This window comes from Cyrtonyx montezumae, unplaced genomic scaffold, assembly GCF_038088225.1.
Source record: "Cyrtonyx montezumae isolate F1298 unplaced genomic scaffold, pur_monq_1.0 scaffold_2, whole genome shotgun sequence".
Lineage (NCBI taxonomy): Eukaryota > Metazoa > Chordata > Aves > Galliformes > Odontophoridae > Cyrtonyx > Cyrtonyx montezumae.
This window is the reverse complement of record NW_027071936.1, coordinates 47,633,624-47,692,092: the sequence shown is the minus strand read 5'-3', so window position 1 is coordinate 47,692,092 and position 58,469 is coordinate 47,633,624. Positions and strand designations below refer to the sequence as shown.

General features: G+C 38.9%; 3 protein-coding genes across 7 annotated transcripts; 1 reads left to right on the top strand and 2 right to left on the bottom strand.

The window, feature by feature from the left end:
• Window positions 1-9,686: 9,686 nt before the first annotated feature.
• On the bottom strand, window positions 9,687-14,775 carry LOC136048190 (toll-like receptor 6). 3 transcript variants are annotated; one of them, XM_065735683.1, is made up of 3 exons: window positions 14,352-14,775; window positions 13,693-13,761; window positions 9,687-12,294 (listed from the first exon to the last, which is right to left on the bottom strand). In XM_065735683.1, exon 3 carries the CDS (start codon window positions 12,203-12,205, stop codon window positions 9,749-9,751), a length of 2,457 nt encoding a protein of 818 aa, XP_065591755.1. In that variant the 5' UTR covers window positions 12,206-12,294; window positions 13,693-13,761; window positions 14,352-14,775; the 3' UTR covers window positions 9,687-9,748. The 3 variants fall into 3 exon arrangements, with proteins under 3 accessions (XP_065591755.1, XP_065591754.1, XP_065591753.1); XM_065735682.1 differs by lacking the exon at window positions 14,352-14,775 and adding an exon at window positions 13,825-13,903 and having other exon boundaries at window positions 13,693-13,757; XM_065735681.1 differs by lacking the exon at window positions 14,352-14,775 and having other exon boundaries at window positions 13,693-13,785.
• Window positions 14,776-22,393: 7,618 nt separating this feature from the next.
• On the bottom strand, window positions 22,394-27,970 carry LOC136049090 (toll-like receptor 1). Of its 2 annotated transcripts, none has more exons than XM_065737142.1 (2): window positions 27,300-27,970; window positions 22,394-24,486 (listed from the first exon to the last, which is right to left on the bottom strand). In XM_065737142.1, the coding sequence occupies exon 2, from the start codon at window positions 24,426-24,428 to the stop codon at window positions 22,464-22,466; it is 1,965 nt and encodes a 654-aa protein (XP_065593214.1). In that variant the 5' UTR covers window positions 24,429-24,486; window positions 27,300-27,970; the 3' UTR covers window positions 22,394-22,463. The 2 variants fall into 2 exon arrangements, with proteins under 2 accessions (XP_065593214.1, XP_065593213.1); XM_065737141.1 differs by having other exon boundaries at window positions 27,477-27,970.
• A 504-nt stretch (window positions 27,971-28,474) lies between these two features.
• FAM114A1 (family with sequence similarity 114 member A1) lies at window positions 28,475-54,595 on the top strand. Of its 2 annotated transcripts, XM_065737139.1 has the most exons (14): window positions 28,475-28,503; window positions 30,552-30,901; window positions 31,941-32,025; window positions 38,770-38,883; window positions 39,057-39,163; window positions 39,852-39,986; window positions 42,438-42,590; window positions 43,259-43,382; window positions 47,874-47,959; window positions 49,036-49,200; window positions 50,447-50,586; window positions 51,536-51,608; window positions 52,948-53,001; window positions 54,335-54,595. In XM_065737139.1, the coding sequence occupies exons 2-14, from the start codon at window positions 30,560-30,562 to the stop codon at window positions 54,434-54,436; spliced, it is 1,680 nt and encodes a 559-aa protein (XP_065593211.1). In that variant the 5' UTR covers window positions 28,475-28,503; window positions 30,552-30,559; the 3' UTR covers window positions 54,437-54,595. The 2 variants fall into 2 exon arrangements, with proteins under 2 accessions (XP_065593211.1, XP_065593212.1); XM_065737140.1 differs by lacking the exon at window positions 28,475-28,503 and having other exon boundaries at window positions 30,825-30,901; window positions 31,941-32,021.
• The last annotated feature ends 3,874 nt before the right edge of the window (window positions 54,596-58,469 follow it).

Genomic DNA, 58,469 nt, shown 5'->3' with positions numbered 1-58,469 from the left:
ATGGCATTAAAAGATATTCATAGAAACCTTCCACACCTCATTTCAGGGTTATAGAGCATTCCTTTGTGACCACCCCTCTACTTTTCCTCTTCTCTAAATAATTTTTTCTCCTTACTGTACCTCAGAATAGAAATCATGTCAAAAAATGCTCCGAACTGTATTATTGCAAGTGCCACTTTAATACACTACAGTATTTTAAAGTATCACAATATTTTTATGACAAGATGGCATCAAATATGAAACACTTCTGTGATAAACTGAGTATTGTTTGGTTAAAAGTCATCCATTTGACAGCTCTCATCTGTGGCTCTGCTGTTCTCCCAGTGCTCAGTAGACTGAACTGCCCTTATGGATACGTCCATTAAACGTCACATCAGCAACTCCCACGTCAGTAGCAAACGTAACTCCATTGCTAAAATACAAAATTCAGACAGCCTTCAGCTAATCCCAGCAATGTTCCAGTACTTGGAACCTTCCCACGGGAGGGAAGTTGCCTCTCTTTATTTAGCTGTCAGGTTCTGTGCTACTAAAAGGAAGCAGGATCTGCTCGTCTAGACGAGAGCACACTGTTAAGTGTTTGTTCTTTGCCCTGTGTGAGGTGAACACCATTCAAAACCATCTAAACTTGTTAAAAGATTTTCCTTTGTCTTGGAAAGCCCCACTGGAAAACAGAGGGCTGTGGGGAGGAGAATGTTTGCGAAGTCCTCCAGGAGGAGGCAGGATGGAGGTGCATCTGCAGGTGGGTACATCAGGACCTGTGGAGAGCAACGCTGGGCTGCATCCCGGGGAGTGCAAGTGCGGGCTGAAGTCATCTGCAGGTGCATGAACTTGGAATGTGAGGAGCCTTCCACCTTTGCTTCCTTGGTGGTGGGGTTTCCAGCTCATCTGCTAACATCCGTGTACCTGTAAGAGTGGAGAGAGAGGAGGACTGTTATTGGAGAAAAACGTTCATGGTGATTGCTGTAAAATGCAAAAATTTGTTCAAGTTGCGTAGCAAATCTCACATAGGTGAATATGATACTGTCAGTTTTATTTAAAGAACAGAGCCCTCTGTGTGCTCTGCAAAGGGCAGAATGGGGGTTACTGTGGCTAGGGCAGTTCTGCACATCTTTTTTGGGGAAGATCCTTAGGCTCTTCTTTTCTAGCTGGTTTAGAATTACGCTTAGTATTGGGTTTTTATCATTATTGTTATTATTTTGGAGTGAGCAGTATCACAGGGAGTCAGGCTTGGCCTCATTTGCGGGACTCGAGGTTGTAGTGGTGGCTCATCGATGCAGAGCTGTCACTGGCAGGGGGCTGTGTGGAACAGCTGTAGCATCAAACACAAATTACAGCTGTGTGGTGTCCTGGGATAAAGAGTACTCTGCTCTTTCAGGGGAAAAAAAAGAGATCCTATTGACCCGTGAGTGGGTCAAGAACAACAGATCCCATGTTTAGGTTAACAAGTTGAAATGCCTGGGATTTAGGATAGTAAAGCAACACTTCTTTCCAATGCTCTGTTTTTCTTTTAAGACTTCCACAATTTTTTTAATAGAAATCCAAAATACCATGGAAGTGTCCATTTATTTTCCTGTGTCCATTTTTCCTGAAAATATTTATGATAATGGTGGGGACGAGCACAGTGGAGATGCAATAGGAATTCTAAATGTCTTTAGCTATGTGCCTTGTGATCTAGGACACCAGAAATTAAATATTAAAGATAAGTATTTGAGATTATCTCATGCAATTGCCTTGTTGGTAGGAGTTTTCTCTTGGGTCTGTGGGCGTCTGTGTGGAACATCAGAAAAGCCACACGCAGATTGGCTTTCATCTTTAAGCTGGACATGCACATCCCATCTTCTGTGGCTCGCTGACTCACTGAGCAAATTTTGGATTGAGGGCTACTGTGGAGTCTTATGAGCCATAATAAAACGGTCATTCTGTGTATGGCCTAAAGAGAAGCCCGTTCAGATAACGAGACAAACCGATCCTGAAGGAGGTGTCTATCTAAAAAAAACCCACACAAATCCTTTCAGTAGCAGTGTTGCATTGTGCAGTATGTAGCAAATAATACTGCTCCTGGTTCAGCCTTTAGGTTATCATGTTCTACCGGGACCTACGACAATCACGTGTAGCTCAGCGGGGATGACGGTGTGCTATTTACACACACTGACGTTCTGCCGTGATATTTCTAATACCACATCTTGTCCAAATGCATTGTTGTCTCTGTCAAGGTTAGCTACGTGTAGAAAAATATAAATCCATTTTACATATCTGAATAGGGCTACACCAGTTTTCATACATTTTACAGATATTAGCACTTTTATGCTATTTACGTACTTCAAATGTTAGAGGGTCAAAATAATCTTCTCGCTTAGCATCTCTCACCTGCAAGTGTAGCAGGGATGTTATATTTACTTCAATATGTGTATAAACTATGCAGATTTTTTTTTAATAAAATGTAATATATTTTATAAGCTAATAAGACTGAATGGGTAATTAAAGGTTTCTAGCGTGCATTACTATAACTTACAAATATGGAAACATTTTGGTAATCTTTCTTACTAAAGATGTGAATGTTTGATGTACTTTTACTGTTTCTACTTTGGTAGCCAATGGAAATTTAGTAATGACATTTTGTCATGTTGAACTGTGAACAGAAATTTGTACTGTACAGTCCTCATACTATATTTAGTATAAAATACATATCTATGATACCTGTTAATAAAGCCATCAGAATATTATTTGTGGTCGTGTCATCATCTTACAACATATTTACACACATAAAATGTTCCAAAAATAAGGTAAGGAAAATTAATACTGAATGTAAATAACAAGAGCCTCACCCCTTCAAAAGAAAAAAAAAAGGGGGGGAGGGGGAGAGGGAAAAAAAAATAATTGTAAAAGGAAATGGTTTCAAAATGAGAGGAGATTTAGGTTGGTTATAATGAAGAATTTTTTTACATAAGGGAAGTGAGGCACAGATTACCCAGAGAGGTAGTGGATTCCCTGTCCCTTAAGACATCCAATGTTAGGGATATGAGCACCCTGATGGAACTGTAGGTGTCCCTGTTCACTGCAGGGGGGTTAAACTAGAAGACCTTTAAGGGTCCCTTCCAACTCAAATGATTCTATGGTTCTAAGGTTATGGCACTGAAGTTGGCTGGATACCCTCAATAGTTTTGTTCCACAGCAGCTCTGAGCCATGGTATTCCTTTATGCACATGGTTGTACAATGAAGTTTCATCTTTATCAAAGAAGTTTGTGGATTCTTTAACAGTGGCTAGAGCAAAATAATAGCCTTTTCTTTACCACTTGAACCTTTATTAACATAGTTCACTTCTTATATAGAAAGTATTACTCGGCATTACATGAGCTACCAGTAAAGGGGGCACTTCTTTTCTCAGATCAAGAGCACAAAGTGCTTTCCTAGCAGATTCCTACAAGTTTATAAGCCTTGATAAACAGCAGTGTGTTCTCTGCCTTCTAAAATCTCTTTCTAGACAAAATTCTCCCATTTTCTCATAAGAGAAAATAATCTCAGTATCTCAAGAGATTTGAAAAAGTCTTTGGACTTTCATCTTAAAAAACCATGCCTTATATTCCAAGGCAGGCCACTTGGGAACACCCAGTTATCTGTGGACATCTTTATAGAAATGTTTCTTTCCCCTTCCCAACCCTGTTACCTTTGCTTTGCTTACACTGGCAAAGGGATCACTGTAGCAGAGACAAATGGGCAGACACTGTAGTGCAGCAGCGATCCCATGGGCCTGCCTTCCAAGGTATTTTAAAAAGGACTGACATTGGAGTATTCCACCAGGATCCAGAGGCAAACATTTTGCTGATGCTGAAAATGTTCATATATATCAGAGAAGAGTTCTGACTCTCCTGATTACTCCAGGAGAAAAAATGAATTTCTTACTATTGTCTCAGGAAATAAAATGGATTGACTTTTTTGGTTTTATGACAACATTAAAATCAGAATATAATGCTGGTAAGCTTAGGAACAAAAAAAAAAAAGAAGAAGAAGAACAAACAGAAGTAATGATAAAGAATAGAGAAAGAAAGAGCGCAGTTGCTTCCCAGCAATACCTCATATCTCTAATATGTTCCTAGCCATTCACCATGCATTTTGCTGGTGTTGAAGAAAACAATGCCAGGGGGCAGTTGAGCATGCTAGTTCATATGGAAACCATGTGCCATTTGTTTTACTGGCTGGAGATGAAGAGATTCTGTCATACAACTGAAGAACATTCGACCTTATTGATGCAAAGGCAGTATATACAGCTGTAAAGGCAGGACAACAACTATGACTCTGAAGTAATCTAATCAAGGGTTTCTTCTTCATAGACTTTATATTTGTTTGGCAAGTTTCTGTTACTTCTGCTGACAGATGTTTTGGATTTTGTGCCATTAAGCTGACAAAATCCCAAACACTAAGTACAAAAGATCCCAGAGTTTAAAGTACCTGAAGATGTTCACAAATGAAGAATTAACTGAACTTGTTAATGTTGAGGCATATTTCAGGGATGGTTAAATACCACCCCAGCCTGGGCCACCATGTAGCCAGAAGATTTCCCCGGGGGCTATGAGGGGACAGGCCAGATGATGCTGTGAGTGGATTGTAACTCTCAGGCGAGTCTGAGGTCATTTTGGCATTCTGTGCCTTTTTATAAATTCCAGTGGATGTTGAACAGCAGCTAGAAAGCTCTGACTCATCCCTGCAGTGATCCAACAAGCCATGAGACACCAAGCTCACACCCACTAGCAAACATTACTGTAAGTGACAATCTCAGCTCCAGGCTGATGAATGCTAAACAAATTTATAGCTGAATTCGTCTCTATAGATACATATTTTCCGAGAAACCAGGGATTTTAAAGATGACTGTTCAGTTTTCTCTGAAGTTACATACGTTTCTGTCACTGCTAAACCAACTGCTTCTCCCTCTGTTATCCCTTAACTTTCTCACTTCTGTCCTTCCAATAATTTATATTTTACCACCAGAAAACAGAAAGATATAAAAAATAAAATAGTTACCCCAAATGGTTACCCAAAAGGTAAAGGATATTTATCATTCACGTAAACTGTTTCAATTAGGCAATGCAAAGTAAGTACTGGTCAACAGCCTCAGATAGTCAAGGGGTGTGCTGTCACAGAGAAGTTTGGAGTAATGATGTTTTGAGAGCTTTGACAATTCGCTTGAGGTTTGGCCGAAGAGCCAGGGACAGTTCATGATCTGCTCTAAATAAACTTCATGGACTTGCTAAGGGATATTACAAGATCAGTCATGCCCAAAATAGAAAAAAAATATCTTTGTACAGCATTCTGTCAAATTGCTTATTTCATGAAGAAATATATTATGACTATACTTTATATTTAAAAGCTTTTTTTTTTTTTTTTTTTTAGAAAGAAAGCACTCATTATGCATCTTTTAACAATTCATTTCCATTCTTGCTGAGGTATTTTTTTTTCCAGGATATTGGCATATTGCAAGGTGAGTGCCCATCCAGTGGTGGTGAAGTACAGAATTGAAAGCAGGGACAGCAGAAATGAGGCAAGAAAATAAAACCCTGCAAACTGCAAGCAAGATGTGGAAAAAAAAAAACAACAAAAAGAACAACTTGTCTATCTCTATGCTCCCCCTGAAAATAAGGACAGCTCATTGTGAGGCAACCCAGTGCTTACACTGTAGACTTAGAGAATCACAGAATGAATTGAGTTTGAAGGGACTTTAGAGACAGGACTTTAGAGACTGGACTTTAGCCAGTTCCAACCCCCTGGAGCCTTCTCTTCTCTAGGTTGACCATTGCCAATCTTTCAGCATTTCTTCACAGGAGAGGAGCCCCAACCCAATAGATCATGCACGTCAGTGAAGCAGTAAATGCTTCCTGCAGCCCACTTAGTAGGAGCAAACTATGGAGCAGGGAACTGACCCACAGTCAGTGAACCAGCACAAGATCTGCAAGCAGGACAGGCACTTCCCGACTTGGAGTTTCTGTTAGGTGCCATGCACACACCTCAAGGGGCCCCCGAGTCTGATGGAATAATACAATTATTTGTTTCAGCTTTTCTAGTGGAAAAAAAATTATATACTTTTAACACAAAGAGGACAAATGTGTTGTTTCTAGCATGCATGATCATCTTAGGAAATGATCCATGATAACTCAATTGACCACTAGGTGTCACCCTTTATCTGAGAAAAATAGCACATTTAAGCTGACAAGTACCGTAGAATCACTTGGGTTGGAAGGACCCCCAAGGATTGTCGAGTTCCACCCTCCCCAGGCAGAAACACGAATCTCCAGATCTGGTACTAGACCAGGTTGCCCAGGGCTCCATCCAACCTGGTTTTGTACACTTCCAGGGCTGGGGCATCCACAGCCCCTCTGGGCAGCCTGTTCCAGCACATCATCGTTCTCTCTGTAGAGAACTTCCCTGACTTACAATCCAAATCTTCCATCCTTAATCTTAAAACCATCCTCCCTTGTTCTATTACTGTCTATCCTGTTTATAATCCCCTTCTAAATACTGGAAGGCTGCAGTGAGGTCCCCTCACATTCTTCTCCAGGTGTAGTGGAAGTGCTAAGTCATGGCTTGAGACAATGATTGAGCACCTGGTGGGAAGGCAGAGCCAAACCAAGGGAGCTCACCTGCATACAGTGCACCTGAGTGATCAGAAGGGGTGCAGCCAGGATCCACCCCCTCCCAGACCTCATTTAAGGGTTGGCAGTGAAAGCAAAGGTGTCTTGTTGGATATCCTTGTGTACCTGAGGACTTATGGAGGTAAGTAGCTTCTTTCTTTTATTTCTGTGCCTATGGTTGTTGTAGCTGAGTAAGCTTTTGTTTGTTGTAGCCTAGAGCCTTGTTATTCTATTGTCACTGCTATGCTTTTCATTGTGTTATGCTGGGTTAGACAAGCCCACCTCCCTTAACCTGCCCTTATAGGGAAAGTGCTCTGGCTCCCTGATCATCTCTGTGGCCCTCTTCTGGATGCCATATCTTTCCTGTACTGGGGTCCAAGACCTGGATGTACTCCAGATGGGGCCTTATGAGGGCAGAGTAGAGAGGGACAATCACTTCCCAATCCCTGCTGGTTACTCCTCTTTTGATGGAGCCCAGGTTATCATTGGTCTTCTGAGCTGCGGAAGTGCAAAACTGGTTCGTGTTCAGGTTTTTCATTCTCTAGGACTCCACAGGCTACTCTCAAGGAGTCCTTCCAGCTTGTAAACATATCTGGGATTACTCCAACCCAAATGTAAAATCTTATATTTTGCTATGTTGAACCTCATTAGTTTTACATGGATCTGATCTCATCACACAAGAAACACATGGAAGGCTTCAAGATTCATTTTTGTGCTTCTTAGCTGTGAAAATGCATTCAGTGTACCCTTTACAATTAAAATTCTGGTCTGCCCAAACCTTAACTGAATCAATACAAGATGTTGTATTCCTGTATGCTTCCAGTCCTGCAGTTTCAATGAAAGGAACTCTTGAAAACAGTTCTGTAAATACGGATGTTCATATGATTGTGTTTCAACATTTCAACCAACTATTCATGTCCTGCATCCTGAACAGCTTGGAAATTCCCCAAGAAACAGCTCTACAAATGAATACACACACACACATGCACCCCCACCCCACAAAAAAAAAATAAAGTAAAAAGTTAAAGAAAAAAGAATTCTTGCTTAGTGAAATCTATGGATGCTGGGAAGTCTGACTTGAGAAATTTCACTTCCGCTTTTCTCATCTAGTGAACAGGATAGCATGTGAGCTTATTGCAAGATTTGTTCTAAGTATGAACTCTGTTTACACCCTTAGACTGCAGAGGTTTAGAGTAGAATGTTTTAGGAGGGGTTTTTTGTAGCGCGATGGGCTGCAAAGCTCAGAGGAGCCCAGGAGATGTAGAGGCTGCCAAGCCTATGGCTAGCTCAGTGTGTTGGCCTGTACTCCTGAGCAACTCCTTACATATCTGAGAGGTGGGCAGCTTTTCAGACCCTCAATTACAGATAGATTCAGTCCATAGCCATCACAAAGCAGCTTCTAGGGCTGTGCCAGGCAGCTGCTTAACAGCAGAGAGCAGTATTAGTGAGGAAGTGAGCAATCTGCAAGTAGTGAAGCTGTCCAAGTGGGAAAAACCTGCTAAGGAGGACACACTGCACCTCCTGGCTGCAGCCCCTGTTGGACATCAGCAGTGCTGTGAAGAAAAGGCCTGGCATCTGCTGCTATTGATCTTCTAGTCCTTGGTGCCTGCTGCCTGGGCTGCTTGGAGGTTTCCATGAAGAAACACTTAGGGCAGGGCAGGGTCTTCCCCTCACAAACTCCTGCAGGCCTCTTGGTGCATCTGAACACTTCTCTGCCCCTAAATGACCTTATTTTCAGCATACCGCTTCCTCCAGCTCCAACTGCAGTGGTTAGCAGCACACAAGAGGGGTCACGTCCTCCCTCCAGCTCACCTGGTTACAGCCACAGGCCTCTCACTTTCACCAGGTGGGGAGGGAAACTGTGCAGCTCCTGGCCACCAGCCACATCGTACCAGAAAGAAAGTTAAAAAAAAAAAAAAAAAGAGGCATTTGTTAGGTCATCAAATTAACGTCGCACACAGCAAGGGGTTAAATGTCTCCTAGGACAAACAAGGGGTTTACCCACAAAATATTAGTTCTGAGTTTAAACAAGGTTCTGGTGTTGCAGTTCTTTCTCAATAGTTGTGCAAGTTCTGCTTCCTGTTGTTCAGGCATGGCCCTACCAACTTTCTGTAAGAGGGGCTTTCCTGCAATACCATGTGACAGACTCCAAATACCTACGGAGATACGTTAAAACTTGCTCCTTAGTAGTAGCTGCAGAGAGAGATTCCTTTTTTGTAATTTAAGGGAAGAGTGATAGTGATGAAACTGAAAGGACTTTTTGTAATGAAATGGTAATAAGCATCTTTTTATTTCCTCTTGCCTTCATAGGTGAAGAACTCATAAGAAAACATGTGATTGAGAGAGATATAAATACAGTTTAGGAAAAAATGCAAAACAAAACACAATACAGCTTGATATGAACACAATTTTAAAAAGTAATATTTTAATAGTATTAAGAATTGCAAATCCACATTTTAACTGTTATTTTGAAGACACCCAGTGGCAAATTCCATGAAATCACTACTTAATGAGTAAATCTAGGCAAATGGCAATGTAGGGCACAGTGAAGTATGATAGATATTAAACAGGTATTGAGGGCTCTGACTTCCAGCTTGTACACAGGACAGTGTCTGTGACTAAGAGAAAGACTTGTCAGAAATGAAAACAGACTTGGGGTAACTACCAGCTAGGTAGATATCCATTATACTGGCCTACAGAAATGGATATAAACAAGAGTTTTCTTCTTGTTTATATTATTGAGTTAAATCTGAAGGAAGAAGATCACTACCACATTTACTCCAGAACGTTCTCCTCAGAATAAAGATTAAGCATATGACCTTAATATTCCTGATGGATGGAACTGAATGAATCAGTACCTTTTTTACTTTCAAATATGGCTAGAATCAATGGCATGTATCCAAAATCAAAGCAACACGAGTCTAAAAAAATGTGAAATATTAGAAAAAATTCTCTCATTCTTTACTTGATAATGGGCAAATAACAAAACTTCTGAGTACTTGCACAACTAAAATAAGTAACAGAGGTTTTGAAAGGCTTCACAAAATCTTGTGACAACATAAAAATACTGTAAAAAAATAAACACAATAAAACTCTGGTTAACATAAACTAATGCAAGATGATCAAGTCACTTAATCAGAGGTTGGGTTACATTACTAGTAGACATGACATCAATATGCTCCTCATTTGTTTCAAAGGACCTTGGCAGCTTAATGCAAATAGCTGCCCTCAGGTTAGCCCAGAAAAGGGCACGCTTGCTCCTCTCCTTTGGCCATTCAAGGTAGGTTCTCTTTGCCATGAGAGCCTTCAGCTTGTGGTACCTCGCAGGGATAACATATGAAGGGATCGGCTCCAGCAAGATCAGGATTAAGCTGTTGGAATTCTCACTGAACAACTTGTGATGGGCAAAGTACAGCTCGTAGTGACACCATTCGCTCTGCACAAAGTTGGGAGACAAGACAAAGATGGACTTGTAGCTCTTCTCAATGCAGTTAATGATATTCTCCACAATGCTTTTGCCAGGGATGAAGTTTCTCTCATGCTGGCACAGCCGGACGGAGCCCTCTCCCTTCTCCAAACTGGGAATCAGCTCGTTCTTCACCCACAGCGCATCGCGTTCACTGTAGGAAATGAAGGCATGAAACTGCAGAGCGGTTTCCCGCTCCTCGGGGCACTCGTGCCAAGCTCTCCGCTTCGTCTGCGTCCACTGCCACAGCATCCGCACGTACCACGGCACATCCAGGCAGATGCACAGAAAGGCCACCGCAGCCACCAGCACCAGGGTCAGCAGCAGAGCTGTGACGAGCAGCAGAGTCGTGTTGCAAGCCAGCTCAGACAAGTGGAAGTCATTCAGCTGCGTTCCGCTCAAGTCTTCTGGGTACTGGCACACATATTCCTCTGGCCAGCCAGCCAGCTTCCCCCCAGACTGCCTTTCCACGTGCAGGAAGTCCTGCAGCTCACACGAACACTTGAACGGGTTTTGCCCAGCTTGTAGCTCCTTCACGCTCGGGCAGCTCCCAAAGAAGTCGGCAGATGGGGTGAGGATCAAATTCTGCTCTATATTCAGGATCTCCAGGCCCGTAAAGCCCTGGCACCCTGGCAGGTCAGCCAGCCTGTTTGACGCCAGGTTCAGCTCCTGCAAAGACTTCAGCTCAGCAATCCCCTTGGGGACACTGCCAATCTGGTTGTTTTGTAGGTCCAGCTTGTTGATGTTAACTGGCAAGCACTCAAACACGGATTCTGTCAGCTGGTTGGAGGACAGGTCCAGCTCTGCCAGAGAATCGGTCCACTGGCAGCGCTCTTCAGCTCCGCCGTTACGCAGCAAGTTGCTGCTCATGTCCAGATACCTCAGTGATTTCATCTGGCTGGTCATTAAGCTCACCTTGGAAAGGCTCTTAAATTTATTCCTATGCAAAATAAGTAATTTCAAATTAGCCAGAGTTTCACAATTCTGGAATAACATATCTGTCAAGGCATTGCGAGAAAAATTTAAACACCTAAATGAGCTTGGATTTTTTGGGCAAAGCATGTGTGGCATAAATGCATCGTATATTGTCAGACTATCTATATTCATCTCTGAAAACTGTCTGTATAGGATCTTCTGGTTGAAATAATACATCTTATTTCGAACATGTTCCAATGTTAGTGTTTTCATGGAGCCATGCAGAGGGAGTAACTGGCCTAGAGATCTTAAAAGGGATACAAATTTATATTCAGCCAGCTCCGCCACTAGTCCCCGAAAAACCAAATTTCTCACAGTTAAGTGCTCCACAGGTGAATGCTCAACTAGCAGGTAAATTTGCAAAATGACAGTCCATTCTAAGTCCACAGTTTCAAGTGTCAGATCTGTTGCCTTGATTTTCTTCAGAAGCTCTGAAGGAGGAAAGGGAAAATATTTGTGGCTCAACGTATATCTTAAGTTAACTATTTTTAAGTTTTCTGAAGTGATCATTCCATCATATAAAAGGGAAAAACTGAAGTTTTGGTTTGCTGCAAAGACGATGTGAAGGCTCCTTGTATTTAAGGCTGTCAGACTCAGAGGTTCATACAGAAAAAAGTCTTCTAAGGTTAGGAAGACAGTGTTCAGCTGCAAATGTGTCACATATTTGAAGTCTGACCTTCGAACCATCATGGCACTTAATCCTAGGTATTCCAGATGAAACATGATCCCAAATTCCTGGCAGATGGGCAAGATGGTAAACTTGTTGAAAGAAAGATCTAAATGTCTAAGACGTGTGAGCCTTTGACAGTAAGCTTTTCCAATGTTATTGTGAGATAAATCTAAGTATTCTAATTCTTGATTAAATATGAAGATGCTAAAGTCAAGCTCAGTAATTAGATTATGAGAAAGGTTTAATACTTGAAGGTCAGGAAGAGAAATAAATTCCAAGTTACTAATTTCAGAGATCCTATTATATGATAAATCTAATATGTGTGTATGGACTGAAATATTTTTTGGAACTTCACTTAGTAGATGTCCTGAGTAGTTTGCAGTGATTTTATTTTCCACAGTTGGCTGGGCGTTATTCCAAAGTATTAATAAAAACGCACAGGCAGTTACGTATATACTTGTAAGAGATCCCATTATGTGTCTCAAGATTTTCTTGGTTCTTCAGAGAAATGTGAAAGCATATATCTGTGTTCTGTTCAATGTGACTCAGTAAGAAGTCCAACCTATGAAAAGAAAATGGACTTTTCAACAATTCAACAAATTCAGAAATACAAAAATGACACAGTTAAAAAATAGTTTTGTATATGTCCTCTAATACATTACTAATACAACCAAAAATTCCAGTTATCGATTTTCTCAGTTAAGTAGAAAATAATTCTTATATAATGATATAATTTAATACAATTGGTATGTTTAAAAAATACAGAGATATTAAGGAATTTCTCAATTATCTTCAGAAATGATACAAACAGATATCAATGTGGAGAGTTAGGCTAGGTGAATTCTAAAGGTCTCCTCCAGCTCTAAGGATTCTCTGATTCTATAATACATATAGTAGGAGTAAAGGAGAACACAGCAAGCCTCCCATGTGATTTTTTTTTTTTTTACCCTACAGCCCATGTCCAAGCATGCTTGGGGCAGACCTTCAACAGCCCCATTGACTCCACCAGGAGACAGTGCAAAAGAATCATTTTCACTCAAAAGAGCTAAAGGATATACTCCACGTCCCAGAGAGGTGGGAAATGGCCATGCAAACCCTCAAAGTCTGCAGACCAAGGAAACATGAAGACATAGGTGTCTATTTTTCCAGTAAGCCAAGAAGCTTGAGCAATTTTACCATAATTTACATGACTAAGGTAATGTTAGTCCATCCAAAAGCATGCTAGCAGGAAAAATACAGCTCATCTGAAGACTACCTATGAAGAAGTGTTACCCCGAATCTGAAAGAAAACACCTGAAACTTCAGAATATTCCAAGATTTTGTAATATCCTAAGAAATTTCCTATATTTTTCAAATAATCCTGTAGTTGACAACTTAACAGAGAACCTCTCTAGAAATGATGAGGGACAATGAGTCTAGTTCTAAAGACCAAACAATGCAGGGATAAAAAATTCTGTGGCTATTGAAAATGGCCAGCGGAATGAATCAACAGTCAAGCCTATCAACAATTTACTTACATTTGGGAAGGCATCAGTTCTATTGTGAAAAAATATGCACTGGGCATTAATCTTGTGTCAAGACAAGGTGACATAGACAACACAGACACAACAGGCAGAGACACAGAAGCATGAATGACTCTGAAATCAGTTCAAGAAAGCATCTGTTCTTTGGGGTTTTTTTTTTCTGATATTTTTCCTTGTGGAAAAAAAAAAAGTTTTTTAAATTCTTCTAGGTAATCAGGTAATCTTTTGTTAATAAAAACTAAATGCCCATTGTTTTAAATTTTTAGTTCTAGGTTTTAGTCACCAATAATTTGTTTGCCTGATATCAAGTTATTTCTTCCCTTTTGAGTCTCCTGCAAAGCTTCATCAAATTTTCTTTCAGATAGCTAAAGCAAAAAGATACGTAGTTAACTTCACTGAGAGCAATACAATAATGTACCATTAAAGTGTAAACCTACCTCTCCAAAATCCATGTAAAATCCAACTCAGAAGTCAAATTCAGTCTTCAGAAAGTTGTGCTAGGCTATCTGAGCACAGAGCAGATCTTAAATGAAGCTTGTAATGTACTTGCTGGTCAAAGTATATATAACTTGCATGAATCAAGACAAGGACCCAGATTCTTTCGAAGAGTAACTGACTTTGTTTGTCAGAGTCCAGGCTGACAAAAAAACTTCTGGAATCAAAGGAGCAAAGCGAGGCTTTTTTCCAAAGAGAGAAAATAAAGGAAAACATCTTTTGGTCTGTCTGAGCTGGTAGATGAGTTTTAATTTAAAGTATATACTTTTCTATACATGGCAAGAAAGGACAGCCCACACAATACACCTCTGAAACGTGCCAAACACAAAGAATAAAGTAGATTTATCTGGTGAAGAAATATTAAGATCAGGAGTAAACAATCTGACATAATTATACAATGATATAAAATCAGAATTGGTTGAAAATGAAAATGGCCATAACAATTATTTTTCTTTCTTTTGTATTGAAATTCAAGATACAATTGAGAATTTTCACTGAAATTTTGAAATTCAAGAAGAAGCGTGAGAACCTGAGATCTGATAGATTCCACAACACATATAACAAAAGAAAAAAAGAAAACAAAGCAGCAAATTTCACCCACCTCTTATCTCTGAGTGAAGAACCAACAAATGAATACTGCATACTCAGTTAAAAACCTCAGAGCAAATTTTCAGACATTAAATACTCAAACTGGAGAATCTCACACGAGATGCTCATCCCTTGACTGCTACACAAGGAAGCAGGAAGAACAGGATATTATATATAGGCCGTATAATGCTGAGGAACAATAAAATTTCCCTTCCGTGCAGGTATTAAAAGCATGATGAAAGGAAGTTTGTAACAGTCCAAACTCGAAGTATGTTTACTTCTACAATATTCAATTAACGATATGGTTTAGGAGGAAATAAGCCTATTTGCTGTTCTCCAAAGCAAGATTATTTAAATATTTCTATATTTCTAACTTTGGGTCTATTTCTGTTAGTTACACAGTTCATCAACTGCATCTCCTCTTTTGCATGCACAGAAAAGAGGAAGCAGAACTTTCACAGACCACTTCCCTTCATATCAAAATGTTTTGCAGAGCTCTACCCCTCTCAGCAGACACATTAATTATTTTCACACATAAGCAGACTCAAAAGCTTAGATCTCAAGAAGTAATACAGCATAAACTAACAATTCAGAACTTCTACAGGTCAGTCATCTTTACACTAGATGTAGCTTAGATGTTTAAACCAGGGAAACCCCACTTTATACTTTAATTAAAAAAAAAAAAAAAGACAACCTGCTGCTGCTATATGACATGAAAGCTGTAGGACAGCCAACCATGAAGATCGAAGAAATAGAGGGCAATATAGGGATGGAGAAACCCAATAAAGCAGTCACTCAATTAAAGGTTTGAATAGGGGCAAGAGCCTAGTGAGCAAATCAATGGAGTAAGAACCAGTGCACTGCAGAGGCAGAACAACTGAAAACATCTCATTCCCATGAGCCTCCAAACTAATTTAAAATGCTTCAGTAAGATTAATTAGCAAGGAAGAAAGAAGCTGAGTGAAACAAATTGAGATTCATTTCATCTTAATGATTTTTAAGATTAAATCCATGAAGTATGCAATTAATTCTTCAAGTATAAGCAAACCAAAGCATCCTGGCTGATCCTGGACTCAGCTTATTCCTCACCACAAAATAGCACCTTGGAGATTTAAATGCAAGAGGGTATTCAGCTAAAGAAAGCTGACAAGTATGAAAATTTATTCTAACAACTGGTTCCAGATATGCTTGAAGTTTGCAGTAGATTCCTTTTAAACTTCTCTTTTACAATTACCTTTTCAATTTTGTAAAGAAGAATGTAACCTTTTTGCTTTAGTGGAATAAAATTCGTTTTCTTTTTAAGATTGGTGAGTAAGATTTTTGTGCTGAAACCCAATGATAGTAAAGCATTCTGCTTTCCTCAGTGTAGTGGATCTGAATAACTCATTGCTGGTAACACCCTGAGCCATCTGCTTCCCCAGACAAGAATGGGGATCATGAGTGTTTCTCAATAAGCAGCAAGAGTTTGACTGTCAGCTGATACTGTCATTTTTTCATCTTAAAGGAGAAGTTGCCATTGGTGAGCATTAAGCCATGAAAATGAGTAGACTGAGGCTCTTGTTGACAGAATAACAATTACCAAAGAAAGAACAAAATTCTGCAAACCAATGCTAGTTTTCTTATGAGTATAATTACTGAAAAATCTTTGCTGCATAAACAAAATCAAAAACACCATCAGCTTCCTTCAAAATTTACTCCAGTGCACGCAAAGCTGTTAAAGGTACCTGTCTTTATTTGTAATATGTTTGATTTCCTCCAAACTGTTTTTTAGTGTACTTTAGAGAAGTTTGTATTATAAAGAAAAGTTTGGAAAGAGTTAAAATAAAACCAACACTCCTGAAATACTTCTGTTAATTCTTCAAGGGCAGTGCTTAATGTTATTTTTTCTAACACATTCAGGAAAGCTTTGTTTGAGGGTGGTTTCTGTTTACTGATTAAGTCATTTTGCGTGAGATGAAAAAAAAAAAAGCTATTTCTGCCCGTGTGTTATGAAAGTAGCAGCTAAATGCTATCCTTTGTTCTGAACATACCTTTACTCAACACAGATGTCTTGCTCCATTTCTTAAATTTATACTGCTGCTGTCTCCTGTTGTGGTTCTTGTGGTTTTGTTTTTTGTTTGTTTGTTTGTTTTTGGTTTTTCAGTTGTTTGTTTTGTTTTTGTAATTGATGCTACTCATGAGCATTTATCTTCCTCAAGGTGCACTTCACACTTCTGCCTACATGCTGTGTTTACTTACCAAGAGAGGAACTGCACTGCGGTCAGCTGGATTTCAGAAGCTATTTAGGACTGGTGCTGTCCCTAAATGATTGAAAAATTTCTCCACTGAGAACAGCTAAAGGTAACTTGCACGTGCAAAAACAGACTTAAAACATAGCCAGAGCAGTTGGACTCGTCCGAGCATTTGCTAAATGTTAATAGAATTATTAGAAGTTGCTAGTGGCTTGGTCGATGTTTGGTCATATCGAGGACCTTAACTTCAATGCCAACTCTTTCACTGTCACAACTTACTCCCTTGTATCCTTTAGGCAAAATGAATGCTAATGCCATCACAAGACAAACTGAGATATTGTTGCATTTAATGCCCAAGCCCATTTTGCTTGGGCGTAGACAGAGACAAGGAACAAAGCATGGAAGTCAAACTGTGCTCTCCATAACAAAGTGCCACCTTGCAGAACACAGAACTTTCTCATTCATTGGCTTCTCAGTATTGCTTCCCCTCAGATGAGTAGTAACTGAAAATGACCACTACAGGAACTCTTAGTAAAGGTTTCTGAAACAAAAAAACTGTATTGACCTGAAACACTGAGTAAAAACATGGGTTTGAGGGAGGTTTTGAACCTTACCTCCAGCAGAATGCCTCATGTCTCAAGGGGCCTCCCTTTTCCCTCTTGATCACTTTTCCTTGGTCTAATTTGCTGCAGCTGAGCTTCAGTGATGATTTGTAATGTTTCTAAGATAAAAAGTAGCTGAGCTCTCAGCAGGGCAACCCCCACGTGCATCCTCACTTCCATTCTGTCATAGTTTGGTTTTCTCTATAGATACTACTTAGACATACGTAAAAGCATATTTGCTTCATTCTGCACAGTTTCTGGGCTTTGAAGGGTGGTTAACTCCTATGTTATCAGTTCTGTCTGTTAATACTGTGCATATGAAAATAACATTCCCGCTAGTCACTGAAATGACCAGCCAAATGCCAGGAATCTGCTGATATGGTATCTGACATCAGAATATATTTACATACACCCTTTACTGGTATGTGGAGTGCATTAGCAGTTACAGCTTTCTGTGTAAAACCAGCCACAGACACACATAACCTGTGTGCACAGAAAAGGGCAGCTACATTCCCAAAGGCACAGATCCTAGTGCCAGCAGAGAGGGCAACATAGGATGTGAGATTAAGACGTGGCCCCAAATATTGGAAAATCTTCTAGTACTGAAACTGTTTTTATATAAAATGGCCAGAGTATGGCACAGGCTAAAATAATTGTTTGGAATATGTTGATATATATCTTGAGAAATGTCCTCTGCAGAATCTGAGAAACTAAATGCAGTGATTCACAGCACATGTAGCTGTTTTGCCAGTTATCTGGCACACAACATGGACAAGAGCGTAACAGTATGGGACTTTCAGGTTCCAAAGTACCAGATTAAATATTTCTCCACTTCTATCATAAGCCTCCTTTTCCAGCATTATTCACTCAATGATATTGGACATATACTAGAGACCTGGGATTACATATCTCTGTTTGATCACATCAGCTGTCTTGTCAGAGGTATAACTAGTTCATAAGTTCTTTCCAAAATGGTATGCAAGCCCCAGCTAATCTTCCACTACTAAAAGATATATTTTCCAGCAACAGCTGTGTTCTCCTCTGAGCAGCACGAAGGACTCCTAGTGTTTTCTGACACTTTTTGAGGATATTCCCCTCTCCTCCAGCCAACAGAAGAAGCCAAATGAGTTCTTAGTTTCAGCCACTGCTGACTAAAACTCTGAAGCTTTTGAAGAAAATTTTCAAGCAAGCCACCATGTAAGCAGCTTGTTGTGCAAAAGAAAAAGACAAATCATACTAAGGCTGTTCATCTTCAGTTTTCTGAAGATTATATGAGTCATATGCTGAAGCACTAGTGGAGAATGTACAGAAAACACTTTTTTCCACAGTCCTGAATGAAATGCCTGCAATTTGGTAATGTTTGTTGCATTAATTTTTAGGCTAAATGGAACATGACATCTAAAAGCTTCAAATTCGATCTTTTCCCTACAGATCCTTAGACAGTTGCTCACAGTTCTTGACTTCAAGTCAAGAGATTTCAGCCTGCTCAGACCTCAGAAAAGAAGTCACAGTTAAAATATTTTGCAAATAATGGAAGAATGATAAAAATGTAGAATTTCAATAAGGATTTCATTTCAATATATCTTATCTCTTTTATGATGAAAAATTTTGGAAAGTGTAATTTCCTGATTGTTGATCATCTGAGTCTGGTATTGAAGACACTTGCCCTTCTAAGGACAGAAAGGAAATTTGTTGTAATGATCTTCAGCAATTGTGAATGTTTGTTGAAATCCAGCCATGTTTTCTTGAAGACAAAACACCAAAAATAGAGGTAAAGTGGTCTGCTATATTCCTAGGCAGGACAGCAAGTTTTGTTCTTCTGACTCCACAAACAGAAGGTTTTTATCAGTTGTCCCAGTACCCTGCAAATTTTTTAGCCTCTGACAGGTTACTGCCTTTCTGATTAGGAACTCATAGCTGTGCTGCAAAAGATATTGTTTCCACTGTAAGTAACAGATTCTTAGAATCGCAGAATCATCTAGGTTGGAAAGGACCTTCAAAATCAAGTCCAAGGTTCCACTTGAACTTCCAAGTCCTGCGCTCAAACCTTAGAGCCTTTGTGTAGAAATGCAGATTACAGCGTGAACAACTATCCCGTGAGAAAGAGCTCATGTTAGCTTAAGAACACAAGTGAACTGCCTCTAGCTTCTGTATGTAGAAGAAATTTGCTTGTGAGAAACTGCTCTGTAGCTGTAACTAAGTATACTTGCTTCCTGTGAATGGCCTTGACTATCCTGATATGTGATGCTTTATTGTTTCCTGCTATTATATATATGTGGCCATGGTACTGAGGATGGCTAGTAGACACCTTGCTGGCCTGCTGCCACTGGTATTTGCTGGGGGTAATCCCAGGGTGGACACTGTAACAATCGGCCGGCCGCCACTGGTAATGAGAACTTGGAAAAGGCTGTCAGGCCAACTGCCTTCAGTAACGTGAGTACCCCTCTATTAAACTGATGAACGTTAACTTGCCTCTGTGTACATTCTTCAAGAATTGGTAAACCTTACACAGAAGTGGTGGTGCTTTTGCATTATAGATCCCCATCCATATATCTTAAAAATAGCTCCAGCGATGAGGACTCCACCATTTCCCATGGGAACCCACTCCAATGTTTGATCACCTTTTATGTTAATAAATTCTTCCTAACATACAATTTAAACCTTTCCTGTGAGACAACTTGAGCCCTTATGCCCTATCAATTGTCATATGAGAAGAATCATCATCCCCTCCACTGCAACCTTCTTTCAGGTAGGTGTAAAGAGCAATAAGGTCTCCCTTCAATCTCCTCTAGATAAAACAATACCAGTTCCCTCAGCCACTCCTCATCAGGCTTGTTTTTTCAGTTCTTTCACCTGCTTTGTTGCCCTTCTCATTACATGCTCAAGCAACTCAGTATCCTTCCTGTAGTGAGGAGCCCAAAACATAACACAGTATTCAAGGTGTAGCCTCAAAGTGCAAAGGACAATCACTTCCACAGTCCTGTTGCTCACACTAGTTCTGATGCAGGCCACACTGCCATTGGCCTTCTTGGCCACCTGGCCACACTGCTAGTTCATGTTCATGCTAACTGGCAGCCTCAGGTCCTTTCCTGCCACGCAGCTTTCCAGCCACTCTTTCCCATACCTATATGACCGCATTGGGTTGTTAAGACCTGAGTGAAATATTCCTCACACAGATCTCTCCATAGAGCCTTCCTAGCATGAAGCAGTTTCTCAGTCCTGCCTAACTTGGTGTCATCTGTGAATGTAGTCGATCCTGTCATCCAAAAACATGAAACAAAACTGATCCCAACAGTGAGCACTGGGAATGCAACCAGTGAGCAGGCACCAACTGGACTGAGCTCCAGTCACTGTGACCCTTTGAGTCTGGACGTTCAGCCAGTTCTTCAGACAATGAATCATGCTCTTGTGCAAGCCATGAGCAGCCAACCTCTCCAGAATGCTGTGAGAAATAGCGTCAGTCACTTCACTAAAATCCCCATAAATCACATCCACAGCCTTCCTCTCATCTACTAAGCAGATCATCTTGTCATAGAAGGAGTACACATTGTTTTGATAACAAGCTTAAAATGAGATATATGCATGAGAAAGGGATAAAGCTAAAGAAAAAACTGAAGTGGAGAAGTCATGAATTTCTTGAGATGGAGCCAATGATAATGACGGAAGTTCTGGTGACACCTTAGTTTCTTTGATCAAGATAACCCTCAGGATCAAGATGGTACCAGGAGTCTATTACAGGATGAGAATTACATCTCTGTCCATTTGCTACTTCTTCTTGGCAGCAAACATGAAAATTAAAACTGGTTCATCCTTCTTTTTTCTTCTGAAGGAAAAAAAAATCCCCCCTCTTTCTCCATTCAGTTCTCTTTTTTGATACGTCCATGCCTGCCCCCTTGTGCTAGATATTCAGAAACCTACACTTGGGTCCCATGCTGTAATTTTCACAGTCTGAGAAACCATTACCCAGGAACCATCTCAAATGCTGAACTTTTCGACACCTTCTCAGGATACATAATTTTCACCCGTTGTCACACTCCAATATAAAGGAGGGGGACAAGGTTCTTTGATATATATGTATACCTGGCGTGAGATTAAGAAGCAATGGTTCAAATGTTGGTTCGACCAGTTTATTACCAATATTGACCAGGGAGATGGGGAGGAGGAAGGCGGACACTGTTACCAATAAGGGTGATGGGGAAGGGAAGGTGAGCAATAGGAAAGATAGGAAAGAAGCAAGGATTTGTACAAAGCAGGGAAACTCACCAGGGGCAGTCCAGTTTCAAGCGACTCCAATGGTCCAAGGCAGAAGAGCAGGGGTGGCAGAAGCAGGGAGAACAGCAGCAGTGACAGGCAGCCTTGAGCAGCAAGCAGTTGTCCTGGAGAAGTGGCACTGGGTCAGCACAGGAACAGCATCAGCCAGCACCAGAGAAGCAGTGAGGGCTCAACAGTGATCAGCTCATGAGGTCTCTCCGAAGAGAAGGCCTCTCCAGGAAGCAGCAAACAGTGATCAGCTCATGAGGGTTCAGATGGTAGAACACCTCGAAGGAGCGGCGAGGTCCAGGAGAAAGCAGCATGTCTCAGGTAGCAGGCGCAGGAGGGAGTTTGTCAGCAGCGAGGGAATCATGAGGTTTCTGATGGAAGAGCACTTAATCTCATGGTGGTCGATCCCTCTTTTATCCTCCATTTTTCTTGCCTATGTGACAAATCCTGTGCTAGGATGCCAGGCAAGCATCTCCTGAGCTGCAGCTTATCTCTCTTTCGTTGCCCCAGGCCATGACCATCTGCTTGTCCCTTAGACAAAGGATTTTGCAACCCTTGCCCAGGACTTGCTTGGACATGTTCATCAGCAAACTTTGAGGCAACGCTATAAAAAATAATAGTCTCTTACACCCTTGCAAATTAATTTTAACAGGAGGTCCTGTGACCAAGAAGTCCATGCTTTGTGATTATGGTATATCTCATAAGTCACCAGCAATTCAGGCATATGTCTACATGACTATATTAACTCCTTAAGATTTTACTCCATTGAGAAAAACAATGCTAAAATATTTCAAGAATGGTTTCAAAATCCATATCCAAACTCTATCTTTCTGTCCATACTGTGTGACTTCTAGTACACTGGGCTGAATTTTTCATGTAGTGACAAAGTTATCTAGAAACAGTTATACCAGTTATATAGAAATGGTTTTATAATGCAAGGTGAAATGTATTGAAAACCAATGGAAATATAAAAGTATTTATTGTTTCACAATGAAGAAAAAACAAGGAGAAGAAACTGCAATATAAAGCCTTTTAATCTCTTTCATCACGCTTCTGTCCATCAAACACTGGCAAATTAATGCAAATAGCTGCCCTCAGGTTAGCCCAGAAAAGGGCACGCTTGCTCCTCTCCTTTGGCCATTCAAGGTAGGTTCTCTTTGCCATGAGAGCCTTCAGCTTGTGGTACCTCGCAGGGATAACATATGGAGGGATCGGCTCCAGCAAGATCAGGATTAAGCTGTTGGAATTCTCACTGAACAGCTTGTGATGGGCAAAGTACAGCTCGTAGTGACACCATTCGCTCTGCACAAAGTTGGGAGACAAGACAAAGATGGACTTGTAGCTCTTCTCAATGCAGTTAATGATATTCTCCACAATGCTTTTGCCAGGGATGAAGTTTCTCTCGTGCTGGCACAGCCGGATGGAGCCCTCTCCCTTCTCCAAACTGGGAATCAGCTCGTTCTTCACCCACAGCGCATCGCGTTCACTGTAGGAAATGAAGGCATGAAACTGCAGAGCGGTTTCCCGCTCCTCGGGGCACTCGTGCCAAGCTCTCCGCTTCGTCTGCGTCCACTGCCACAGCATCCGCACGTACCACGGCACATCCAGGCAGATGCACAGAAAGGCCACCGCAGCCACCAGCACCAGGGTCAGCAGCAGAGCTGTGACGAGCAGCAGAGTCGTGTTGCAAGCCAGCTCAGACAAGTGGAAGTCATTCAGCTGCGTTCCGCTCAAGTCTTCTGGGTACTGGCACACATATTCCTCTGGCCAGCCAGCCAGCTTCCCCCCAGACTGCCTTTCCACGTGCAGGAAGTCCTGCAGCTCACACGAACACTTGAACGGGTTTTGCCCAGCTTGTAGCTCCTTCACGCTCGGGCAGCTCCCAAAGAAGTCGGCAGATGGGGTAAGGATCAAATTCCTCTCTATATTCAGGATCTCCAGGCCCGTAAAGCCCTGGCACCCTGGCAGGTCAGCCAGCCTGTTTGACGCCAGGTTCAGCTCCTGCAAGGACTTCAGCTCAGCAATCCCCTTGGGGACACTGCCAATCTGGTTGTTTTGTAGGTCCAGCTTGTTGATGTTAACTGGCAAGCACTCAAACACGGATTCTGTCAGCTGGTTGGAGGACAGGTCCAGCTCTGCCAGAGAATCGGTCCACTGGCAGCGCTCTTCAGCTCCACCGTTACGCAGCAAATTGCTGCTCATGTCCAGATACCTCAGTGATTTCATCTGGCTGGTCATTAAGCTCACCTTGGAAAGGCTCTCAAATTTATTCCTATGCAAAATAAATGTTTCCAGTTGAATTAGTTTGTCACAGTTCTGAAAAAGCAGATCTGTTAAATCATTCCTTGAAAAATTTATATATCTAAAGGGACTGTCAGATAAAGGACACAGCATATGAATTAATTCAGATTCAGCTATTGTTAAGGCCACAATCTTCATGTTTGCAAATATCTTATAAATGTCATCTTGTGAAAAGTATAGATCTTCGACTAAAACCTTCTTCAGTACAAGTGCTTTCATGGAAGTACCTGAATAATCAAAGCGAGAACTTGTGACTTGCTCCTGTAGTGTTAACCTGTTGATACTGAAGTATTCAATGGATGAGTGCCATACAGTCTGAAGTACTTCAATAAAATCTCTCCAGTTCACTGATGTATTTTCCAGTGTCAGATTTTGTAGCCTGGAGCCTTTTCTAAAATTAGATAATAAAGTTATTAATTTTCCTACATCGTTATTTGTGATTTCTGACAGTGATAGGCTTTCCGTAGTATTTTCTATCACAACCCAACCATGATTAGCTTTGGTCCATTGATTAGTTGCATTAACATGAGGAGGAAAGCTTGAGGGTTTTGTGTCCAAACCATCTTCTGAAAAAATGTTAGAAACAGATGTAAGGAGTTCATTTTTCTCAGCCAGGCCAATACTGTTACAAAAAGTGATTGCAAACAGATGGTTGTAAATAAAAAAGTTTCTGAGATATCTCATATTCTCTGTCATGGTGCTTTATGGTTCCTTGGAGATGCTCAACATTTATATATCCATCTTCGTTCTAATCCTGCAACAACAGCAACAACAGAAGATTGTGTCATTAAGCAGCTAGTCGACAGGGATTGATTCAGGGGGATCAAGTCCAACCCCCTGCCAAAGCAGCTCCCTAGCCCAGGTTGCACAGGTAGGCATCCAGGTGGGTCTTGAACATCTCCAGAGAAGGAGACTCCACCACCTCTCTGGGCAGCCTGTGCCAGTTCTGTGTCACCCTCACTGTGAAGAAGTCCTCACACACACTTGTGGGGAACTTCCCATGCATCAGTTTGTGACCATTTATCCTCGTCCTATCACCACCCACTGCTGAGAAGAGTCTGGCCTCATCCTTTTGCCTCCTGACCTTAGGTATTTATAGACTAGAAATTAGACTTGGAAACTATTGAGACATAATAAGGCAGCACAGCAAAACTTGTCCACCCTTTTTCCAAATTCCCTTTTGAAAAATTATACCCAGTTTTACCAGTTTTCTAGCACTCAAAACACATTTGGATAAGGGCAGAGAACAAAAGCAAAGAAAAATAAAAATAGAAGTCACCACTTTCTAGCCTGTTCTGACTTTCTGGAGAACGTTGCTCCTAATGAAGAAACAGGCCATAAGCAGATGTGCAATTCATTCAGCTACAGAAATCAAATTCGCAGGGAGAACCTGTCCTGTTGTTTAAAGAGAGAGGAGATCAAAACTGAGGTTTTAAGAGTTTATCCAATATGAACTCAGTATAAACCAACTTCCATATAAGAAATAATACAACATGCAGTAAGCAAAGATCATTTAGTATAAAGACATGCACATTGTGAGTCACCAGTATAATACAAAACTCAAAAGCTAGAAGTATCTTTCATATGGATGAAACGTATTATACCTAATCTTTAACTGCAGAAACTACTTCAATCAAATCACTGTGCTCCCCTTAACTATGACCATAGTGCAAATGCAAAAAGAATGATATTGGCCAGCTTCTATGGATAAATTTATTAAACATAAACAACACTCACTTTCATTTTTTTACTCATATATTCAAAAGATATCACACATCTGCTAATAAATCTTTGTGGAAAACATGGTCCATTTTCAAATAAAATGTAGAATATAAGAATACGTTGTTTAGCTAACTAGAAAAAGCATAAACCCAATAAAAAATAGAACTTTCTCACCTGAAATCCACTCTCTCCTAAAAAGAAGAAAATGTGTTCAGGAAAAGACAAAGATTAAAATTCCTGTAATTCTATCCTTTTTCGCAACACTATTTAGAAACACCCAAACTTTTTATAAAACTTGCTTGTGCCATCTACTGACTGTTTGAGAAATAACATTTGTGTTTCTCCAGATGTTCTTTACACACGGAACATTAATATAATTTCCCCATTATTTAATTATTATTGGACTGTGTGTTTTCATGCCTTGTAACAGGTAAACAGGAAAAAACAACAGTATTTTTACCAATTTTCTGTCACATTAATATGGAAGTAAACACCTCTTTTGAGCAAGTTTTACACCAAAATTCAAACACCTCCCTCTCTTAATAATGATCAAGGTATTTATGTTATTCTGATTATTTTTTTCTCATTTAGTTCTATTTATTCAGTTGCCAAGTTCTTATCAAGACTAGTTTTCAAAAGCACTATTTACCTTATTTTAATTTCCACTTAATGGTAAAGGAGTTCCAGCAGTGTTGTAACTGGATTAAACAGTGGACATGAAACTTTTGAATTAAAACAGAGGAGTAGCTTGAGAACTGAATGCCCAAGCACTTGGGTTATTGTCTTGGCAAGGACATAAACCAGCCCAAGGAACTCATCTTTCTTTTTGGCTAAGCATACTACCATGCATTCATGATTTAGCTTGTCAATGATGCAGGAAGCTGAGGAAATCATCTTTAAAATTACTTTTTCATTTTACAGCATATTCTGTACTTCAAGTGAAAAGAAGTCATCCAGAAAAGAAAGAGAAAGATGGGACAAAAAGCACACAACAGAATACAGACAATTCATACTCTTGGTTTCATGTTGATAAGTTTTATGGTTGTAGTCTGCAGCTCTTTCTCCATTACTGTTAATTACAGACAAGAGTATTCACATCTGATTTACAAGTGACTTTGTGATGTTGTTACAAGCCATACTAAGGCCTGCTCCTCCTGAAATCTTACAAGCCTTCAGTTGTACCATACATTAATTCCTGTTTTGGAATGTAACAGTTTAACAAACTGAACATACTAACGTATCACTCTCATGAACATAGAATCAGATGTACATCTGGTTAACATGTAAAAACTGTTCCAAAAAACAGAGCCTGTTACAGGTGAGCATGCTGGCCTCTGGCATAGTTTGAGATCTCCAGCTCTTCATACATCCAACAAAGATAGATTGAAGCATTTTACTACAAATCACATGCCATTAGCTCTCATACTTATCACTCTTGTGCAATCACTAGGAGAAGATGAATACATTCCCCAAATGTTATGTATACCTCTGCGTCTTGATAAACGTAGTCAGATTAAGTCACATAATGAAGTTGTTTCCTTCCATCTTTTCTTTATACTTGTATATTCACTATAAGGCAAGTATTTTTCAGAGGTCCCTTCCAATCTCTACAATTCTGTGTTTTTTTTCTCTGAAGCCTACCAAGGACTTTTTTACAAGGCAATGGCACTCAGAGTGATAACAAACTTCAGTGAAATCCAAGGTGGGAGTAGAAAAGCTCCATCTCTATTGCCGCTTTCCCATATCAACCTTTTGTTCCAAAAATCATTTGTGACATCACCACAGTGAAAAAAGAAAATACAAGTGAAATTAATTACTGGTAAGTGAAAGAAGAAGGAAACTTACTGTAACACACGAGTGTTAAATTCAAACAAGTCAGTTAGCAATTCAGGAAGCTAGCGCACCCTTCTGTCCCGCAGGCACACACACACATTTACAGCGGCAATTCATCCTTAATGAACAACTTTCCCCAACAACATTCATTAATACTGTCTTCCTTTTCTAAAACTTGTATGGACTTACACAGAATCTGCAAACTGACATTTTCAGATCCATTTCATAGTCCGAATTAGAGTTCACGATGGGGAAGAAAACATCGCCAGCTGCTGAGCTTCATCCATTACGATTCCTCCCGAGACATCGGCCTTTACTCTTCCACAAATCCCATTAAAAAGCAGAGGCAAATCCTCAGGATTGCTCAAGAGTTCTCAGTAAACACATCTGAGCGTTACTGCACAAACGTGACAGGTGGCAGAACAGCCAGCACGCCCTGATACTTGCAGTCTCACTGAAACTCCCCGTAAATAAGCGTGTGACCTAGTGATAAACGCGTTTGTTCTGCCGTCCTTCACCTTAATGCAAAGCTTCAGACTTGCTTGGTAAGGGCGTCAGTCCCGCGGCTCTGTCCCTATCTGTGAAGCAACCCTCTGAGGGCTGGGGGTTGTTTTGTGACCTCCCACAGCAGCTCTGCTCAGTGATTCATAGGATGTGTTATTATGCTTCCTGGGGCAACAGCTAATAACTTTCTGCAGCGGAGGAAGTCTGGCGGCAGAAGTGACGCTGCAACTGCTGATCGCAGCGAAAGGGCACGCTTTCCCCTAAAAGGAGGCAGAAAGAAAAAGGGAAAAGGCGTGAGGGGCACTGCTGGGGAAATTTGCGGGCACGCCTCCGAGCGACTCGGCTGCGTTTGTAACCGGCACGGCCGGGGTGCCAAGGGGCACCTGGAAGCGAAACCGCCGTTCTTTAACTCCGCAGCCACTCTCGCTTCCGCCAGCGTTCAGCTTCGTTTTGAGGACCAAACTTTCAGTGCATAAGTAAACAAACAGACGGACGCCAGCTCAGCGGCCGCTACTCGCAGCGCCTCAGCACGCGGAGCTGTACCCGTCGGACCCCTGGGGGTCGCGGCCGCCTCGAAGGGAGAGCGGCTGCAGAGCCCGCCCTCGGCGCGGCCCAGCCCGGCCGTCCCGCCGCGCCCGGACGGCGCTCCCTCCTCCCCCCGCTGCTGCCGACGTGGCGGGGCGGGGACGGAGCCGCGAGGGACCGCGGAGCGGTAAGCAGCGCGGCGGTCTCTTGCTTTCCCCGCTGCCGCTTTTGAAACCGGCCGCGGGCTGCTCGTCGATAGCTCGAGCCCGGGCGGCTTAAAAGAGCGAAAAGAAAAAGAAAGAAGCGAAATGGGGAAGCTGCGGGTTTGAGGGTGCGGCCGTTCCTCCAGCTTTGTGCGGAGGCAGGTGGCGGCGGGGCCGGGTCCCGAGGAGGGTGAAGCGACAGCGGCTGTCGGGTGGGAGCGCGGAGCCGTGCCGTGCCGTGCTGCTGCGCATCGCGCGGGAGAACTTGGCCACGGCGGCCCCCGAACATCAGCCGCTCTGGTCAAGAGTGCGTGCGTGTGATCCTATAAATGCTAGCGCTGCCGTTGGGTATTTGCTGCTGGCATCCAGTCCCGTGCAGAACTGTGGTACGCGTGTCTAAAGGTTTTGCTGGTTTTAGTAGAGGGCCCTCCTTGGTGATGCAGTTAGAAACGTTTTCGTTAGGTGGTGCTACTCATCGCAGTGCGAATAGTGTTAAAACTACAGTGATGGTTGTCTACGTCGAAACATCTTATAGCATTTGCAGTATCTTAATGGAAAACTGCAAGTGCTTGTAATGAATGTAAAGATATTGATGCTTCCTAAAGATAAAATAAGTTCCGGTGTAAGCCGAGGTAACGTAAGTGGCATCGACTGCTTATTTATTTATGACTCTTGTTCACTGATCCCAAATGCTATTCTTGGTGCCATTCAAACAGCTGATCGACATCCAAATTAGATTATCAGGCTGCTAAGGCCACAGGTGTACATGATTCCACAGATTTTAATAAGTCACATCAGTATAAATACATGCTTGTCAGGCAGTATTCTAAATCACAGTCATATTCCTCTTTTCACCTTCTTTTCTTTTTCTTCAGTCTCTTCTAGAATTTCACTCCTTCAAAGACGTACTTTGGACCATGTTAATTCAAATGAGAGTCAGTGGGTGACAGCATCCCCAGACAGATTACTTGAGTTGATTTTGCACTATACAACTCCATGTGTAGATGAGGCCTTGCAGTGACAGCTCTCTCTTAAGGTTTGACTTTCAAATGCAGTGCCAGGCATGCTGCTGTTGTCAACAAGTAAATAGTGGCAATCAGTGTACAGAGCTTTTGGACCCTGCCACTGTGTCTCCTTAGTCAGTGACAGAACTTGCTCAGTGCCTGGATCCTTGATCCACTAACAACAGCATTGTTTTTGAAGAAAATTACACTGAAATACGCGTAGTAAATAAGAGAAATTCAGTTCTAAACTTACAAAAACAAAAAACAACAATAATTGTACCTCATGCAAGCCTACCTTGGCTTCATAGTTGAAGCTTAATCACGCAGCATAATTCTGTTTAATTAATTCTTAATTCTTAATGCCTGACATTTAAAGAATAGGTAAGAAGCATTGCACTCCCCAGGAAATAAGCCTTTGAGACAAGAAATGGAGACTGTGTGAGCAGTGGATTTTTCCTGTCTATAAAATGGCTGCAGGGACCATGGTCCGTCATGTTTTCAAAATTATTTCCCTTTTCCAATACGTTAACATTACCACTGTGCTTTTTTCAGCTCCTTGTCATCCTTCTCACTGTCAATCAGCAGACTGTAGGAACCTGTGTAAATGAAAGTGTAGAAAATGAGAGCGTGAGCTGCTTGGCCACTGTGTTTCAGGGCTGTTTCAGATCAGATTATCCCATTAACTGTTGGTCTTTCTTATATACCTAATGAAGAACATTGGAATTAACCACGTGGAAGCTCTTATAGTTGACTTCTCCAGATAAACAAACATCTGTTCTCCATCACCAAGCAATATTTTGGAGAACAAACTAATAATGCTGCTCTTTTTTATTTGATGCAGTCTTGCAAGGTGAATAGTCTTTTGGAAGTAATCACATCAGGACAGTGTGACACATGTACCACAGGGCTCCATGCGTACCTGTAGGCTATGTTGTTTTTCATCAGTAGCTTTTGGGAAGCACTGCATGTTTTACGGATATTCATTTGCTTGTACAGTCTGAAAACAATAACTTCTTTTCTATATTCAGAATTGAAAATGTCTGGAGACTTATGTGATGACATCCCATCTGAAGAAAAACCTGAAGTAATGGAAATGGCCAGCAGTGATGTATTACCTCAGGAGTCAGTGCTGCACCCTGTGGAAGCTGAGATCCTGCCTGCATCCTCACAAGATGAACAGGGACAGGACACTCAGGGTGCCAGTAATGGACAGAAGGGAGACATATTTATTAATGAAAATCCTTTGCCTGACGAAATAGCTGAAAGTCTGCCTTCCAAAGGAGAGGTGACTGAAGACATGTCCACTGAGTGCATTGAGACTGTAAGCCTTGATACAGAACCTGAGCCTGAAGAAACGTTGCCTGAACAAAGTAATTCAGTGAGTAATGCTTTCTTCCATGAAAGCCCTCCACTCCCTGCTCTGTAAGAACAGAATTTTGTAAAACACTTATACTGTTTTTTACAAAAACTTAGGGACTTAAGTGCAGAGAACCTGCACAAGGGTAGAATCAGTTAGACTGCATCACTGGCTTCTGGAAACTAGGAACAGCTGAGTCTCTCTTTGCTGGTATGATATTAATTTAATCTTGCTAACTCAGTCTCAAAAAAAACTATGCCAGTGTCATAATAAGAACTTAGTCCATTTTATATAGCTAGTATCCTATGATTTTGTTTGGTTTTCTGTACAAATCTCTTTCATTCAGTTCACAGAATGAACTTTGAAGAGTACAGATCTTAGGTTGCATTTGCAGCACTAAGTCTCATGCTTTCTTGTTTTCACAAAAATAAAGTATCTTTCTCAAGACTCAGTGAAACTAACATTCTTTGTTCCAAGCCAGTGGTTTTTGATTTGTGATCCTCAAACCTCTGAGACTACTGTGAGCAAATGCAAGAAGTTCATTAAAAAAAGGAAAAAGAAGCTTTTTTTCTTTTACAGCATATATGTTCAATACACATGACATTGTTAAAGACGTTCCTGTCTCCTCTGGAAGACACTGTGGTTTCACACTGAAGTTGTAGTCATGTATTCACTGTACAGACATGTGCACTGATATTAGCACCTTCCCAATTAGACTTTGAGTTAGCTTATCTAGCTTTGTATTAAGATAATCAAAGGAGAAGGTCGCCGTTGAGAGATCAGAGTGTCAGAGTGAGCTTCATGATCTCAGTTTGCTCCTGGGGGAAGGATAAGTGAGGCGAGAGCAGCAACAACCCTGCAGCGTTGTTAAAATTATATCTTGTGGACTACTTTGCACGAAAGTTTAAGCATCTGTTAAGAGGAACTAGTGGCAAATGTTTAGTCAAATAGTCATTCTGGGCTTTCTCTGTATGTTTTGACTATAAAGAATCATTCTTCAGAAGATGTCACTGTGATAACGTGACTTTTAGTCAGTAGAGTAATATATCTGTTCTTATAGGGCACAGATTCATCTAAAGCAAGCAGATGGGGAGCCTGGGGTTCCTGGGGCAAGTCTCTCCTGTCGTCAGCTTCAGCCACAGTGGGTAAGTGTTCCATCAGTAAAGTCTGTGGAAATACATTTAATCATGATTTTAATGACATTAGACATGTCCTGTTGTATCTTAAAGACAGCATCTAAAGTCAGAGTGCTTCCCTTGACTAACAATATTCATTTGTCCTGATTGGCTTAGCAAGGTGTTAGTATGCCATGGCTTCTAACTGTACAGCATAAACTGACTTCTCATAAATTATTCCAGCTTTCACTGACACACAGTGAAACTATGAAGCTTTATCACACCAGTATCCAGGTAGTAGAACAGCATGTTGATACATGGACCCTGCATTCCCTCTCCATATACACTGATTTCCAACAATACATCATCCCAAAATGTGCACGGTAAATCTTCGGGTAAAACATGACCATTGCACATCAAAAACTCACATGGACAGAAAGTGGAACATGCAATATTTAATTTCCAGCAGGTAACAATTTCTCACAGAACTACTACTAAGCTGTTAGTTAGTTCTCATCAAGGATCAGACCAACGTTTTCAGAAGACGAAGCTAGGAATTCAAATTAATTGCTAGTTATGGAAACAGTGGATTCAGTGGAGTTACTGGTTTTGTGACCACATATAAGGTCAAATAATTCTTCAAGTCCACCCAGGGCAGTAAGCTGCTTCTGTCCATTCCTCAGAGGAAGAGGGAACTTCCTTGTCACTCCCATTTTCACCTGCACTCAGCAGTTTCTAACTGTTTTTTCTTCAGACAGTCCACCAGTTAACATCTCTAATAAACTTAGAATGTGTTTCTAAGATGTTTTAAACTGATATAAACAAAGGCTTCTGCTGAAAGGCAGTGTATTTCATCCTTCTCTTACACTACAGTAGCTTTCATGTAGCAGTGTGGGAAGGTGTTTTCTGGGTCTGATTTTAAAAAGTACAGATGAAGTGAGAGCTGGATTTTCACCTATAATTAGTTTTTAAATTCCCTAATGTGGCTCACAATTTGTTCACCTAAATATCTTAATTAACATTGGAACTGCAGAAGTGTTCTCAACTTGTATTAAACAGTATTGTTCAGTGTTTCTCCTTCAGACTTGTAGAAGGGCCTGTGTGTTGAAAACGTTCCTAGCATTGTTAGTAGGTGGAGTAAAAGATGCTGCTTTCACAATTTCTGTCAACTAACAGCATTCTGAAACAAGTTGGGCTTAGTGTAAATAACAAAAGAACAGTTAGATGCATAAAGGTAATTCTGTATTTTACCAGTGGAAATCATAACAAGGATTAGTTATTTGAGTTCATTTTTATAGTTGCAACAATGGGTCTCTTGGAACACAACTCTTTCAGGACGTAGATTTTCACCTGTGTGATAACCAAGTTTACATCCTGTCTAGATTCTGTGGTAAATAGCATTGTAACAAATGGATATTCTAATGTTGCAAGTTCAAAAATTACTTCTTAGCAAATGGACATTGTTTTTGTCGACTTGCAGTGACAATCTCACTGTATTATGTTGCTAAAAAGTCTCAGCTTCACAGAGCAATTAGGATGGTGTCACAGAGTATACTTTTGATGTGGGGCAGCTTAGCCTTGGATATTTTCTTGCCAAACAGACATGAGCTTGACTGGGTGATGAATGCTGTTAAGAAAGGTTTGGGAGGCGAACAATAATGTGTTGTTGTATCCCTTCTTATTGTTTGGTAAGTAAACAAGACATCCTATTTACAGCTGTTTGCTGCTTTTGTCTATAAAGCTGCCAGCATTGTGTATTTGCGAATTTCCACGTTGTGTTTTATATCATCTTGGTTTTGTTATAGGCCATAAAAAGTATTGGTTCATAGACATCAAAAATTCATTCTTAATTGACATTAAATACCATCTGACCGTGTCAACATTGTAACTAATTTTCAGTGGGTGTAAATATGCAAACATGTTGTTGCCTAGGCAGTCTGACTTGATAAGATTGTGTGATGCTATCTATTTACAGTGGCCATGTGAACATCACCTATACATTTGCAATGTTATTATTATTTTAAAATGAGTGTAGTTGGAGCAGATTGAGTTGCCTAGGTGAAGGAGAAAAGTAGAAAGGAAAACAAGAACATTTAGAAATTAATGCAGTTTTTCATGTGAAAGGTTGCACTATGTCACAGTGAGGGTCTATCTGCTATCTAGTTTATAGCAACTGGGAAAGACTCTAAAAACACATATGTACAACACTTCCTCTACTTTCCTATTTCCTGGAATCCACATCTCAGAGACACTTTATGACCCTGGGGTCCAGGTAGGGTTGAGTTCCTGTATTAACATCTAATAATTTTGAATTTAACTGTCCTGTGGGAATTTATTAAATAAAATAGGCACTGAAGGAAATAGAAATCAAAATTAAATTCTTGTACCCATAGTCAGATATATGTTTTCATTTACTTTTTTTTCCTTACAAAGAAGTCTAAGTCTGATATTGGATACTAAATCTTAATTAACAACATTTATATTTGTTTTCTATGAGATTATAGCTTTGTATGCTAAATTAAACATTGTAATAGATTTAGTTCACTGAGCCTAAAAAAACCCCTCAAAATGCCACATGCATACTCTTATACTTGTTCTAGAAAATCAATACAGTGAGTAATAGTGTATGTAGATATACACTATTGTACTGATATCAATGGCTTATTTCCTAAGTGTTTGTTATGAAAATTCATGCTTGATCCTGTAAAGTATTTGCCATTTGTCTGCATCACAGACATGATGTGGGACTGGTTATACCATGTATCTGATCAGTATGGTAACACCTAGCAAGAAACAGGGAGAGTAAAAAAGTAAAAAAGCTATTGAAAATTTCTATAACCTTTCTTCTTTTTAATAAATATTTATTATTCCCCTTTAAAGTTACTCTAATATTAGAGCAGTTCAACCGATAACAGAGCAGCTTCATCTCCTATTCTACAGCAGAAAATGGATTTGCCATAATTCAGTTCATTTAAATGTTGCTCATTGCTTTAGTGTAGCACATGGCAAAAAGAAAGCTGCTTTTCTAGAATTAGACTGATTAACATCACCTTCAGTATGTGACTTTTCTTTCACTCCATCATTGTCTAATGCAGGTTCTTGTCTGGTCAAGTGTGATAAGTATTTCCCATTACTTTGTTTGTTTTTCTTCAGAATTGTAAAATGTAAAAATAGAAGAAACAGTTTGGGGTGGTCTAGATAATATATTGAAGCCCTAAGTACGTTCTACTTTTGCCAAATACTTTCTCCTTAAGTCTGAACTGAAATTGTTGCTCAACTTCATTATCCTTCAATCCCTGATTTAGAGGTTCCCAAATAAATAAATAAATAAATCAGCATTTTTACTGCATGGCTGTATGTTTGGCATTGTTGATTTTAGTTTCCAGCAGTAGTTTCTCTGTAATATGCATATTATCGCTGCTTAACTTACGCAGCATGTTGCTTCTGATTGTTTTGGCAGTGGTTTTGTCTTTGGAAGAAGTCTTTTGACTTTTAACTGACTTCAACATTTTTTTTTATCATGGTCCCTTTCCCTGGCATTCCTGCCTGTGATAGGCAGACATGACACTCCTACATGTAGCAGGTTCCATAATGCCTCCATGTCACTGCCTGAGCCATGCTTAATGTCTGTCACTAGGTGTCACACTAAGAAAGTTGTTGACTGTGTGACATGTACTGAGACGAAGAGGGTTTTTTTTGTTGTTTTTAAAAGGTACGGGAAGTTTGTTTTTTCCATCTGTGGAACCACGGTCAAGTCGATCCACTGTCGATGCACAATAGTTGCTGGGATAATAAAATGGTAGAAGTAAGCTCACTGTGATCTTGAGACACAACTTGGTAGTTATTGTTATCGTTTTACTTTCTTTTAAACTGTACTGTTTAGTAATCAGCATTTATACAATCCAGTTATTAAGTAACAGCTGATAAAACTTTAACACTGGATTACCAATGCAAGCTAAACCAATCTAATGTCCTGAATGTCCTGCACCTTTCTTTTCCTTGCATATTTCTTCCTCTTCCTTGTGCCAGTACTCATGCCTTTCTGAAAACCTGATATTTTAACCTCTTATGATGATAAGAGTAACCTCTAGGGTCACTGGAATAGGAATAACTCTAGAGGAAAGAAAAATCCATTTTCTTCCTCTTCAGTGCCTTGAATCAATTTGCTGTGGGATGAGCTAAGTGCAAAGACAGGCAGACGAACAAATGTAGAAAGCAGGAGCAGTACCTCCCATACGAGCACCAAGAAGCCATTGGGTCAGCCTAGCTGTAACATCAAACCTTAAGCTGGAAGGTTTAAGTGAGGCAAAATACATTCTCAGTCTGTATTTGAAGCTTGACTTTCATTTTTAAGAAAACAGCTTGTATGCTTGAAAGGTTGCAGGGTTGTTTTTTTTTTTACAACTAAGCTGTCTGCTAGCTTTAGAAAAGCTACTGGATTCTTCTTTAAGCCTTGCAGTCCCATTTGCTGTCTTTATATCTTATAATGTAGAAGAAGTTGAGAAATAAAAAACTGTTGCAGTAGCCTTTATACCTATTACTTTTATAAATAAAACTTTTATAAATTCTGTAAGATGATCTGAAAGCAGTTGCATCTAGGAGCTTAGTTGGAATTATTCATGATTTACAGACTGGATGGCATAGGTCTTATCACAATCTAGCCTGTGTTTTTGTTTTAAATAGAAGAAAGGTAATTTTGCTGAAGCCCTGAAGTGGCTGGAGTGCTAATTGGGTAGCCTTAAAGTGGGTACAGTTTGCTCCCACTTTTTTAATGCACATAACCAGAGCACAGCTGCCTTTTCCACATACTTGTATAGATATAATGGAGCCATTCCCTCTAGCCTTGTTCAGATTTCTCAGTTTCTTGGTCAGTTTCAGATGCTATATGAAGGCCTTAATCTTCAGCTGAAGCTTCATTCATTTATCTAGATGAAATTTTAATTGGAATCCCCCTGTGGTACAAAGACTGTGGTAAGCAGGGATAAAATCTCCAACTCCTTCCTCCACAGGATGCAGAGATTGACAGGGAACAGAGGTAACTGCAGAGGATGGCTGCAGTTTTGGATGTGTAGAACTCTCCTCCAGAGCTGCTTGTCTGCCTCTTTCAGCTCTGCAGGCAATCCAAACCTGCTAAGTTGGGAGGTCGAAGTAAATAGATCAATAGAAAAAAATGGAATTATTTTCCTGATTTAAAAACTTGTGAGCAGTGGAAATGGAAAGGAAGGTGACACCAAGTGTCTTTTACTCAAATTTAACAGCATGGTTAGTAGTTATTTAAGTGATTCCTCAGAATCTGATAAGTAAAGAAGTTATTTGAGAATCTATTCATGTTAATATTTTCATTGAGCCAATTAAAATGTGCGTGAGATTGTGATTAGATGGAGTAGCTCTTCAGTATCTGTATCAGAGCAGATTTTACAAAAGGCAAGAAGTTATCCAGCAGTGACTTACGCTGCTGTGGCTGATAACCTAGCATGTCCTTTGCAGTTGTAAGACATGAGATAAAATAGGCAAAGGCCATATTTTCTTTAGACAGGTAAAAGCGTCTATGTGCCTTGTCCCTCTGTTTCAGTGTAAAACATTAGGGCCTGATGTAGTTTATACTCTCATATAAAAAATGACTTGTTTCTGGTGTTCTGTTCCTAAGGGAATATCTGTTCTTCTCTTTATGTTTTCCTGCAGATACTCCGATTTTCTTGTATGCCATCTTTCAGTAGTGCTACTTCCCATATGGTTTCTGTATCATATTTATTGTTGAACTCGTTGAGCACCCGATGTCCAACTCATATAAAAATCACAGAATCATAAATTTAACCTTTCCTTCTTCTTACTCCATTCCAAATAGTTTTGCCACATCTTTCTTTAATGAAATTTTCAAGAAGCATATTTGTATGACTATATATATACATATGCATATACATATATATATGCATGTATATGCATATGGGATGTAAAATAGAACATCTGTATTAATGGCTCTACTGAAATTATTAATGTATTTTCAGTTCAGTTTGAGGTAGAGAGGCAAAGAAGAACTGAACTGTCATTAATACTTTTCCTGGATAGATAATTAAAGTACTCTACGTTGCTCTACTGCTGGAAATGATCAACTTTGAAAGTGATGCAGTGAGTGTGCACTCTACAAGAAACAATAAAGCAAGATCACTGGAGCCATGTTATTTTGTGTTGCAATAAAACAGGAGGGCTTGCCTGCTTGGTTGTTTATTCTCTGTGGGCCAGCTCCCAGCCAAGGGAGGTGTATTTGTTGCCTCACTTGTGATGAGATGAGCATTTCTTGAATGTGCTTACTTAGGGGTATATCCAGAAACAGAACAGATGAACAATCTGAGGATAGTATCCTCTAAGGGAAGTGTTTTTCATCTACATCTGTCTTCTAAAATCAAAATAATGCCAAACCCCATGGCATTATGTCGGCTTTTAATTTCTATTAGAAGTATTTATAATAGAATATTTAGCATTTGAAAAGTAGAGAATTAACTTCAGCTTATTTGTGCAATTGAAACAAGTTTTTCAACATTTTTGATATAGTGTTGTTTGTATTATATTTTAGTTTTATCATTTCTAGTCAGCTAATGTACTGGATATGGTTAGAACAAACGAATTACTGACCTAGAAAACAAACAAGTCAGGTAGCTTCAATACTTAGTCTGATTATGAGTTAGTTTTGGTGATCATTCATGGTATATAAGGATGCTATGCACTGTTAGAAATAAGTTTTCAAATCATATTATCTAAAGTACGTTTTTGCTGCAGGTCATGGGATAACAGCAGTAAAAGAAAAAGCAGGAACTACCCTAGGAATTCATCATACAAGTTCAACATCTTCAGAAGCAGCAGAGCATCCTGCAGCTGAAACATCAATTACACGTACGTTCAAGGTCACTGAAATCTTTGAAGCTTTTGCCACTGCCAAATTAGTCCAATTCACAAAATGTTAAGATTTTGATCACAGGATCCCACTTACTATAATTTGTGACTTTTAGAGGTGAAAGAATGCTGTAGCTTGCTCCTTTTTTAATTATTTTGTTGTTGTTTGTTAGAAGCAGAAGATGCTCCTGACCAAAGCTCTTCGGAGAATATTCCTTCTTCTCCTTCATCCGGATCTCGTGGAATGTTGTCAGCTATCACTAATGTTGTACAGAACACAGTGAGTCATTTTAGTGGGTCTCTCTTCTCTAGGGATTTGATTTTTCATCATCTGTAGTTCAGTGCAGGTCACATTTAACAATTATTGTGTGTTCGGTTGTAGGTCCTTTTAAAAACAGCTCTCTAATACCCCTATTTCATGTTATTTCCACTGAAACTGAAATCATTAGCCAATGAAAATCCATTTTCAACACAGCTGAAAAATGGTGAGTGTGGGATAACGCTAGTAAAAATACACAGGAAAAACAACTGCATTTTTGTAGCTGTTTCCGAAGTAATCACTTGCCAAAATTTTAGAAATCAGTTTGATAAGGCAGTCTCGTTCTGCTCATGGTTGATTTGGCTTCACATTTTTCTTGCCTAAAATATGTTCCCAAAGAATAGCTGCCACTTTTGGTAAAATAAAAGTGGTATTGTTCTTAAGATTTTCATTGTCAACAAATGTTTTATTTCCTCTTGTGTGAGGCATTTAATTAACTACAAATATTTGTATAGTTCTTTTCATTTTGGAAATGTATTCGGAACAGTGTAATATAATTGTATGAGCACAGAAATCCTATTGTTAGCTAAAGCAGAGAAAATATAGGGAGCAGAATGTTTTAAGATGGTGTCAGCAAAAGTAATACTCTTTACAGTTCCTATTAGCATAAAGTGGAAAGGAAATAACCACATTTCATTCTTTTATACAGGGGAAAAGTGTATTATCTGGAGGCTTAGATGCTTTGGAATTTATTGGGAAGACAACCATGAATGTCCTTGCAGAAAACGATCCTGGATTTAAGAGAACAAAAACACTGATGGCAAGAACAGTTTCTCTGTCTCAGGTTGGATTTATTTTAATACAACACTGTCACTGCAGCTTCACATTCATTTTCCAGAATTTCAGATGCCTCAGGGAGAGGCTTTATTTATTGTAGCAGATATTGGCTAGGCTTATGAAAATAAATATTATGCTTTGTATTTGCTCTAACTCTTTCTTCTTCTCAGATATTACAAAAGGTGAAGTAAAATCATTCTTTTTTCAGAATTATATTCAGAATAGTTGATTTTGATGATATAATATATGTGGTAATAAACCATTAAGGTCCAGAGAGACAATCAAACTGTTAGCATTTTTGTAACACCAACATAAACATCACTATACTACTTTTATTGAAAATAAGTAAAAATAGAATATGATGTATGGTTCATTAGGAACCAAAGCTGCAAAAATTTACATCTTATGTCCAAGTAAATTAAAGGTACCGTTAGAGAAGAGTCATGTCATGATTTGTGTCTTTAAAGATTCAGAAACATGGTAATAGAACAGCTGTACATGCACTACCAGTACAAATCATTTTTGCTCTCCTGAGGGGAAGAAAGCTGCAAAAATCAATAGACATGGAAAAGAAACTTACATTTTACCATGTTTACTCTCTTGTAGAAAGTAGTAAGGGATTCTTCTTTTAATTAGATGTTTCATCTTTAGTATCAGTCATCTTAAGTTGAAACAGACTGTTACTGTCACAGCAGGTCAAAAAGAAGTAGAAAACGTTAATGCAGTTACACAGATGACTTATTTCTGTTGCAGCAGCACTCTGTTTTGAAGTTAGCACCGATAAAGTGGAAATACATTTAGGCATAACATGCTACAGTCTCAGTAGCACAGCTGAAGTCTGTGTTGTGTGGTTCTGGACATCTGATCAAGTTATTGTAGCCATTGTGCTCAAGCTTAAGTTTGTAGAGTGTATTCTATGGAAGGAATCCCAAAGCACTTCACATTGTAATGTCATTAGATCTGCAGTAATGAAAGCAGTTTCTATGAAGACTGAAAATTTTGATCTACCGAGGAAAAGCTATCTAGACTGTAGCATGCACATATTTAAACACAAGGCTGTTTGTACAAGCTTATTTGATACCATATATGAGAAGCTGGATGTATGTAAAGCAGAGAGATTTTGTTGTTGACTTAACTGAGGCATGGATTTAACTTTTTTTTTTAATTTCATTGTTCCAAGTATTTCTGAACATATGAAAACTAAAGAAACAAGTAGGATCATCAAATAACTCAAATATGAAGAGAGATTAAAATAAAACTGATATTGTCTGTGTAGGAAAAATCTTTCAGAAACAACAAAATTTGACATTATAAATGATCAAGCTCCAGTTCCCTAGCCATGCCCAGTGCTTTGCAATTTGTTACTCTGATCCACCCGTAGTGACTAAGTTGGGTTGGCTTTAAACTGGGTTATAAGCAGTCTGAGCCATTCTACTGACTATACAACAGCCTAAGAAAAGTTAGGCACGTAGGCTTAAAGTGAGACTTTGAGAATACTCTCCTAAATAGTATGCATGAATCCAGCCACAAAATCTGATATAGAAAGTGGTACATATTGATTTTTGTGTTTTCATAACATGGTGCTTCATTTTTGGTCATTTGTATGTAAGATGTTTGTATATTCTGTGAGTAACTTTTTGATGGTGGAGACTGAAAAATCTGTTGTCATAAGTCTTTCATCATAGAAATTTTGAATGATGCAACAGTGTAAGTGTAGTTTACCTGTACTGAGAGGCTTGTAGGTGGTTTAAGGTGCAGTTGGGCTGTACTTAATTAAGGACTTCACAGTGGCAAATTCATACAAGAGACCAAACTTTCCATAAAAGTCTGCTTTATAAGAAAATCACTCCAAAATATCTCCAAGTATATGCAGTATAGTTCTTCTTCATCCGTGAAAAAGACACACCTAATTATATCTCTCTTACCAGTTTTGCTGTCACATAAAACTGATTTTAATGTCTACTAAAAATATTTTGTTTACATTGGAAATATTTATGTAGGTACATTTTTTATGCAGAATGGGTAGTTGGTCCTGAAAATAATATTCTTTCAATTTTGTGGTCTGAATTGTAGGAGTCTTTAAGGCTATGTATTAAGTAGTCCTTTTTAGTTTTCTTCCATTATAATTGGTAGCTACATTTATGAGATGGTATTCATAGCACACATTGCTTTTGAAAGCATAAAGATTTTTTGTTTGCTCATTGTTAAAAAAAAAAAAGATGGTTAGCAACTACTATGGGAAAAACACACTTAGAGTGCTACATAAATATTTTATTAGACTTGTTTATAAAAAAAAATAAAAAAGTTGTATTTCAGCTCTAAAATTTCGGCTCTGCAGGTGTGATATAGTCCCAAATTTTATCACTACTTTCTAAACAAGCAGAAGCAGAAAGTAATAAAATCTGTCATAGCTACAGCACCACCAATAAAACAACAGAAATGATGTGTATTTTTGCAGCTGCTGCGAGAAGCTAAAGAAAAAGAAAAACAGAGACGGGCCCAGCAAGTTACAGTTGAAAGAACAGCACACTATGGACTTCTTTTTGATGAGTTCCAGGGTTTGTCTCATCTTGAAGCTCTAGAAATCTTGTCAAATGAAAGTGAAAACCAGGTATAGTATGCAGACTGGACAAATCACAATAGTTGGTACAAAACTGTTCTTTACTTTTATTTTGCTGTGTAGTTGCACATGAAATGAACAGTAAGTTTTTCATCAGCTTTAAGAAAAAGCTGGTTTGGCCTTAGGGGCCAACTAGTTTGTGTCTTCAGGAAATTCGTTTCAATACACCTAGAATTTAACTCAAATATTAGAGAATATTAGAGAAAGAATAGTAGAGAATATTAGAGAAAGAAATATTAGAGAAATATTAGAGAATATTAGAGAAAGAAACAACTTCACAACTGAAAACTAATTCTGTTGAGATTCTATAGTGGATATCTCATCTTGTGACACTATGCAGGCTGATGTATTTCCAGAATTTCAAGGAGGCTCAAGTCTTCTGTTTTTGTATTCGGCATTGATACTTAACATTCAGGAATAATTGTTCTGGTAGAAGGTAGAGAAGCTGATGATCTTGCAAGGCTGGTGTAATTTTTGTGACACTCATCTTTTTTTTTTTTTTTTATGAGAACTAAAGACATCTACATAGGTTGGAAGGCTAGAGATATTTGTGTTTAATGGAAGTTTCTACTTCTTAGCCAGTTTTGGCATCAGGCTCAAAATTACCAATTTAAGAAAGGCCCTGTTTCATTTAGGAATGCTCACCCTTTCTTTTACAGATTCAGTCATATTTGGAAACACTTGATGGAGAGCAATTGGAGATTGTAAAAAATGATTTAATTGCTATAAAAGAGATTTTTGTTCCAAAGGATTCAGATGATGATGTGGTACAGGCACAGAAAGGTAATAAGAAATGCAGAGAATTAACCATATGAACAATTGTTACTTTTATATACAGTCATTTTAAAAATTGCAATCCAAATTGTGATGTCTGTTATCTCAGTATTCCTCATGGGAATGTCACTAAAATGAATACTCTTGATGTTCTGGAAATTGGAAGAACATGTAATTTTGGATTTACGTTGTAATTGAAGTGTGAGGTAAAGAAAATACAAGGTAAGAACGTGCTATACTATTTTGCCATATCATCATGTAAAACTGAAATAAAAAGGGAAAATAACCTTCTGACTGGGGCTTTCTTATAGAATTTGTTTAATCTGAAAACTTAAAATTGTTTAATCTGAAAACTTAAAATTGTGTAGCAATGCTTTTCCATTTAGCAATTTTATCCTGACTTTGCACCCTTGCTTGCTAGGTGGGGAAAGGATTAGAATGTAGTTAAGGGGACCTAGAAGAACCTGAACTTTTTGAAGGAAAAACACTTTCAAACACAGTATGGCAAAGATACATTCGACGTATTGCCTAGCAAGATGTGTAATATAGAGGGTGAGAAATAAGTTAATAATAAGCAGGAGCATACCTTAGCTATCACAGTGCAAAACACTGAACAGGCTGGGACTAACATGATAATCCGTAGATCAGCTCTCAAAATTGAGGGTAAAATATGTGGATCATCTGGCTAGTGGCAATATAAGTGTCTTAAAAAGGAACTTTCTTTTTTTTGCATTCTCCCAAAATAGACTGGGATCAGGAAAAGTTACCATAATTTGCCTGTGAGATCGTACCAAATCTCTTTTAGCAAATAAAAAGAATCCCCTTGACTGAAGACTAACTCATGCCATTAAACTTCACATTCAGAACCTTACTTTAAAATATATTCCTTCACATCCTTTTGATCTTCTCACAGATGCTTTACCCATAAACCTTATTCTACAAGGTGGTGAGATGTCATTTCTCTGCCCTCAGCAAAGGTGGAAAAATTGTGTTCACATCCACATATTCCAACTGGAAGATCTTTTCCAGACAGACTGCATTCTTTCTAGCAATGCTTATACAGTGTGCATGATGTCTCTCACAGGTAGACTATTGCTTCTCAAAGGAGCAGCAAGTGTTCACTTTGAAGTCTTGCAATGGCAAAGTTTTGTGCTGTTTTAGAGTGAGGATTCATGACCTGTGTTGTGCCGTAATTTGTGTGGGAAATAGCTCCTTACTGGGAAACCAGACTCCATGAAAAGCACTGTTTCTTGCACAAAGTGATATTTACTCTGGTGGTTAGATGTTCTGGGTTTGTTGTTTTTTTTTTTTTTTTTGTGAAACACAACTGCTGAACACTGCTTGAAACATTAACTGCTTTCTTATTTGCACTAGAACCAAGGCAATGAGCACCTTAAAAAAAAAAAAAAAGAACAAATTCTAAGTGCTGCAGGTTTTCCCCTGCACAAGTGTCAGACTGCACTGAAACATCTCCTCTCTGTGAGAGCAGAAGTGCTAGCTGCAGTCTGTTTCACCTTGCAGTGAAATGGGTGTTAGTTCAGGCTGCAATTCAAAGTGACACGTGTCCTTCCATGCAGTCAGACTCAGGATTTATTAGTTCTTGAACTACAGATAATTTTCATCTATTACTAAGACTATTCTATTACTATTACTCCAACTTAAGGATAAATTTTATTTCCACTGGAGGACATCAAAAGTTACAAAAGTGAATCACCCTTCTGCATAGCGCTCTGTTAGGACGGAGCTGACAGAAGGTGGTCACTCTCCTGACTGGGAATTGTGGCATTCAGCCTCATCTCTAACCCAGAGTACATGCAGCACTGCAGAGAGAGAGCTCTGAACTCTGCAGTACTTTGGCATGACCCCTCGAGGCAGTGTCCCAGTCTGAGTCCTTGTCACAAAAATGTGTAATCTTCATTAAAATCTGTCAGAGGGAGTGAAGGCTTTGTAGGAGCTTCATAAAACTTCCTGAGTCAGGGAAAACAGACCTTTTATTGAGTTGTGAGTGCATAGGATTTGCAGTGTTTTTATTAAGAATAGCAGATGCATAAAACCTTGTAAAAACTTGAAGGCTTCTATGAATAGGCCCTTACATGACAGATGTCTGCCATTTTCAGATAAACAATATCTAGCACCTTTGCATATGACTCTGCTTGGAATTTATATGTCCGTTTCCTCAAAGCACAGTATTGTTGAACTTTCATATTCCACTCAGACTTTTTTTGCCAGTTTTTACATAATTCAAATTATGTTCCAGCAGCTCCTTCTAAGGCTGCACTTAGTGTTCTTATCACATTTAACAATTAAGTTTAGCTCTTAGGAGTGAGCCAGTATGTGTCCCCCACTGGAAGCACGTTTGATCTTTAAATTTACGCTGGGCAAATGGTCTGTGTTAAATGTTAGGAGAAATTTTAAACATCATTTGGCATCCAGCATAGATAAAAGTACCGTTTAACAATGGGTTGGCTGGTCAGGGTTAAAAGCAGCTCATGTCTTTCTCTAAAGATGAGGCTTCATTCTAGTTTTCACTAAGCAAGGTCCTGTTAAGCACATTAATAGGTTTTACACTTACAAAATTAAGCCTGCAAGACATATGTTCATTTAATGGCATATTTTTATTATAAAATCATATAGTTTCTTAAACTTGATCGTCTAGTAAGATGTGGCGGGCTGTGTTAAAACTTGGGAAAGAATTTTGAGTTTTGGTCCTCCTTGCTAGCTAGTTTATAGCAATCATAAACTTACCTTCCGTAGGATTTTCCATGCTTCCATGCTTGATAAAACTTGTGGATTTTGTTCCTTTATATGATTAAGCCACCCCCTTGCAGAAGCCAGAGATCATCTGTTGATGTCTGAACATGTTAAAACTTGCCTATCCACTGAGTAATATTTAAAAAACAAGTTAATTACCACTTATTGACTAATTGACTTTTCTGCCAGCTCCTTGTAAGCAAGGCCATGTTATTTATGCGGTGTCATTTACCATTACTATACACACACACACACACATATATATACACATATAATAGGGTGAGAGGAAAGTCAGTCTCTTATACTTGAGCATTTGCATTTGAAGAAGAGTGGCTGTTTGTTTTACATACATAAGCTCTTCGGATGTCATTCAGAGATCTTAGTGCTGTTTTCAGTTTATAACTTAAATGCTTTCAGTCCTACACAAGGAGAAATCACCACAGTGATTTTTGGAGGGCTGATTTGAGAAAGGAGTGGGGCTGGACTTTGTTCTTGACAAGATTGAACTGGGGTTGGAGGTTTTTTGTCTCTTTGCCAAGCTCAGTGAGAGGTGAAAAAGAACAGGAAAAGAGAGGAAAAGGATATTTTCTGATACTAGTAGGAGAAAGCCCTTCTTTTTTCTGATGTTTTCCTCACACTGTGATTGTACAACCCTTTCATGTAATTTTCACTGCAGCTTCTCTTCTTTTTCTGCTGTTTATGAAAAAGTTAATAGAGAAGTGGCTTTGCCTACATATTGAAAGCCATTAACAGCTAAGATTTCATGTGCAAGCATGTGAGGTTAAGGGAGAAATTACTGAGATGAATATGCCAATTATCAACAGTTTTGCTAACTCTGCAGTGATCTGTTGAACTGCCTATCTGTTTTCAGTGTGCTGCAGTTTATAGAACAATTCAGCATTATCTTAAGAACAAGTGAATTCAGTGTGTCCAGGACATAAAGTGAGGACAAAGCAAGACATGACATTCATTTTCAAAGTAGCTGGACTTCTATCAGGCTCAGTAACGGGACTTCAATTTTTTAAAGTTATTAAGCTAAAAAAATGGATGTTGCATATCCTATTAGGAAATGTTAAGAGTCCAAACTCAGTCAGCATAGCTTAACGGAAGAACCTAATTTACCAGCTTTTAGGAGCTTGGAGCATGCTAGGCAATGCCAACTGCTGGTGGTCAAAGAGACGTATATAACAAAGGTGAAATTCAAATACCAGTGGTATTTACCTTTACCTTGTGCAACAAAGACACAGGTGTAATACTCATTTCTCTAAAAAATTCTTCATTTAAGCAAAGCTCAATCTTAAAATCCAAAGAAAACATACTTCTTAGTTGCAGTTTGCAGACAGAATAATTGAGAATATATTTTCCAGTGTTTGTTCTGAAACTGTGTTAGTATCTGGCCCAGATAGAGTTTTTATTCTTTGGCCTGAAAGAAGAGGTTGGTGTCTATTCTTTGGTTACTTCATGGTTGTGCATTTTCATCAGGTAATTAGGAAGCATGCAACTTCTCTGCTTACCTGCCTTAGTGAAATATGATAGTATTTAAAACGAAGTGGAAAGAATAGTCAGTGTCGAGCTACGACATCTAATTGCATAGCTACCTCTATTGCTTTCCCTCTTCTCTGAGCACCTGTCTCCCTCTTCATTATACCACTGTCACTGGTCTTCAATTTCTAGAGCAGGAGCTATTTGGCTGGAGTTATTAGATGGTATAAAATATTAATAATAACAAAAAGTGTCTTTCTCTTGCAGTAGATATGGGAGAAGAGTTTGTCAGCATGCTCACCGAGCTGCTGTTTGAATTACACGTGGCTGCAACTCCTGACAAACTGAATAAGGTTAGTAGCTGTCAGTGAAATGCCCTCTTTCTCTTGGGCAAAGAGAGAGATCTTTGTTCCAGTCTGACACAGAGCTGTAGCTAGCTCAGATCAGATAGTTTAGAAGAAGTGTGACTAAAAGTATAAATACTTTCACAGAAGAGCTGAGATTAGTGACAGCTGAAATGCCCAACTAGCACAGTAGGCCATGTCTTGAAGCGGAGATGTCTCAGCTGAACCTCTGAGGTAAGCAGACTTGGTCTTAGGTACAAAGAACTGTGGCAAAATTTGGGAGCATGTTTCTGAGGGACTTATCTAGACTTTCTCAGCTAGAAAGGAGGTCTTAAATTTATATCATCAAGCTTTACCATCTAAAAATTAGATTTCTAGAAACAAATTACATCAGTAGTCACATTTTTGCCATCAAGCACCCTTAAAGGTGATTCATCTGCTGATCAGATAAATGTTTTTCTCTCTAGCTGCATAGATAGCTTACTGATCACCAGTTTAGGCTTAGGTTGTTAACTTGTTTTAATTCAACTCTACATTAAAAAAGAGAAATAACAAATTTCCTACTAATTATAAAAGTTGTCTTAGAAGCTTGGATACAACTTTAAGATTTTTTTTCACTCTAATCAAACCTTCAAGCCTGGGAAGGGAGCTGAAAATGCAGCAATTTTCCATTTTTTTTCTGCAAAGAACTTAGGATAATTCCCTTACCTCTCCAATATTTTTACCTTTCTTTATATTAACCTCTTCTTAATTTGAGAAAGTTATTTCCATATAAATTCCTTTGAGCAATGCCTCATTAAGCTGAAATATTAGTCACTTTGAAATATGCATAGCTATTAACACTAATTCTTTGTGTTGGCTAAGAACATTATACCTGTACAGGATTTATCCATCTTTATGTAGTCAGAAGTAGTTCTACTGTTTCATGAAAACATATGTAACTAAATGCCACCCAGAGACTTGATGTGTTTAAAACTTCTGAATAATAATAAAGTAATTATATGCACTGTTAATTAATATTTAGGAACATTATTTGATATTCCCTATTTTAACTGTACTTTGGGGTTGGGTTTTTTGTTTGGCAGGCTAGGAAAAAAGCTCATGAGTGGCTGGAAGAAGCCAGTTTATCCACCTCAGTAGACATAGAAGAGAAGCTAAAAGAAAAACCTGGGGAACCTGAAGAAGAAAACACTGAAAAAGACAAAATTGACAATGATAAATCAGAAGTGAATAAAAGCAAAACCGTGGAGGTAAAATACCTTTGGAGGATAAGTTAATTTTAACAAATTCTCATAGTTGTTTAGATAAGGTTACTTCTTCATCTTATGTGTTGGTATTGTATCTTATTCTTACTTGTTAAACTCATTGAATTATTGAGAAAAATTAATATGTAACTGCTCAATATAGACCCAATAGGAAATTAACTTAGAGAAATATTTTTACTGTTAGTCTTTTCCCATTAGTAAATATCAAAGTACCAAAACCTCTGCTCATCACATTTTCTTCCTGTCTACGTTTCTGTGTGTGCAGATATAAGCAACATACAGTGAGCTGAGAAATTCTGTGGTGTAAATCTGAAGAACAGAGAAGGTCAAATATCAACATTCCTTAGGATCATTTTCTCCCAGTCACAGTTCATGGCAAAAATTCTGCCGCTTTATTTAATCTCACGAACAGCACAAATCATAAACAGACCAGACAAACAATATTCAGGCAATTCATAAGTATTAATTATCTTGATGAAAAATAACTGAAGGCTAACTATACTTTTTTCATTTAGACAACACCTCTTGTTGATGTGGTAGATAGCAATTAAAAATTTTATGCAAAGTTATAACAATTTTAAAAGTGGTTAGGATCTTTATCAGGAGTTTTTAATTAACTGTAATAGAGAAATTATCTGGTATGTTTCCTTGCAGAAAAAAATTAGTCTGAAGAAGGAAATTGAGTTACATTGTATATATTACAGATTTTTATGTGATTGCAGATTTCCAGCTGGCACCAGCTGGTGAAAGTGATGCCAGAGTCCTAGGTGCATTTTTTTAATCATTGCTGAGAAGAAGCACATTTTTATTGGGAGTTTTATCAACTTCTAATCTGGAAATGAATGACTTAATACTTTGGGCTCCATACAAAATTAATTGTGACTTATTCTACAGTAAAGGGATCTTTGTATTTGTTAGGAATGACTTAAAAGCACTGTTTTTGAAAATCTAAGACCCTGACAGATTTCCCTTCCAAATAAATGAGAGATTTGTTCTTACTAGTTTTTCTTGATCACCATATGGTCTGTATTTTGTAATCTGTGGGTATTTCATTTTTCATTTCTGAGGATGACTTTATGGTGAATGAGTGGTGGTATCTCTATCTGAGGAGGAGGAGAAGTATTCTATGATTCAAATTATCACACACACACACATATATATATATGTATATGTATGTATGTATATTTATCAGTGCAGCTATTATTGCTGATATTGTTCCCTATTCTTTAAGGAAATCTACAAGCTGTCCATTGAAAGTCTGGCTGAGGTAACTGCTCGTTGTATAGAACAGCTTCATAAAGTAGCTGAATTAATTCTACATGGGCAGGAAGTGGAAAAAACAGCTCAAGATCAAGCAAAAGTACTGACAAAGTGAGTGTTGCATATTTCACTTACGATCATTTGACATTAGCCTGAAACTCATTAAGTTCTTCAGAGCTTTTGATGCTTGAAGGTACAGTAAGTTCATAAATCAATAAACAGCACCTGGCTTTAGGGGTCTTGGCACTGTATTTCCTCATGTAGTCAAGTCACATAGGCTACCTATCAGTAATTTTGTAGCAATACTCCACAGAACATACATAAATTTAAGAAGCTAGTTTACACGGGGGGACTCAGAATTCAAATGTAAAGCTCTCTTTTGTAATAGATTCTACTATTTCAGTGAGTTTTGCTTACCTCATAAGGATTTCACCCCAAGAAGTTGTAAGCATTTACGTCTTAAGTAAGTAAAGTATGTCAGTAAGTGTTTGTCTTTAGAGATAGTAGCCCTAGCAAAGTCTAGGGGTATAGTATATCAGAAACGAAGTTCTTGAACAAGTGCTTTGCAGGATGAGGTTTAATATTATGTACTTGTGAATATTTAGCAAAACAGTTAAAGATCTAGAATTAGAACTAGATCTCCTGTTCCTCTTGCACTTTAACCACAAGTAAGAGTGAATCTTCTCACTGTTGTCATTAAAATTCAGTTTATTTCTAACAGCATTTCTGGGAGTTGCGTTCCTACAAGGATCAGAAAAACAACAGTAAAACTAAAAGCTTAGAATTTTTAAAATAGAAATATTTTATCAAAAAAGAGTAGTGTTTAAGCCAACATGACAACATTTTGCTGCTGTAGTCACCACTGAAATTTTCAGCAGAGGAATATAAAATTTATATGATGAGCAAAATGTACCCTGAGGTATTTTAAAAATTACTAGAATTGCCTTAGGAACATTCCTGGCTTCCAGGATGAAGTCAGTGCCTGTGGAAGTCACAGGCTTTTTATCTACTTCCAGGAAAAGGCTGTAATTTTGTATCTGTCTCTCCTTTTTTAAAACAGTTTAACGAGTGCTATGTGCAATGAAGTTTCATCTTTATCGAAGAAGTTTGCTGATTCCTTAACATCAGCTGGGGTAAGATAACATTTTCTTTCCCATTTGACCTTTTGTTAACATAGTTCACTTCTTAAAATAGGAAGTATTACCAGTAAAAAAAGGGCAGTTCTTTGTTCAGGTAGAGCACAAAGTGCTTTCCTAGCAGATTCCTACAAGTTTATAAGCCTTGATAGACAGCAGTGTGTTCTCTGCCTTCTAAAATCTCTTTCTAGACACCATTCTCCAATTTTCTCATAAGAGAAAATAATCTCAGGATCTCATAAGAGATTTGAAAAACTCTCTGGACTTTCATCTTAAAAAACCACGCTGCCTAATACCCTAAGGCAGGCTACTTGGGAACACCCAGTTATCCGTGGCCATCTTTATAGAAATGTCATTTCTTTCCCCTTCCCAACCCTGTTACCTTTCCTTTGCTTTCACTGGCAAAGGGATCACTGTAGCAGAGACAAATGGGCAGACACTGTAGTGCAGCAGCGATCCCATGGGCCTGCCTTCCAAGGTATTTTAAAAAGGACTGACATCGGAATATTCTACCAGGATCCAGAGGCAAACATTTTGCTGATGCTGAAAATGTTCATATATATCAGAGAAGGGTTCTGGCTCTCCTGGTTACTCAAGGAGAGGGGCACAGAATAGTTAGAAGGAAAAAAGGAAAGAACTTCTGTCATTATGAAAAGCAGAAGAGATGATTACCCTTGGTTTTCTGGGGCTTTAATTATGTAGCCTCTAGTGACATCTCTGCTCTGTGTACCCATCCTCAGTCCTGGCTGGTAGCTGACAAAAATGCTGTGTGTGCCTAGCCAGGCACACATATTCACTGGCTAGCCTGTGTTGTCCAACTCAACTGCATAGTCTCCAGGCTGAGGGTCTGCTTCACCTGTTTCTTCTTCTGAAGGGAAACTACTTTGGGCTTCACTTCTACCTAACCACAGATTTTCAGGAACTATCTAAGAACATCTTTATCCTTCCAACCTGTACTTCTCCTTGAAATCAAGAAGGGGCTAAAAAACTATGAGGGGGATGAAAAGGGCACTGGCAGTCAGACAGGAGGACAATGTAATCACATAGATCTCAAATCCACGGGAAACCAAGCACTGTGAAACTCTGCTTTACATGAACTAATGTAGAAGTAAAATCCTGGATGTGTCTCAGTTCATTGTACTCAGTGGCAGAAATGCGTAGGGGCTACTGAGGTGTGTATGAAATGTAGGCACAGTTAAAAGGGAATACTGTGATAAACAATATGAATGAGAATCAAGGTGAACCAAGAATCCATAAAAGCACTGCTCAGATACCAATATATTCCTGTTAAATGCATTTCTTGTCCTGGCATTTAATTTCATTTTCTGGTTTACAGAGCAGTATGAAGGCAGAGGTTCTTAACCCCATCATTGACAGTGTATTATTAGAGGTAAGCTGTCACTTTTCTCACATTAGGAATACTCTAGTGAAATGATTTCAAAATGAAACAGTCACATTTATGTCTGAGCTTAGAGCACAACAGAAAGTTGGAGGGTGCTGTTGAGCCCTTTTTTAACTTATACAGAAGTTGCCTGGGCTAAGTCTGCTTTAGCTGTTCTGATAACAATTTCAAATCCTGCAAAGTGATTTTTGCTCACAGCTAGTTTCAGCCTGTGCTTCTTTAAAGTTTGGGTTGCAGGAATGTTGCAGTTTCCTATCCATAGGCATTTAGATTTTTACTAAGATTCACAGTCCAGCAGCATTGGTCAGTGCATGGATAGCCATGTGTCAGACATCAAAATGTTCATTAATGATTCTTCTGTGATTCACCATGATCTATTTTTCATCAGAAAAGCACAGTAAGTAAAATGGGCCTCAATTTACCATGGTGAGAAGAGGTCATATTTGCTCACACAGTACTGTAATGTGTACTATTTACAGCATGAGCTCTTTTCCATCAGCTATTAGATCACATTTCTTTAAACATAAACATACAAATAATAGTGACTGCAGTTTGTCATTCTGCATCTAACAGCCACATTCTTTTAAAAATGATGAAAAGGTTGTTCTAAAATAAGCAGTTCTGTGTAATTTAGTATCTTTAAGGAAGATAAGAAATAATTGAATAAGACTGTAATAAATATTACTAAAGATTTCTTACACTGTAAGGTAAATTTGCTATTGCAACTGATGCATCTTTATATTGTCCAGGGCTTGCAGTGTCTGGGAAGGACCAGAATAGTGGAATAAGCTGTTTTGTACTTCTATAACCTCATTATTTCTACAGAAACACATATTAGTCCAGCCTGGGTTCATGAAGTATTACAAGCTGCTGTGCTGTTCAGTGTTAGAAGTTCTGCAAATACTAAATGGTGTATTTAAATCATTATAACAATTCAAAGTGTTAATTTCAGTGACACTTCTTCCACCTACACCAAATTTAAAATTAGTTCAGTTGATGGAAAGAATAGTTGATTTGTATTTAAAAAATCAGATCTACTTCTGAATACAGTGCCATGTTATTCTCTCACAGACAAAACTCTCCAGGAGTTCAAACTGAGGGGAAATCAGATTTTTATGAAGCGATTCAGGCCATGCTTATTTACTGAAGGCTTTTGTAATGCATCATTTTTGTTATCTAAAGATTCTAAAATCCTGTGGGAATACATATGCTAATACAGCATGACACAGATCTAACAAAGACAGTTTACTCTATAACTGCATTGTAATTCCTGAAATACGTGACAAGTAAACTGATGAACCTTACTTTCTCTCCCCATTAGGGTTGCAACAGTACTACTTATGTTCAGGATGCTTTCCAGCTATTGCTTCCAGTGCTGCAAATTTCACATATCCAGACCAGTTGTTTGAAAGCACAAGAGTGACAATCTCCCAGCAGTTGTCACCTCTGGGCTTAACAGAGACCACAGACCCTTTAATGTATGTGGATGGAAGAGGTGGTATGGAAGACGTCTGGCCACAAGGAGTCCTCTGATGACACTCAACACAGTTTTGCACATACAATATCAAGCAACATTTTAAAATTCTTTTGGACTTGTAGAGTTGAGAAATAGTTAGAAAGTTACTCTTTTCCATTGAAGTATACCTTTTGCATTATTGTAAATTGGATTCATGATTTATTGATATTGGTATTACATGAAAACAAATCCTAAGTGTTGACCCTTCCGATTGTACACAACGTATGAAGCAACTTGGAATCCAAAGTTCCTTAAAACCTTTCAGCCAAATAATAATTTCATAGGTTCATAGGTTCATAAGGTTGGAAAGGACCTACAAGATCATCTAGTCCAACCATCCTCCTATCACTATCCCTACCCAACTACTAAATCAAATTCCTTAGCACCTCATCTAAACGCTTCTTGAACAGCGCTAGGGATGGTGCCTCAACCACCTCCCTAGGCAGGCCATTCCAGTGCCTGACCACTTTTCCATTGCGTGCTTCCTCTCAGTTAAAAATGCATATTTCAAAAGTTGCTTTCAGTATTTAAATTTAGGCAACGTGAACAAATTACCATAGTGTTGTGCTTGTTAAATATTATTTACACTAGTCAGTGATAACCTCATAATAATCTCACCACTTACATAGCACTTTGTGTTCAAGGGAGTGCACAGTAATAGGCACAAACTTTCCTGAGTTAAAATTCTGGAGGATATGCATACAGAATTATACTAAAAAAGAAATGGGGTGAGCCAGAAATTTTCTCTTCTTTTAATTAATTGACAACTGTTCATGAAATACCCCCAAAATAATCTTCTATCAGATGTGTTACCAGGTTACCACTTTGGTTTCTAATTTAGTGTTTAAATATTATGAACACCGACAAGTCAGAAGTGTTTTTGGGCGTAACAGTGAAGTTGTGAAGGGAGGTAATGAGACAATTGCTGTGGGTATGTTGGAACTATTGCCTTTTCTTTGAGGCAGAGGATAGACAGTGCAGCTGAACAGCAGGAACGTTGCAGAATAACACTAAAAACCATGAAAACTTCTCATGTTCTTAGCTTAAAATGCTGAGTGGTGAACCTTGGAATCTCTTTAGCCCAGTTTACCTCAAAGACAGGAAGAACCTTCCAATATTTTATGTAGCCCATTCTCCTGGATTTTTGTTATTACATTTCTCTCAGCTGTTCTATATATTTTTTTTCCTCCTGACACACTCATGAATTGTATTTAAATATTTTTTAACTGTAGCTAACATCTGAGTATGTTTAATCATAGGTGCATAGTTCATACTTTGTAAAAATAATGGAACAGAGGAAATAATTTCCTGCTTGTTAGAAAGGAGAAAACATGTATCTGCTTTGCATATGGTGAGTCCACAGAAGTGATGACAGAAAGGTTTGTCTCTTTATGCTGCTGGGGTTTCTGATCTGCAGTTAGAGGCATTGCGAAGATGTAGGTTTCACTACCCCTGCAATCAGTTTGTTATGCAAAATGTATTTTCTGCCACTCTGTAATTTTAAAACTTTGAGATACCTTTCTGGGGAAGTAGGTGTACAGCCTTCAAATCCACTTGCACAGAATGTGCTTTGAAAAGTACCAGGAGCAAAAGTAAGCAAACCCCTTAGCAGCTGGAAAGTTTGACATTCATTGGTATTTATGCCATATTGAACAGCTGACTTCAATACAACGTGGTAAAAAAAATGGACACTGGAAAATGTAACTGGTGTGCAGACTCAGCAGCCTGAGGTAGGATACAGCTCCTGGTGTCTGTGTCGCTTCCATCTTGATATTGCTTTATTTCTGGAAGTGTGTTTTCAAATGAATTTTTTTTACTCAATGTTTCTTTGGCCTCTGCACTTTGAGAGGAATAAACATACTCATCTATGGTAGTCCTGCCTGGTTGTTGGAAGCAACACGCATGCACGTTTGTGACCAGGAGTGACTCCTGTTTTCACGTGGGCCCAGAACAACTCCTCAGTGTGGATAACTGAAGACCACGCACTTTCTCCATATACTTGACCATGAGCAGTTTTCAGTTTTAAAGATCTGGACACCAGTTAGTCAGAAGCTTGTAAAAAGTTATTTTGTGTAAAGCATTTTTTCCTGTTCTGTGCTGGCAAGCAGAATATGATAGCTGGTTAAAAACTTGTTTATTTTTCAAACAAAAACTGTCAAGAAAGCCTGGTGTTTTCAGCTCTCAATCATTATGTCTTGGATTTATTCTTATTCTAGTCTGATCGTAACTTTTTGTCAAGAAGCCTTTCTGTCCCTGCTGGGATAGAGCTCTGTGGCAGATAACCTGTAAGCATGGTATTACTGCCCAGGGAATTGTCCAAGGAACATACCAATAGCTCTTTTATACAAGCTCCTGTGTTAATGTTTTCTGATACAAATGATTTTAGTTACTTTTTCTTATGGACCTTTCATTTTCCTCTGGAATACAGTGCAGAATATATATAGCGTTAAACCTGTCAGAAAAATGTGGTAACTAATAGTGGTGCTTTTTAGCGTGGGCTGAACAATACTGTATTAGAAGCCTCAGGGGATAATGTTTAAATTGTTGAGGGACATTCTTAAGACAAAGACTGCTTGTTTGAGATATTCCTTGTGAGAGGTTTCGCTGCCTTGCTTAAATTATGTATGTACTGAATAAAGTACCTTGCCCTAAAGTAGAGGATGTTATAAAAATAACATGTAGCATTGAGTGCTCACATCCATACAACATAGGAAGATAAACAGAGCAGAATATGTGAGTGAGCACAGGGATACTCCATGTGATCTCAGATTTATCCCAGGAAAAATGTAATGCTGAATCTTTAAATCAGTTTTAGGTAAGTACTATATTATCAGAAAAGCACTACATAGATGTAACCAGAATATTTTGTTTACATTGGTTTGTATTTTTCCATCAGTCAAATAAATCATGCGAGATACGAAGCTGGAACAGTGTACTAAAAAGTGATGTGAAGAATAATGTGATGAGAAGATGTACTGAGTGAAGTATTTCTGATTTTGTGATTTATCCTTGTATGAGTGATGAATGGGATTTTATTGAGAGCCTGACAAAGACAGACATCACCATAAACTATTAAGAGAGCTCTTCCTTCCTTTACCTTCATCTTCTTTCACAGTCAGTACAGCGAGTGTGCTCTGGCATTTGGTGAACTACTAGGTACTTATTCGAAAAATAGCCTCAATTGTGGAAATTACCTGCTGTCTTGAGCAGACTGGGTTTTCATGACATTTTGTTCAGTACACAGAGAAGAAAGCTTTGACCAAGGCAGGCTTATGAACGCTGGGTTGAGAAATACATCAAGATTAAACTTATAACAAAGTCTGTACACCCAAAAGCTCACAGATAATCCACTACTACAGGTCTCAGCGAAGTAAACTGTGAGGTAAGTCACTTACCATACTTGTATATTAAAGATACTTGCTTTATTTGTTATTTTTCTTTTTTGCAAACAAAGCAAGCTGTAATTTGTTTGCTGCCTTTTAGGGTGTAGTCTGTTCATGTGTAAACATCTCTTCCCCATGATTTGCTCCTACACTCCAGCATCCATTGCTTCAGACAGCTACACAAAAGAACTGTCTCTTCCACTTCTTTCATGTTGCTTAGATCGGCCACTGAAGCCCTTAATATCATTCTCTAAAATGTACCTTAATTGTCTACTACAAAATTACAGTTATTACAAGTTGACATCTTTTTTATATCTCCGGTGTCACCCACTGGTCAGAATTCACAACAACTTGAATGAGTTTGAAACCGTGCAGTATTTTGAGTGACAAAACCAGGCTTTCACCTTTTTTTTTCCTTCAGAATCACAGAAGTGTATTTAGCACACAAGCGGACACCCTGCTCATAGGATTATCTGTGAGACATTCCGCTTCTATCTCAAATGACAGCGCTGTCCTTTCTGGTAGTCTCAAAAGAATGTAAACAGTGGAAAACTACT

Coding starts and splice junctions, on each gene's coding strand:
- LOC136048190 (XM_065735683.1), bottom strand. CDS start 12,205: ATGGGATCTCTTACAAGTATATACGTAACTGCCTGTGCGTTTTTATTA.
- LOC136049090 (XM_065737142.1), bottom strand. CDS start 24,428: ATGACAGAGAATATGAGATATCTCAGAAACTTTTTTATTTACAACCAT.
- FAM114A1 (XM_065737139.1), top strand. CDS start 30,560: ATGTCTGGAGACTTATGTGATGACATCCCATCTGAAGAAAAACCTGAA. Junction 32,026..38,769: donor GTCAGCTTCAGCCACAGTGG/GTAAGTGTTCCA, acceptor TTTTTGCTGCAG/GTCATGGGATAACAGCAGTA. Junction 50,587..51,535: donor CAAGCAAAAGTACTGACAAA/GTGAGTGTTGCA, acceptor TTTTTAAAACAG/TTTAACGAGTGCTATGTGCA.